The sequence below is a fragment of the Leuresthes tenuis genome, unplaced genomic scaffold, assembly GCF_036924035.1.
Source record: "Leuresthes tenuis unplaced genomic scaffold, fLeuTen1.0.hap1 SCAF_13, whole genome shotgun sequence".
Taxonomy (NCBI): domain Eukaryota; kingdom Metazoa; phylum Chordata; class Actinopteri; order Atheriniformes; family Atherinopsidae; genus Leuresthes; species Leuresthes tenuis.
Window position 1 is genome coordinate 5324604 of NW_027325367.1, and position 70175 is coordinate 5394778.

The 70175-nt window shown below is 39.9% G+C and overlaps 4 protein-coding genes across 4 annotated transcripts; 3 read left to right on the forward strand and 1 right to left on the reverse strand.

The window, feature by feature from the left end:
• The first annotated feature begins 8000 nt into the window (after positions 1 to 8000).
• Positions 8001 to 17629, forward strand: crip2l (cysteine-rich protein 2-like). Its single transcript, XM_072361986.1, has 8 exons — positions 8001 to 8198; positions 12761 to 12855; positions 14628 to 14685; positions 14800 to 14931; positions 15161 to 15229; positions 15359 to 15453; positions 16598 to 16655; positions 17083 to 17629. The coding sequence occupies exons 1-8, from the start codon at positions 8156 to 8158 to the stop codon at positions 17145 to 17147; spliced, it is 615 nt and encodes a 204-aa protein (XP_072218087.1). The 5' UTR covers positions 8001 to 8155; the 3' UTR covers positions 17148 to 17629.
• A 1032-nt stretch (positions 17630 to 18661) lies between these two features.
• Positions 18662 to 22388, forward strand: LOC140266831 (proline-rich nuclear receptor coactivator 1-like). The gene is made up of 2 exons (XM_072361932.1): positions 18662 to 19301; positions 20068 to 22388. The coding sequence occupies exons 1-2, from the start codon at positions 18963 to 18965 to the stop codon at positions 20536 to 20538; spliced, it is 810 nt and encodes a 269-aa protein (XP_072218033.1). The 5' UTR covers positions 18662 to 18962; the 3' UTR covers positions 20539 to 22388.
• A 3335-nt stretch (positions 22389 to 25723) lies between these two features.
• Positions 25724 to 29394, reverse strand: fsaf1 (40S small subunit processome assembly factor 1). The gene is made up of 9 exons (XM_072361808.1): positions 29209 to 29394; positions 28347 to 28517; positions 28160 to 28260; positions 27084 to 27143; positions 26854 to 26949; positions 26679 to 26765; positions 26555 to 26592; positions 26182 to 26295; positions 25724 to 25981 (listed from the first exon to the last, which is right to left on the reverse strand). Exons 1-9 carry the CDS (start codon positions 29285 to 29287, stop codon positions 25978 to 25980), a joined length of 750 nt encoding a protein of 249 aa, XP_072217909.1. The 5' UTR covers positions 29288 to 29394; the 3' UTR covers positions 25724 to 25977.
• A 37-nt stretch (positions 29395 to 29431) lies between these two features.
• On the forward strand, positions 29432 to 42293 carry gnpat (glyceronephosphate O-acyltransferase). The gene is made up of 17 exons (XM_072361803.1): positions 29432 to 29627; positions 30873 to 31064; positions 31721 to 31897; positions 31979 to 32108; positions 32218 to 32345; positions 32528 to 32603; positions 32718 to 32869; positions 33189 to 33319; positions 33746 to 33984; positions 35085 to 35183; positions 35369 to 35542; positions 36214 to 36293; positions 36382 to 36522; positions 38388 to 38487; positions 38577 to 38670; positions 39160 to 39224; positions 39312 to 42293. Exons 1-17 carry the CDS (start codon positions 29604 to 29606, stop codon positions 39353 to 39355), a joined length of 2046 nt encoding a protein of 681 aa, XP_072217904.1. The 5' UTR covers positions 29432 to 29603; the 3' UTR covers positions 39356 to 42293.
• The last annotated feature ends 27882 nt before the right edge of the window (positions 42294 to 70175 follow it).

The following is a 70175-nucleotide window of genomic DNA, read 5'->3' on the forward strand; positions in this document are numbered from 1 at the left end:
GTGGTGGAAATCTAGATCAAAGACATGTAACAGAAAGTAAAGAAGATGCAGTTATGAGACAAACATGACTGAATAAGACAGTTCAAAACAACAATAATGCAATGTACAACCTCAGTCTTACACAATGTGTTTTGTGTTGTTTTCCTCAGGTGCACCATGATGAAGATGAAGGTTCAGTGTGGTATGAAAACACTGCAGATCCATCTGCTTCTGTCAGACTCCACTGACCAGTAGTATGACCATTATTTTGAAGTCTTGGATGCTATCAGTATAGAACAAGTAATATCACTCTGTGAATTATTTTTCCACATGCTTACTTCAGTTTAAACTGCAACATTTGGCTGGAGATTGAAATATGTTTGTTTCTTTCCAAAGCAGCGTTGTATTCATTGATCTCAGAGAAGATAAACTGCTGCTGCTGTTTGTGATCTGCTGTAACTGTTCAACTGATATCTGTTCAGTGGCTTTTGATGAAAGACCTATGTAGAACAGGGTGTTAACCAATAAGGTTCAGTATTTTACACAAATATATTCAAATACAGCGTTTCTTCAAACAGAGGAAAAGGCCTTTATTTATTTTGACAGCTCAGGGGACGAACCTCTTGGCCTTTATTTAAAATTCTCATAAATATTTTTGTCTAAGTGGCAGAAAAATGTTAGAGCTTTCAATTTGAATTCTTTTCAACATTAAAATTCTTTTTTATTATGTTACATTTCAGCACTTGTACAAAATGTCCGATTCTGAATAAAAGCTTTAAATTCTCATCAGATCGCTTTAGGTTATATCCATGAGAATATATTTGGATGTTTCTTAAACCAGAAATATTAGTAAGATTGACGGGACACTTTTCTCTGTAAACACATCTTATCAGATTATACTTTTCATCCACTGTAAATTATGCATCACATAAGGCTGCAGTTTTTTTTTCCATGTATGGTTTGCTTCTCTTTAATGAGATGTGATTGTTAACTGTTTCGAATTATACTTGTCACACACTGTGGAAGATTCTTTGACACCAGCCAATAAAGATTTCCTCTGTTAAGGACTCCACTTGCCATGTACAGTTTGAATAATGAATTAAAACAGTAAAACCAAAACATCAGAATAAAATTCCTACAATAGCACAATAAAATCATAAAATAAATAAAAGTGGATTACAAGTCCCAATTAAAAAAAGATAATATAATCCAAGGGGAGAGGGGGGGGTCCACGTCCGTCCGTTCCTTTGCTCCGGCACTGCAGCTCCGCACTGATTCCTTTTCAAGCGGCTGCTATCGTTCTGTAGGCGTTGAACCAAGTTTTCTCCGGCCTCCTGGCTCGTTCTCCCACGCTCATCCGGTCTCGTCATGACCTCGCTAAGTCAGCCCGCGTGCCGTGACAGCTTTCTTTCGGTGTCGCAAAAACTCGGACCTGCCATCCCAAATGTAGTCTGTTGCTCCACTCGTGTCTGCCAGTTCCGGTCCGCAATCAAATAATCCCAGCGCTTGTCTGCTGCGCCAATCATGCACTGAAGGTGTCACACAAATCAGTCTGCAGGTGCGCCTCATCAGTCCCCATAATAAACCAATAAAACCACTGTAAAATAACATGATTCATGCAATAATAAAACCAGTAAAACATGCAATCCTCCAATCAATATAGGACAAAGAAAAAAAAAACATAATGCGCAAAACATCATAAAGTGGTAGTTAAAGAAGACTGATTAATAGGCCCTACTGTGACATACCTGCTGAAGTTTTAATCATAAAACAAAGGAAACCACCAGACCTCTGCTGCTGCTGCTCCCACATAAATACAAGTTTAGCAGCCAGCAGAAACCAACTCCTCTCTAACCACTGATACAAAAACAAAATGTGACACATGACATCATAAATTGAAGTGAGTTGGTCTTTTTGTTCACTTTAAGGTAAAGAACAAGACTAAAAGTACGTAATTCCTGAAGTAACGATTCTTAGCTTTGTTTGACCCTGTGAAACAAACTATAAAAGATTAAAACAATGATTTATAGTTGCATTCATGTATTCTCTCTATATCTATTCTAACTATATTCATGTATTGGTGCTGGTTCCTCTTCCATCTGTCGATGATGCTGAAAATAAAAATAAAACACATTCACACAAGTTTAGCCACAATAAAAGTCTTTTTAACACCTCTTTAACCACTGATACTAAAACATGACGCACCACACGACATCATACCTTAAAGACAAATCCTGTTTGTCTTTCTAAGTACTTAGAATTGATCGATATTTAAATGAAATAGTAAAATCAGTTGCATGAAAGATATTAGCTGTGTTCCAAAATCTCAAATATATATATAAAAAATCTGTTCAAGTCGTATTTTTATCTTTTTCTTTTCATTCTGTTATTTGTGAGCAAATGTTTGCTTCATCTCTCCACTACTGCTCAGTGATGTTTATAAGGAAACCTTCTATCTGTTGGGTGAACAGCTGGATTTGTACTGGAAAATAAATGCATTTAAATCAGATTTAACTGTGTCTCAGTGTGCTGTTAATGTGACTCTAAATTCCAATAGTTCAGCTTTAAACTACGTCTCTGTAGTTTGGACAGCAAGAAAAAAGTCTGCAGTGAATACTGTTGGTCAGGCATCAGCTTTACTGGTGATGAGGCTCAGAAAAATGAAGTGTTTAGCCTCACAGAACTGTCTCTGTAATAAACCTTTGCAAAACAACGTGTTCAAAAGTGAAACTGAGGTCAAAGGTCAAATTTCCAGAGTTGTGTTGCTTCGATGAGGACATCAAACGCACAAAGTTGAGATGTTAAAAACATATCTGACCAAATTAGAACGATGAACTGAAAGATTAATACGGCAAGTGACCGAAGTCTGAGGAAGTGACACCTCACAAACCACAGGAAGCAGATAACGTATTCATGTTAAACAGCCGTTAAAGTCTCAGCCTGGTTCAGGTGATCATGCATCATGACAAACAAATTCATGACAATAAGCAGAAAAATAATTAGTCTGCCACACTTTTTGGTGTTTATTAACAGAAGGACGGAACTAAAAGGACACAAACAGTTTCAAACTCCAGGCCAGGGATACAGATCCCTCCCATTAATGTCTAAGAGAGCCCTGTCACGTTTTGTGCCTCCATCCAACATCTATCTTTTAATCTTACTTATAAAAGTGCCTATCCTATCTACTTTTAATCTAACTCTAGTGCTTGTTCTATTTATCAGGTATTCCCTGTGCTCTGGAAGTTTAATGTACCACTGTTGATTGACTGTATGTGATGTGTGTGTTGTATTGTGTGGTTGGGTTTGTGAACTGTACTCACAGGGGTACTCTGTACAAAAGAAGTTCCTAACTGATGAATAAAGTTTCTTCAATTTATTCGAATTCTACGATCTACTGACAAGGGAGAGGGACAGCCGACATTATAGCCATCCAAGTTTATTATGTGTGTGTGAATCTCAGCTGGTAGTGTTAAATGGTCATGGGATCAAGAACATGGATACATATATGATGAAAATAAGCTTACTTGCAAACTACTTTTGTATTGAAAATACCTGTTTGAGAATCTCACTTTTATCTCTCATTATGGAAAACCAAACAGTTTTACAACAAATGCAATTTTACAACTTTTGCCCTCTCAAGCTACTTTAACAATATGAGCCAACAGAGGGACTGTTTAGCAATGCTGTTGCCAATTTTTAAAGAGATTTGATCAGTCATGAGGCGCTAATTCCATACACATCTATATCTCAAAAACACTAATGCAGACAGTGTAAAAATGTGAAGCCCGATGTTTTTTTGTGATGTTCCGAGGTAAGAGGTACCTTTGCAACTGTGAAAACTCCAGAAAGAAGCTGAGGTTACCTCACGATCTGTGAATTTTTCCCTCGTGTGTTTGGTGTCTAACAGAACTATTTGAGGCACAGACACTCTACCACAGCATAAACATGGTTTTCACTGTGTCATATTAGCTTGTGTTGATGTCAAGGAAACAACGAGTGGCCCACTTGAGCATAAATACTTTGTAGTCGTTTTCTTTCGGAACGGATAGAAAGGCTTTTAAGCAGATTAGAAACAGAAGCTCGGGAGTCTCGCCTCCCCTACATCCATGACATCTAGTTGATGTATGCGCCAAAAACAGACACAGTTTATTTTAAGAGTAGTGCATTCCCAGACCACGGAAGGCTCAGGACCAGATACACTTATTGTGGAAAAAATAGATGTCTCTGTTTCCATCTCATTGAATTTGTTGATGTGTGTTTATTCAGTTGAAAACACAGCATGTACAGTATTTATCTTTCTTCAGGAATTAATATTATTAACATTGTTTTATTGGCAAATTTTCTGCTTGAAAATTCACAACTCATGGTCAGAATGAATTTCAGTCCAATCCATGAAATAAAACTGGAAAATAACCTGCACAGCCGCTCACACTTTTCCTCATTCATTCATTGTTTGCATATCTTATGTGTGAAAAATCCTCTAAAACACTTTGAGCGCTCTGAAACATCAAAACCAATCGGAAGAACCAGCTGTGACCAGACGCCTGCATCTGGGCAAAGAAAACAGCACTTAAACCCACTGCAAAGACCTTCAACTGCCAGTCAAGACAAGCGATCTACACCTGCGTAAGAAGCATAGACTGCATGATTTTTTTGACAATGTCAGACAGGTTTGGTCTCTTTTAAGTCATATACATCAACTGGTCTGCTGTTTCTTCGCCTCACATGGCCACATTGTTGTGAAAGTGTTGGTTATACTGGAGAAATGTGAAAAAATTATGTCTGACAAGTTAAGTTAGACTTCGGCTTCCTCCCATCGCCCAAAGACATGCACGTTGGGTTAATTGGTGACTCTAAATTGACCCTAAGAGTGAGTGTGGATGGTTGTTTGTGTCCTTTGCCTCTGTGTGACCCTTAGACGAACCTGCAACCTTTCCAGGGTGTACCCTGCCTCTCGCCCAGTGACAGCTTCGATAGGCTCCAGCCCCCCCACGACCCTGAGTTGGATTAAGCGGGAATAGAAAATGGATGGATGGATGTTAAGTTAGCTGTTTGCCTCCCATTGTTGCTGCAGTCCCTCTTCTTGTGTACCAAGTCCCTATGCAGAATAGCCAGCCAGGGTGAGCCTTCTTACCCACAGATGCAGTAGAAAGCAGATGTTGTTGAATCTGACAACACCAGCTGTGGACACACTGATAAAACAAGAGTGGCAGATGTTGACCAATGCTGAAGATCTTTCTGATTGACTAAGTATATTATTAGGCCTCTTACTCCCACCTGGATGACTGAGCTGCTCACACCATCTATAAGTCTAATGTTGGTCACTTCTCACAGCTTATGACCACAGGTGAATTTTGGAAAATAAATCAACCAGTAAATTGACAGCTTTGCCTTTTGGCTCAGCTCTCTTATCAACACCACACATAATATCCATATCACTGAAGATGTTGCCTGTCAATCTCCTGTTCTGTTCAACTCCCACTCATGAACAAGACCACAAGACACTTGAACTAATCCACTTGAGGCAGCAAGTCAATCCCAACCCAGCATGGGCTTTTCATCCTTTTCTGACGCAGGGCACCAACCTCAAACTTAGTGTTAATTCTCAAGTATTATCAGGGTTGTGGTGGGACAAAGATACTCAGTGTGAACCAGAGACTGTGTCCAATAATCGAGAGACTGATGCAGCAGCAGGATCTGAAAAGTAAAGCCAGTGACCATATATAGCAGAGAGATACAGCATGCCATAGATTGTAATGAGGTGCTGATCATTAGAAAAACTTTCTAAAAAAGCGTTGCACTCTGGCTCGATACGCATCCAAATGTATTGATTTTGAAAAGTTAAACTCTAATGGCCACTAGGGGGCAGTATGTGTTGCACATGGAGGACATACTCTATTAGTCTTTCACCTTGTATCATTTTCCAATTTAAGGTCCCAGTTCAAGTAAAACAAACAATAAATTATTGTAACTTTTAGGGTTGTTACTGAGTGATTAAAAAGCTTCGGCATTATGGGTGCACATAGCTTAATGAAATCTGAGAAAGGGATGAAAAAGTCCACAAATCAACATCTTCTGAAATCACAGTCGATGTTTATTAAGTGTTTTTTGAGTCCCTACAAGTTCCTGCATAATTAGGATTTTCAAATATGCCAAGATGTCCTTTTAAGATATTTATTTCTTTGATTGTAAAACATGTAAGACAAATTTCCACAATTAGCTATGTTATTGCTTACTATTATCCTCAAAATACTAAGCATTTCATCATAAGTTTTCTTCTGCTTTTCCGAGGAATCTGTTCAAAAGTTTTTAAAAAGCGATGTGCAAGTTTTTATTCCTAGTTCTATAGAAAAGGCCATCTGGTATCCCAGAGCCAAGAATGTACAGTATTGTTGGGAGCTGCAGAGCATCACTTAACATTCCCAGTGAAGAGCAGTACAGTCAGGCAGCGTAACCTAACAACCGCACAGAGGAAACAAACAGAGCTGAAGGGAAGGGCCAACAATGCTTTAATTCAGGATTGATCACATTTCCAAAATAGAGACAACTGCAGCGATGTACAGTGCATCTCTAAATGCGCTTTGATGATTAGAAATTACCCAAACTTTTAATCACCTTTAATTGGTTTGACAATAAATGTGTGCCAAAATATACAAATGTTCTTTATAGGTATTCAAACACTTCATAAGGGTAATTTTACCAACAATGGATTGACCCACTAACATGATGCTGTGCCTGTAGCAGCTGACATCATTCTACGATGTCCATATAAAGCAAAGTGATACAATTCTGCATCCGTAGCATTTCATGTGTATGTTAGAATATCATGACTGTGTCAAGCTCACAGAGTTACAAACTTCTGTGTTTTGTTTCACTACCACTCTCTTTAGTCTCGTGTCGGGCTGCATCATGCATCTGTTTTCAATTCAAAAGTTAGAAAAGAGCTTTCAGAAGCTGATGGAAACAAAAACACAATTAAAGCCAAGTTACTCTCAGACCGGACATGTCAGAGTTCCATACTGAGGCCCCCAAGTGGCCAGAATGTAGTTATTGAATAAGAAAACCGATTATAGACTCAATACACTTTGTGAGTTTGCTGCTGGTTGATTTGGTCTTGAAATAATTGTTTTTCGTATGACAAATCATATTCTACAATGAAAACGAATTATTTAATTTGTGTCATGAAATTGGGGGTGGGGGGGTGGGGGGGGGGGGGGGGGGGGAGTCAAGAAATGGTCATTTTCAAGGCTGTCACCACATCTCAATGCCTGGATATAAATGTACAAATATAAATGTACAGGGATCTTTACTGGGATTAAACATCTTCTAAAATTACAGTGGAAATCATTCAAATAATAAAATATAAAATAATGAGCACAGGTTCATGGCTTTGATTTTCTTCTTTTGTTTTGAGGTTATTGGACAGTTTTAGAATATTGTTTCACTTTTAAAAGATAAAAAAAGAGTGTTTGGAGTATATAAACTCAGGTATGTGAATGTGAAATATCAGCCAAATGAAGCTGACTTGTGATTCATTTACTTGCTTCAGTAGCTGTGAAAAAGCCAAAGAATATATTCTCACAAGACAGGATAAAATCAAGATAAAATGAGAAATAAAATTATATCTTAACAAAATAGTGAAGTTTGGGGACAATAACAAATAATTCGCAAAGTTCTTCTTCCGGAAGTTACCTAAAAGAACGTTCTTTTTTATAATCTGTTAATTGAAATAAAGATTACTCTTGTAAAAGTTGGTATTCACAGCAGAGATCATTTCTCCTTGAAAGAAGCCACTATGTATCACAGTTAATACTAAACTTTCTAGAAGATTAACAGATGTGTCCAGCTGCAGGATCCAGTGAAGTGGAGTAAGTGCATGTATGAGTCTCTGATCCTGAAAAGCGTTATGACACCAGAGGAGATAGAGTCAAAGCACATTTTCATCTACTTGTAGGGATGAGAGCCGGATGATGTCACCGTTAGGGAGGAGTCATAGAAATGCAGGAGAGGGAGCAGAGGGTGGATGTGAGTCTCCTCATTGTCATCAAATCAGCAGCAGCATCCTCAGAGGTGTGTCTGCACCACCGGAGCTGCAGACAGACAAGCAACCAGACAGACAGACAGACAGACCGCCGCCGGACCGACAAGAAACCGACCCCATCAGCTCCCTCTGATCATGGCGTCAAAATGCCCAAAATGCGACAAGACGGTGTATTTCGGTGAGTGCATGTTTGCTGTGCAGCCGCTGCAGAGGCCGCCACAGGGCGATGCCTGTGACTGCTCTGTGGGAGGTGTAGCCTCTCATCCGAACGTGAAAATAAAGTCTGGTCTAATGCTCTTTTAATGGCCGCATAGTGTCTAATCGATAACTCGTGTTTTCGGTGTGTTTTAAGTTTTCGGAACCATAGCCTCACCACAGTTAGAATGCCTCTATTGAATGAAAAGGGGCTTTCTTTTATTAAGCCCATTGTGTCTCACAGAATCTGACAGTCAAACTTATACTTATAGATTAGTTGGACTTATTTTATAATTCTTTACAAAATAAAAATATGATGCGATTTAATTAATCTTATTTTCAAGAAAAAGTTAATGTTTGAGAAATGTCACCAGTTTTACTTTGCATTTGGAATAATATGGACAAAATTAGTGTAATTATGATTGAAAATACGGGCATACGTTTCTTTTCTTGGTAATATTGTTAATCCTCTCAAAATAAACAGTATCATATGATATATTTTATTTACTGTAAACACATAAAACAAACAGATGTGTTTGTTGAGGCTCTCTTCAGTTTTTTTTAAATTTGTATTTTTGTACTGGGGTAAAGATGCAGTTTGTACTGGTTTTGAAACATTTTTCTCTGAGCTTTTCAGTGCTGAATGTGGACTGGCTATGCAATGGAAACCTTAATTCTAAATGACGTCAACCATCTTGAGCATCTCTGCATAGCACTTTTTTGTGACTTTTTATCATCTACATCAATATTTTTTTGTACTAGCTTTGATGTTCTATTAATAGCCAATCAGAGAAGCATTAGTCAGGCTCTAATCATGCAAAATTGCTGCAACATAATCTCCATATTACTGATATTTATATGTACAGCCACATCATGAGAATGTCTAATAAGATCTATACATAGATGATCTTATGGAGCACTATATTCAGATATGAAGCTTTGTTACACTTGTGAGTTTATGAGACACCTTCACTTGGTTCATAAAAGGCTTCCAGTTGTATTAACATGCACAAAGCTAAATTTAGAAAAGATATGTCTTTAAATTCTCAGTCTGACTGAAAACATCAAAAGGCCTGCAGCCGATGTTGTTCACAGAGAAGTTCCAACGAAAGAAACACCCACGCTGTGTAATACAAAGCTGAAAGTCCCAGCAGGAATATTATATTAGTACAATAAAATGTCACTTGTGTTCACTGCTGAGCCCCCACAGATATTTTACCAGATCGGATGTGAAGTGAAAGTGACAGTTTCTCAGCAAAACTGATCCAAAAATGTCTCAGCTGCAGAGTCACAGACTCTATTAGACAACTGCTCTACATCAGCACAGCCCAGATCCAGCAATAATGGCTGCGCTTCAGATAAGACTGCCAAGAGCCATTAACAGACCTGTTTGCTTGTGCTCATCAATAAGCTGTCTCACATCTTGTGAAAAAATCCCTAATGTACTCCTTTAGGTCCACGTAGAATGAGCGACTTTCTCCTGACTGCAAGCAATACTTTTGAATGCCCAGTTTGTGTTTTACATGACAGAAAAGGGGGTTTGTCTTCTAAATTCAGTGATCAAATCAAGGTTGAGCATCTTTTCATTTTGGAGCCACCCCACATTGGCATGGTAAATAATTCATTGATTGCACATTTGCTGTATGGATCTTATTGTTCTTTCTCCTTGGTTTCCCTGGAGAGCAGCAGCTGAACCCCACCCTGCTGTACCCTGAACCAAACCATGCTGCTATTTGCTCCTCACTCTGAATGCATTTCCCCTTGCAGTTGTCATCCTTTTTGTGTTATTACTGAGGGAAAGTGTTGGTTAGGTAAGAGCTTGAATGCTTTATAGTAGTTAACACTTTCCAGACTTCTAGCTTCCAAGTTGTCTCCTTTAAGTTGGCCTTTAAAATTATTTTCTTTTGTTGCATTTAATGAAAAAATTTAAACTTGTTTTTAATGGGAGAAAGATTAATTTAGAGGCCCAAACATGAAAAAAATGCAGGTGTATTATTAAATAAATGAATAGTGAGAGAATAAAAAACCTTAATGAAGATGTTTCTTGACAAAATGTAGATTTAATTGATTTTCTTTCAAAAACAAACAAACAGTGGCTTCAGATTCGTACAGTTCCAGTGTTGAGAAATAAGAGCATTTACAGCTGTTACACACACGTCCTCCTCCATCACCGCAAAGTACTCGCAGTGTGCCGCAGTCACTCGCTGTCACATAGCACACTGACAGGCTGGCCAGCCAGTGATTCTAAACAGGAAGTGTCATGTTGTATCAGGCTCATTGTATCTGTTGTGATATTTTGGGAGGAGAAGAAACAGATAAACTGTTGGAGAACTTCTCCTTCCCTCTTTCCATTCATCTGCCTCTCGAACAAAAGTCTCTGTGAATGGAACCAATGACTGAGTATAAATGACTTTGGGGCTTTTCAAAATGTATTTTTAGAGAGAGCACAAAGGGAGAGGTTTTATACTTATTTTGATGAAAGAAGCAGTGAAATAATATTCAGTCCTGAACTTATACTCTGTAATATTTCAACAGTTGCATAAAAAGGATCACAGAAGTGCATTTTTGGCACACATGCCCTAAAGGTGCAGTCCATATGCAGACAGCAACATTTCTCTTTCTCTGTCAGGATTTCGTATTTTCTGTCATCTTGCATCCAGCTGGTAGCAAACTAGGCCTTGATATTAATTAATTGGGACTATCTTTTTAATCACATGTGTTAAACATTCTCAAAAGTCCGTACTGAAAGTGAAAGCCGGTCATTGACATTTAAAAAAATTTGAATAGATACCCTCCCTAACGTCTGTCTGCAAATGAAAAGAACTGAAACACTTTGCTTAGTATAGATGGTGGAAACATGGAGAAGCTCTGCTTTTAATCCAGTCCAAAAATAACTAGTCCATCTATCAGCCTGTCCAACTTGTTTTGACTAAGAAATAGACCAGTGCACGTCCTTAAAATAGCAAATGTTTGTCTGTTTTTGTACAGATTCAGTGAGATTTGGTAATGTAGCCATTTAGAATTGCTCCCAGTCAAAAGCCAACCAGTTTCCAACCAATTTCAGCCATAGACATTGCAGATATTGGGCTGGTATATTGTGCATGCATGAAGCAGCTGGCCATTCTAAGTGGCTTTATCTGTAATTACTTAGCATTCCAGGTGCTTGTGGGCAAACTTCTGGACAGCTATGCTGCACTAAACTACATATTAGTAGCTACATGGACTAGTTTTCCTGCAGAGAGTAAAGATAAGTCAGCCTTTTTATCTAACTAAATAAGAAACAAGGAGGCAAGATCAGTTTCAGGGTCATAATTTATGGTTATAACATTTTGTGTCCTTCACGTCAGACAGATGGGAGAACAAACGGCATCTCCATAAAAAAGTTTAATTGGTATAAAAATGGAAATATCTGAGTCATCACACTGCCCTTTAGCATGCTGTGGAAAGAATGCGCTTTAGGCTGATATGAACTCTTAAGTGCCCATTAAGTGTTTTCTATCACTTAGACAGTCTGCACTGTGCACAGCTGCTCTGTTATAATTCAGATTGTTGCTCATGTCTTAGACCGAGGCTGTTGTACTTTAAAGCTAAGGCGCTCCTGCACAAACGTACATTTCTGAACCCATATATAGTTCTGTACACACTGTGAGGCTTTAGTTGAGGACTGTAAACCATGACTTCATGGAGAAGGAAAATGAAAAATAGCTTTACATTTGGTCCAATGGCACAAAAAGGCTAAATCTAAAGCAGAGCCGTGGGTTCAACACATGCAGTAGCTAATTATAGGCTAATTATAGCATGTATGACAGCTAAGATGCAAAGCAAACTGGCATATGAATAATGTTAGGCGTGGAGTGTATGCACTGCAGGAGTGATGAGCTGAATGTAGAGGGAAAGATCAGATCATCACAGGTGGGAAAGGGCAGACAGGTGGCAGTGAAAAGGTCTGAAATGACAACACAGGGCTCTTCTCATTTCTCTGGAAGCTCCTCATTGTCATAACATGTCACCTTACCTCCTTCGTTCGAGTTTACGCTACACGTTTTAACTCGTCTCAGCATGGGAGAGGAAGATTCAAAGAAGTACTTCATACTAGCGGAAGGGACTGTGAATGCACGGACTGGACGGATGACTGAATAAAAGAAGGAAAAATAGACCAGCATACAGTAGCTGCTGAAAGACGAGGTGAAAGGTTGCCGTCTGTGGAGGAGTGCTTTCATTTGTGCACCAAAAGAGCAAAAAAATAAAAACACTTCTCTTTATTTCCACTGAATTCTCCCTAGTTTTTCTGTGTGCTGAATCAGGCGCATGAGGAAGGCTTTTTCCACTCTTACTTAGTGTATTTTGTAAAATTGAATTCAGCTTAGACTCATTTAAATTACCCAAAATAAGTTTTCAGAAGATGTAAGTTCTGTTTTTCCCAACTTTTACTATTAGACATTTTTGATAAAAAAATAATAAATAACTGAGTTTTCTGTATGATTTTAGTTTATATCATGATTATTTAAAAAATATATACTAATTTGTGTTTATCGCTTTCTACAGCGGAGAAGGTGTCATCTTTAGGAAAAGACTGGCACAAGTTCTGTCTGAAATGTGAGCGCTGCAACAAGACTTTGAATCCAGGAGGCCATGCTGAGGTAAGAGGAAGTGACACCGGAATTACTGTATATTATAGCCATAAGACTGGCATTTCATTTGAATTTATGAGGTGGTATTATGTGCTGTTTTCAAAGTAACACCACTTTAAAATTTTTGTGCCATATTAAATGTTGACTGATAAACACTTAACATTAACAATTTTCTGATAGCCGATAGCCAATATCAATCATTTCTGCTATTAGATCTTCTTTTAATATCAGTGAAACAATAAGATATGCACAAGAAAAGAAGAGTTACTGTTGCAGCTCTTCATCCCTCTATCTTTGTCTCAGTAGACAGGAAGTGAGAGCAGAGCCACTGTGGTTAAAACAAATGATACCCTGACCATCAGTCTCATACATTTCAATAAGAACTCCGGATATTGTGTCAACTCGTTAAAAATAAACTGTATAATATGTATCTTAGCTGCCTGACCCCAGCCATGAAACATAGAAGTGGTTCTGTGCTGCTTGAGCAGCTATATCATGGCATTATCAGGGTCTTATAATATAACAGCATGCTGGGATTGGTTTTAAGGAGTAATTAACTATAATTGTTAAAAACTGACTCAAAAGGGCACACTGGGGATTTGAAACACTTGGATTGGCCTCCTTAATCACCAAATCTCAACATATTTGAACGTCTTTGGTGCGTTTTGGAGCAGAAAGTAAGGAACTTCTTCCTGTGCCAACATCTTTGAGAGAGCTGCATTAGATTCAGCTTGGAAGTAGAGTGTAAGTAAATCTTGCCAGTAAACTAAAAGGTCCAGATAATTAAGACTGTGATTGGTAATATAATCACCTGCAGTCAGAGTCTGTAAGCCTTTTCCAGTGGTTTAAGAGTTTATGTGAAAATAGATGCTGTGGCCTTCAGGAGAAGAAAAACACAACCACAGTTGGAAGTTGTGGGTTTCCTTAAAGTATTTTTCCATGACATGATTGTTCTTTGACATAAAACATACATTTTAATTTGGAATAAATGAGCTTTTACAAGTTGTCACACTAATGTTCATGACAAACCCAGCTTATACAAGCTCTGCACATGATGTTAACAGCTCAGCTGTTGTGTTATCAGATTACTTTGTTTCAGGGACTTCAACCATCTTTTAACAGTTTTTTTTAACAAGGAAGTGGTGTACAGTGAGTCACAGCTGAGGTGACAACAATAGTGAAGAACTCCTAATTTAGTGACAACTGTATGGTCAGAACAGGTTAATCTGTTTGTATATGCACTGACTGCAGCCTGTACAGCTACATGCAGAATGTTACACACAGAAATGACTCAAAAACATGGCTGGAATGCCTCTCTTGTGGATTGATTTTCTTTACATGACTGAATAAAGCTGTTACATAAAATATTAAGGACACCAATGTCTGGATGACCAATGGCGAGTACTTTAGATGACACTTCTGCATATTTTTTGTCTGACCAAGGTTATACATAGACAGTCAGCTAAGGATGTTTTCCTAAAAAAGACATTTATCTCTATTACTATAAACAACAAAGACTGTGTTATGTCTAGCCCCTTGTTTTCATAGAGACCAGTGTGAACTGAGGCCTATTTTTAGCTCCTTTGTCTTGTGCTATGAATTGGTTTGAATAAAGAAAACATTCTAAAGGAGATTAATCTCAAACACCTAAAAACACGTCCTTCTTCTGTTTGTTATCTGATACTGGTATGGCCTCCAAACAAAACTGGACTTTTTCAGGAAAAAAATGAAGTTCTAAAATCTCACATTCATGCTTTCTGTCTCCTTCTCACGTTGTACAGCATGATGGGAAGCCTTACTGCCACAAGCCGTGCTACGCCACCCTCTTTGGACCCAAAGGTGCCGTTTCTTCTTGTTTCACAAAAAGAGACCCTTCGCTACAGCTTTGTATTAATCATTCCCATCATTTCCAAGTTTGAAATGGCCCCGATTGTTCTATTGTGTGCGTTTCAGGTGTGAACATCGGCGGTGCTGGCTCCTACGTGTACGACGCTCCTGTCAACGAAGCCCCTGCAGCCGTTTCCATGGAAACTGATGCCAAACCAGAGCAGGAGAAAAAAGCCCCCGCACGGGGACCAGTGAAGGGTGAGAAATATGTAGAGCAGAAATAGAAAAGTGGTCACGTGTTAACAGAACAAATTTAGTCAGAAAAGTATCTTCTGTAGAAGGATTAGCTTTGGTGTCTGGGACAGTTTATTGCTTAAATTGGTTTAGATCATCTTTCCAAACTAAAAATGTTTATCTATGACTGAATTATGCAACAAACACTTCAAAGAAAACTAAAAAGGGAATCTAATCCAGTGTGATTTTCCAGCTGCAAGCTTCTCATCTTTCTCTGGAGGACCCAACATCTGCCCCAGATGCAACAAGACAGTATATTTTGGTGAGCAGATTGATGTCCTCATATTTCACGTGCACCATCCCAGTGTCAGAATGTGCATACGTGACTAAGTCGAGTGGTTGCCGTGGTGACTGTCTCCATGGTGGCTTTTCTGTGTGCATTTTTGTGCAGCTGAGAAGGTGTCGTCTCTGGGGAAGAACTGGCACCGGCCATGCCTGCGCTGTGAGAGATGCAGTAAGACTCTGGCTCCAGGCAGCCATGCTGAGGTGAGATATGGGGGTTTACCTCTAGCTTAAAAACTTGGAACTCCTAGTACTTTTACTTTTATCTGTGCATACATGCAGGGATGTTAGTTGTTTTGTATTTAAAAGGTGGCAAAAAAAAGTGCTAAATGTGGACAATTTATCGTGATTTCAGAATATTGCTGTGAAAGTCCAAGAAAAGATAATTTCCTTGTAAAGCATCTTCTTATCAGAGACTCAAATTTGCTTTTATTAAACCATACAGCAACTTATCTGTAAAATGTGTCATTGAATCATGCATTTGTTTTAGTTCATGGGCAGACATGTCTTGCTTTTATAAGCTGAGTTATGTCAGTTTACAAGGGACCCAAGAGGGAACTCAAGAGCCTCATGAGCTTCTCCTTCATCTGATGATAAATCCTGGCTCTCTTTGTGTCTGGTTGTCGTCAATATTTAAATTCAACTTCACTGTGTCATGAGGAGATGTTGCTTTGGTACAAAGTCATGTCACATTTGGCACTAAATTTTAGCTGTGAAAGCATTTTAGTTTACGGTTAAAACAACAGTTTAGTTCATTTAAGTTCATCTATAGGGCATTGTTAGGCACAATGTGGAGCTGTAATCGTGTCATCTTTCTTTTAATGTCCTCAGCACTGTCCATCTCATCAATAGTCAGCTTATTGAATCAAGCTGAAAGCACACATGCATGTAAGGTGCATGTAAGAAATATAAAATAGGTGCTTAAGCCATGTAGACACTGAGTGCATGTGTGAAGAAACATAACATACCTACATGCGAAGTGTAGATTTTGTAGATTGTGGTTTACAGACATTTAAAATAGCAGCATATTTCCCTAGTGACTGCACTGCAAAGCTGAAGTGCAGATTTATTAGTTATTGTAGCACTAATACAAGAACGCCTTAGGAGAGAGTTTTAGATGAATTGAAGTGTAAAAAACAAACTCAGTATACAATTTATACATAAATGTTACCATTTGATACACTATGCTACAAGTTAATTCACATCCTTTGTGAAGTTTTCTTTATTTTTCTTCTTCTGAGATAAACGCTGATTTTACAATGTATGTTGTTGAAAGTGAAAATTGAAAAGTAATGACAGCATAAATTCACAATTGAAAGAATTAAAATGAACTCTTTTCATGTTGCAGCACGATGGACAGCCTTACTGCCACAAACCATGCTACGCTGTGCTGTTTGGACCCAAAGGTATGATGTCGCAGAAACTGTCAGTGCAGCACAGAGATGCTGTTTAAAAAGATAGACGGTTTTCCCCAAACAAGCTCTGAAGGAAGTCCATTTAGATCTTCAAAAAGTTGTTAAGGACAGACATTGTGTTGTGTTCAGTGTCAGAATCAGTATGAAAAGTCAGAGGCAGAAAACCCTAATACTCTCACCAATATCATCACTAATGTTGTAATATTTTTCAAGTTATATAGACCAAAGATCATTGTTTCTATGTGAAGATACTGTTTCGTAATCATGTAGATCTGCACAAAAATCCTCATAAATCCAGAAAACCAATTCCTATAACTCAAATTCTTATTTATTGTGAATCCCAAAGCCAAAAAGTGTGAACTATCGAAGACACAGTTATGCTGGTGAAATGACCCTTTAAAGTTGTGCTCTGTCTCAGGTGTTAACACTGGAGGTGTCGGCAGCTACATCTACGATGACCCGGAAGCTGAGGCGCAGCCTTAAACCCTCCCCTGCTTCCAACACACACCTCCAGGATGTTGTTGATTTGCCTTCAATGGTCATTGTGACAAATGATACGTACTGCACTCACAGGGATGGATACTTAGATATTTATGTTGTATTTGTATATTGTTTATATATCTATTTTTTGTACTGAAACAAACCTTTAATATGTCCTCCCATGTGAGTTTCAGACTTGCCTTTAAGTTTATCAGTTCTATTTGCCAAATAGTTATTAACCTATGAAAGTAGTGGATTAAAGCTCTTGTGTTCTTCCTTCTTGGTAGTTTTTTGGACATTTGTGCACTTACAACATGTACTGTATGAGAACAAAAAGTACCAGCCCACCTTTCTATCGTCAGTGTTTTTGAACAAGTTCATCTTGGTTTTAGTATAAGAGGTACAGTGATTCACGCAGAGACGTGCATTTTACTAAATGTTATCAGGGCTCATCAGCTGTTGATCACGTTTTCTACAATAAAACTGTGTGAGCAAACCTGCGTTCAGTGTCGCTGGATTTTTACTTGTTCGACTACTGCCATGTGTAATTAGGAGGGGTAATTTCACTTAGTTTTCCAAAAGTATGGGTGGGAAAAAACAACAAGTGGTTGATTATTTATTGGAATAAATCTGTGAATAGCATATTTGACAAAGACATAAGAGTCTCAGTTATAGAGAAAAGTAGGAAAATGTTACAATGACTGGAGCACATTTTTTATGAAAAATTATCTAAACAACTGATGTGTTGTAACCATTCTTGTGAAGATGACAAATACACCTCCGAACCATAAAAACAGAATAAAACGATTGGAACAGAAGTCTGATAAAGACTTTGGACAGGCTCTGGTTAACTGTCTCTAACAGCAGTTGTTTTTGTTTTTATGTTAATCAAGTTTAGGTCACGCCCATATCACGTGTAACCAATCAAAATGTGAAACGTCACTACCAGGTTCAGTTGGTACCGCCCCTAATGGGAAAAAAAGGGTCTCGGAAGAGAAGATTGTCAAGTTGAAAAGAATAACACCAACAGTTGGGAGAGTTTCCCTACAAAATAATCGTGTTAAAAACGGTTACTATTACAATAAAGATATATAAATGAGTGACAGGTTTCTCTTGAACTTCAACATGAATTTTTTTAGCAGGACTTCTACTTCCAAAAACCTTCTGAATAGCAGCTTGGAAACAAAAAAAAAAAATCAGATGAGTTCGCCATCTATAGTGAGGAATAATTAGTTACAGTCTGTCTGAGAGCAGTAACTGGTAATGAAGAAAATAAGAGTTAAAAGTTGAAATCTAAAGTAAAAGCAAATGTCATTCGGCAACAAAGATGGGGATGAAAATTTATTTATCCGACTCTATATAATATAAATGTCAGAATACAACGTCAGTGAAAATATATTTTATTTAAATTGCACAACTAGATAGATAGATAGATAGACCAAGCAGTTTTTAAATAGATTGTCGTATTTTGAACGGTACAACCGGAAGTTTTACGTTTTATTACGGCTAACATGTCATATGTGCCATTTCCGCTTTATTAGAGCACAATAACGTCGAAGCGCCATCTCGGTTAAAGTCGTCCGACGATATTTTACCTGTAGCAATAACAAAAAACCAACAACTTTACATACAGAAGCTTTCGAGACGACGGTATACCGTAAAATTGTTGTTTTCTGCGTTAAGACCCCTCGAAAACGAAAGCGCATTTAGCTTCTTAGCTAACAGCTAGCCCACAGATAGCTTGTGACGTTGTTGGCTGAAACCGTTCAGCTGCAGAGGTGTTTCACAGTCTGTTTATGTTTTCGCCACCGAAAAGACATGTTGGAAGGGTCTCCTGCAAATGGCGATGAAGCCAATGTCGAAAACAACAACCCGTGGTCGTTGATTTCCGGCAACGAAAGGGTGAACTCGGGCAACAAAACGAAACAGGCGCTGCTAAAGAAAGGGGGAAGAAAAATGCGGACGACGACGGCGCCGCTGCTGCACCACCAGAAACCCCCCAGACACTGCCCCAACATCCGCCTATCCGACCACAACAACAACAGCCTGACGGCCTCGTCTGCGCACAGACCCGCAGCTCAGTCCGGTACCCAGCACCCTGCTGGTGCTCAGACCCTGCTGACCCTCCATCATGTCAAACAGGGAGCCAAGAGAGAGGTAACTCAACATCTTACAGACATTGTGTGGCCTACTCAGAAACAGCCATCTACATTTAAGTTTGCATGTCTAATGAAGTAAATATTGTGGCACAAAGTTGCTGTATTCACAACAATATATCATATGTGTTTAATTCTGGAAGCACACAATTTTTAAGTCCTTACAGATTCAATTGAAACATCATTATATTATACATCAGATTTAGTATTTTTCTGGTGGTTTTTCAGAAGTCTTTACTGTCCTTACTAGATGTTGGGAAACTATTTCAAATGAATGTATTTCTGGAACAAATTAAATTTAATAGAGGCATTGCCTTAAACTCTGTAGGTGTGAAGTGAAGAGTTGTGAAACAAGACTAACTTCTTCTTTTCCGGGGCTGATTCAGGCAGAAAAAATGCCCAGATTGTGAAAGACGATCGAAAAGAGAATGCGCCAGATTTTGTAGTTGTCAAAGTGACTCCTGAGGATTTTTTATTGTTTATCTGTTGGTGTGATTTCAGTAGTAAATAAATGTGATGTGTATAAGTTACCAAGCCTGACCCAAAACACACTGGAGTAAATACACAGTAAATGACACGTTAAGTTGCCACTAGATTAAGAGAAAGTAAAAGTTCACTGTGGTAACTTTCAATACGATGATATGGTACAGAAAAAGTTATTTTACTTTTAGATTTTCACTGTCAACATGATGATGGAAGTTGATCAAGAATGATGGTCGAATTATTTTTGCCATACAGTTGGATTGATAATGGTTTCTGTTTTCTAGCTGCTGAAATCCAAAGGGAACAGATCTGAGCGAGGGGCTGTCCAACCAGGAGGGCAGCCAGCCCGCAACCTGCCCAGACACGATCAAATCGCCCACAATGTCAACACCCGGAGCCACAAACCCAAGCAGAACCAGACCCCCACTGCTTCTCCCTCAGCAAAGAAGAATGATAACCGCACCCCAAAGAAGCCCTCGTCTTCCCACCAGCCTCCACCTGGAGAGCAAAAGAAACCCCTCCATGCCTCCAACAATGTGAAGATTATCACCAGTCCACCTGCTCAAACTATCCCTGAATACCTCAAAGATGGCGAAAAAGTTTATGCTGGAGCCAGGTTCAGCGAGCCACCCTCACCCAGTGTCTTACCTAAACCACCCAGTCACTGGGTCGGAGAAGACGAGCCTCAACAGAGCAACCAAAGCCGGGAGCAAATGACTGTTCATTTAAAGTCACTGCTTAAGGTTCAAGAATAACCACGAGCCACCATCTGGAGAGTTACATTGGCTCTGACCTGCAGGATGTGCGGTTTACAATTCATGCAATTGGAAAATAATTTACAAGATAGATGGAGATTGGCCTGTAACACTGCAATATAATGTAGAATGAGTTTTTATTCACTGTAATACAGTTTTCCATTAGCCGACACGCTGCTTGCATTTGTGAACATTTCGGAAACATTGTTTTGCTGCTTGAAATCGGGCTGACACGCCGTGTTTGTCAGAAGGTTGTGTTTTTGTTTCTGAATCTGTGCTTAGAAAGAGTCAGACGTCATTTCCAGCAGCAACGCAGTCGGTGTTTCAGGTTTACGTCGCACAAAGTGACGACGGCAGCCACGTGTGTGTGACTTTTTAAAGAGCTCGTGTAAATGTACATAATATATTGTAAACATATATTTGTGTATATTTTTCTTGTTTTAACTGAGATTCTAGTTTTGTTACTGAGGATTTTCCAAAAAAAAATATTGAGAAAAAAAACAAAGGTCCCCTGCGAACTGAGGCACTTTGTAACATCTCTGTCTGCGTGAGACACGGTGGATATAAGAAAGACTTTTCTTCCGGATTTGCACTGAAAACTAAAATGGAGAAGGGTGGAACACCCAAGCTTTATGTTCCCAGTTCGACCGGCCGCTTTGATGAACTCCCCAGCCAGCTCTCAGGTCCTGACTGGGTCACGTTTCAAGATGGCTCGGACAGCGGACGCATCAGGAAGTCCCAGCTAAAAAGCTTCTGGCTGAGGTTCTTTCCCTTCCCTGAACAGGGGTCCAGCTGGTGGAAAGGCAAATCAGGGACTGAGAAACCAACAAGGATCCAGGGTCCACACAGAGCGCTTTTTCTTTAACTTGTTTTGCACTGATGCTTCCACATGAAGCTGGATGCTTTGCTGTCTCTTTCTGTTGTTCCACCCCTTTGTGTTTTTGAAGCAGGGGCCCGACTGAGTCGTCTCAGTCAGGCGTGGGGACCAGCCATATTTGCATCGCTTCATTTGTCAATTTAAATGTCACAGCAGATGACAAACTAATCAGCCAGTGACAGAAAAGAGATTCGTCAGAAGCACCAGTTCAGTTTACATCACTGTGAACCAGTAATTACACAAAACAAAGCACTTCCATATTTTACTTGTAGATTTAGTCTCTTGTAAAGCTGTTTTTTGTAATTCTGGCATTTCCCGCGCTTCATTAATCAGGTGATTCTTCTAATGATGCTGTTTGTTGCTGTGTTCAGCATCACCTCTTCAGTTCAGTGTTTGAGAGATTATTGCAGATCACCAGGAGAGATGAAACATAAAGTTTGTTTTAATGCTTTTGTGTTTCGGTATCGATGGAGATTTAACAAAAACACAGTTGTGTCACCTTAGATTTGTTTTCTGTGAGCTAATTCAGCTTCATGTGGACGCAGTTTTACTGGGATATCACATGGTGGAAGGGGACTTGTTTTCATTTTATATACTTCCTCTTTACCTTCTTATTTCCCCTCTTTAACGTACATTGATGTTTACTGAGAGCACATGTCGTCTCGAGTGTGACACGGATCGTCTTTTTATCTGATTATGTACCACAAGTTTTTTCTTCTATTTTACGTTGATGGTGGAGACAGGCAGCTGCAGCATCTGGTTTTTGACCTCTGTGACGTCGCTTTAATGGAAAATTGTATTAATGTAGCAGACTTTTATATTTTATTGCAGTGTTTCACAATCATTTTATTACAGTTAAGAGAAGATGGTCAATAACATATCTCCATGCAACAATTTGGGAATTTACATGTGTTTTACAAAGTCTTTGATATCCAGATTAACAAAATTGGCATTAAAATATTGGTTACCCCTACGATAGTCTGTGTCTGTGTTCATTACAAGGAGAGACAGCTGGAAGCATTATTTTGGGCCTTTATGACTATATTTAAAATATAAGAAGCAGGTATTTTACTGTTGTAGCAATTTAACTCCTCCTAAGGCCAAGGTTTTGCATAAACTTGATGGTCCGTGGCTGATATCTGAGGCTATTGGAAGCACAACACATCTAAACTGGTCCTTTTATGTATCTTTAACCTAAGAGTCACTTATTCCAAACACTCAAGTATGGTCAAATGTTTAACTCACAGAAACAAACAGTACGACATGTTAAGACTGGATGTGATTAAATAAATAACCATAAAACCTAATGGCTCAAATTTCAATTAAATGAATCACGGCCTAAACCGAGTGGAGTCAACTGAGCCAGCATTAGCTGAATGCTCATTACAGGTGATTCCCTGCTATAAGGAGTCAATAAAAAAGCCAAGAAATATTCCGCTGTCCAAGTGCATGCTGATACATGAAGTTGGGATACACACAACTCCAAGTGTGTGTCATGATGACGAGGTTCTGCATTCTGGGGGTGAAAGTAATAGTCATCAACCCTACATGACCACTACTCCTTTATCCCTCACAAAAAGATGGCACTCTTCTGTCATTATTGCTAAAGGAATTAAACTTTTTTGAGAAATAAATATGCAGTGATTGTGATAAGATTATTGTTTTTTCAATTGGCTCCACCTAGTGGCTAGAATGCATAATACAGCTCACTGGGCTACTATATCAGAATTCAACTCGCTCTATGTTTAGACTTGGACTCTTCAGAGTTCAGAGAGGAGGGAGAGTAAGCAGCTTTCTCTCAAAATTTTCTTTGGGACACGAAGGTGGAAAGTGTCTTTAAGATGACCTGAATCTACAGAAGTCTGTCTGGACAGCAGGAGCGGTTTTTATGGGCGAAGTGGGCAGTCACCCAGGGCGCAATCTGTGAAAGGGCCCACCATGCACGAGGGAAAATAAAAAGTATACAAGAAGAAGAAAATGTTTCATTTAATTTCAGCTCATTTCATTTCCTTTTCCATACAGACAAATTCATTGGTCGCTTATTCAGCTATTTGTATACTGAGCCAGCATTAGCTACTTATTCAGCTATTTTTTATAGCTATTTTTTTATAGCTGAATAAGTTTCAAGTTCCAACAATATGTAGCTAGTTAAAACCGTACGGCGCATCCTGCAGAAGTAGAAAACAGACGCTGATTACGTCAGAGGGTTTTTCCGCCACTTGAGGTGATTCTCAAGTCAAGTGCTTGCTCAATGAATGATGGAAAATAAAAGGTAAAAAAAGCCATCAGGTGCCCAGTTCAGGAAGAGAAGAAGCGAAAAGGACTGGACAAAAGATAAAGGTATACGCACTATGCCGCCCGTCATGTCTTATTATGCATGCAATGAAACAGATTGCAATAGCTAATGTGAATTAATGTGTTCGTCCAGGGTGCACAACAAGCCATGACCGCCACTGCAGGACAGGATCACTCTGTAATTGTACACTCTCCGGACACTTTATTCGGTACACCTCTTCAGTTAGGCTTGTTAACACAAATAACTAATCAGCCAATCGCATGGCAGCAACTCATGCATTTAGGCATGTTCAAACTAAGAATCAGAATAAGGAAGAAAGGGGATTTAATTGACTTTGAACGTGGCATGGCTGTTGGTGCCAGAGGCTGGTCTGAAACAGCTGATCTACTGGGCTTTTCACGCACAACCAACACAGCATCAGTAACTCAAATAAGCACTCGTTCCAACCAAGGAATGCAGAAAAAACATCTCTGAACGCACAACACGTGGAACCTTGAAGAAGATGGGCTGAAGCAGCAGAAGACCACACCGGGTGCTGCTCCTGTCAGCTACCAACAGGAAACTGAGACTACAATTCACACAGGCTCACCAGAACTGGACCATAGAAGATTGGAAAAACGTTGCCTGGTCTGACGAGTCTCCATTTCAGCTGCGACGTTCAGTCGCGTCGAATTAGTGGCGGAAAATTCTAATTTCCACTTGTTCCGCTACCGGGTTAATTTCTTTTAAAATTAAAGCAAGTTAACTGAAGTTTATTCTGTTAACGCAAATTTAGCTTTTTAGGCAAGTTCTATAAATGTCAACTCTATATATACATTTTTATATACATGCACCCATCTTCTGATGGCTGCTTCCAGCAGGATAATGCACCATGTCACAAAGCTCACATCATCTCAAACTGGTTTCTTGAACATGAAAATGAGTTCCCTGTACTCCAGTGGCCTCCTCAGTCACCAGATCTCAATCCAACAGAGCAGCTTTGGGATGTGGTGGAACGGGAGATTCGCATCATAGATGTGCAGCCGACACATCTGCAGCAACTGCGTGATGCTGTCGTGTCAATATGGACCAAAATCTCGGAGGAATGTTTCCAGCGCCTTGTTGAAAGATTTGTATTAGTAAAGACTTGTATTAGATTACAACTCATCTGGTGGCCAGAGACACAACTCTGTATTAATGTTGCTCCACTGGCTTTTTCCACTGAATCAACAAAAATCCTGCCATTTGATTCTGGTGCCTCCAAGTGGCACCAATGTTACGGTTGCAGGTTTAATGAAGATATCAGTAAATCGAGACAAGAACAAATAAAAATGAGTTTATTTACATTTCCGTCGGCATTCATCTGAAAATCATCTTTCAACATTATACGAGCAACACGTCTCACTGTTACTCGGATGTAAAATCTTATGTGTGACAAGAAGGCAACATTAGTGTAAAAGGAAGGATTTAGTTGAGTTTCCTCAGACCGAGAGAGCAGACATCTAAGCATCCGCCGAAAGGGTATTTCTTCCCGATGTGTTTTGGACTGCCAGTTTCCACCTAAAGGCCTAATTTTCATCAAGTGGCTGCTCAGCTTTGACCCTCCTCCCATCTCCCACACCATAGGAGAGAAACCCGCCCCGAGGTCGACTTTGCTGTAACCGGGAAGTTTTCATTCCTGCCAGCAAAGTGAAGCATCCATCATGTAACTAGGGGGGACCTTTTCTTACCCTCTGAAACTTTGAATGATTTGGGTGAACATGTCTGCAGGCTGGGTTGATGCGAAAATGGTAAAGAGAAAATCATGACCAGAGGGAAAGAAAGCTCCTTCAGATTCAGAGAGGCAGAAGTTTTGAGAGGCAGACGGTATCAGGCTGAATTAAAGGATACTCATTTTCCTATCATAAAACAATGATAAAATATACTGTCTGCACACACTGCCAGAAATGAACGGGTTTTAAATGTCTTCCTTTATCATCGTTTCACTAAATCCATCCACTTTGGTCACCTCTAACAAATCAAATGAATTAACTGTGACAGAAAATGATCTGTCAGTTTTGTGCATCCTGTCCTGCCACAAACCACATTCAGGGTCCAATCTGAGGATTTTTAAATCAGCAGTCACCAGAGGCACTGCCCCGTCTTTCACCGCAGGCCACTGACACGTCAGGAAATCAGTACTTTTTCCTCTTCGTGACATGTTTGGCTGCAGCAAGCTGAGTCACTGAGTGTAACTTCTTCCTCGGGTCTGCTGATATTTTCCATCTTGCCTTTCAGATTTAATCTCTCACCTATGAACACAAACACAAATTTAAAATCTGACACTCTGTAGCTCCATGTTTAACCACAGCTCCATACACTTAATGTAGTCGGATTCTAACATTAGCTCTAAGGCAAAGATTCATGAATGCTCAACATCTTCTCGTCCATCTTAGAGCATCTTATTTCCCGGACATGGAGGTGCACCCCTGAACGCCCTGCTTTTCCTTACTTTTTGCCTTTGATCTTTTGGATTTCCTTGGAGCTCAGCACCAGCATGCCATTCTTGAAACGGCCCACATGACCCGAGGGTGCCACACCAGAACCAGAGGACGACTTCTTGTCTCTGGTGGAGATAGACAAGCATTCAGGAATATTACCCACTAGTGTTCAACAAAATAGTCGGTCTGCAGGCTGTTTGTTTTATTTCTGATATGAAAACCATCAACAATAATTTAATAATATACAGATTTAAAGAAACAACGTTTCAGTTTGTCTGCCTTCTAAATCAAATTTTAGAGGAAAGTCATTTAAACTTCATACTGGGAATCATTCCTCCACTTATAAGATCCTGGAGGATGTTTAGAGACGGCCGTCTTACCCACCTTTGAGTACTTTGCTTCTTCTTCTTCTTCTTTTTGTCCTACATAGTGATGATGAAGGTTACAGTAAGAACAAAATGCATGTTTTATAAGTAATAAGTTGGAACGCTGAAGTTGCAGCTCTTACCAGCTGAACCTCCTCCTTTGCTTTCTGCTTCTTTTCTTTGATTTGCTGCTGAAGCACCTTGTAGTTGACATAGTCCTTCTTCGGTGGCTGATTAACAAACAAAAGTCATGTTCAACAGGTCTCTGGTTATTAAAGGACAAAGCAGTGGGAAGGAAAGAACATGTGTTTTTCTTACTCTGGCTCCCAGCATCACTGCTCTGTCCTGCTCAAAAATACGCTGCTGCTCCTTCTTATAACCTGTGATTCCAAAGCGATGGACCTCCAGACGAGCCTGAACCAACATGCACAAACACAGCAGAGACCCAGGATCACGGAGGTTAAGAATGTGCAATAGTGAATGTGAAAACAGAGCACCAAAAAGTGAGATAACAATAAAATCAGGTAAACTGTGAGGAAAAAGGTCACCTTTTCCAAACTGAGTTCCTCTTTCTGGTCGCTTTGCTTCTTCTCAGATATCTGAGGGGCCTTGAAGTGATGGGTGCAGACACAAAGACAAAGGAGAGAGAAGAGAAGGAAAGGGTCAACAATCAGTGGTGACATGTGGTAAATCAGGCAAAACAGCAGGTTGGAAAGAGGTCAGAGCAAAGCATGATGTCACCTGGACAACAGGTTCCCAAGATGAGAAGGACATAAAATTAACTGCGTCTGCTCCTTAAACTGGATCACAAGTCTGTTGAGGTGTGCGATTAACACCTCAGTTATCATCAGCTCATGTAAGCATGTAACAATCAATCAGCATAAAGCTACTGCTGTGAATAAATTCTGCACATTTATCACAAGATCTAACAAGCCTCCTGCACAGTGGTTTCAAAGCCTTAAAATTCTTAACCTGTTTTAAATCAACAGTCGGATGCCCAAATAAACCCCAAAACAGGTTTCATTTGATGTAATCCAACCTCCTGTTCTAAGTAGTTAGAAGATTCCAACACCAGCAGAGATGTATTACACATAATAGTGCTCATAACCTTCATGTAGAGGGGATAAGAAAGATACATTATACCATATGATAAAGGTTCTGTTTATCTCTGGTGTAAATGTGTGCAGCTAGTCCTGCAAGCGGATAAAAACACTTCCATTTCACTTCTTTCTGCTACAGCTCCAAATTACCCTCTTTTTTCCCATAATTCATATCAGTTCTACCCTGTTCATTCCCTTTTAAATACAGAGGCTATAAAACTCAGATGGCACATTCAAATACAAGAAAATCAGCTACATATGCAGCCCCCAGCATGTGGAAATAATCACTGAAAACAAAATGGTCACATCTGATTTGAAATCAATGTTTGTGCAAACATCACGTAACATGCCCCCAACCCAAATAACGCAGGCACCATGATCTGCAGGCCCAACTTTTCCTAATTCTATCAGACACAATATAACAGTCTGAACAGTTGAAAGTACTGAAGTTTTCCACCCGCAGCTGTGCTTTTAGAAACTAAGAACAGAATAAGCAGTAATAAGATAAAGCAGCGTAGACTTACAGGCATTTTGTTGGGGGCCGGAGTCTGCTTGGTTTTCAGTTTCTTTGTGGGGTCCTGAAATGTAACTACCTCCACCTGGCTCTTTCGCTGGATGGTTGGACCTTTGGAAGGCATGATGAAGTAAAGAGAGTGAATGGATAGTGACACATGGGGGGCTTATGTCATACAGCTTTGTGGTGCTCATTACCCGTTTGCTCAGTCTTTAGTTGTTGCTGTTGATGTTCGGTGCCAGCATTTTCTCCTCTGTAGTCCTCACCGTTACTGCAGATATCCCTTACTATAGGGAGCTCCTCTTCTTCCTCTTTCTCACATCTTTTTCGCTTTTTCTTCTTCTGCGGCTTCTTTTTTGGTGCTGATTCTGCATCATCAATCAATTCAATATAACCATCAAAGTGAATCCCTGGCAGGACGACACAAGCTGATACCCAGCTTTAACAGCATGAACTACTTGATGCCAAAAGATTCCTACTTACAACTAACTTTCATTTTAATAGATACACCAAGTTAAAACTAATACTGCCTTCATATTGTATATGAAGCTTTTCTTGATGCAGTTTTAGAAGCATGTAGATTAATATTCAAAATATTTAGAGCACAGTAGATCAAACAGGTTGTAAAAAAACTGATAAACAGCTTTAGTATGAAAAACTGAACATTAAAATCTTCATTGACGGGGGCATTATCATAGGATCACGTTAACAAAATGAATTTATGGTGTAAGTACACATAATTAGGACAACAGTGTTTATGCATAATACATATCTACTTATATGGTGCAGGAGAAATAAGGTTCATATACTTAAAATAAAAGGTTTGATAGAGATAAGCTAAACTCTCCACAGAGTGAAAAAAACAACAAATATTTGATGGGATTACTTCTCCTCACCAACCTTACACATTAGCTGATCAACAGGTTTTGTAATAAGGTGTTACTAGAGTTTAAGTTTTGTTCGTATTAAACTCAATAATAAGAAGACAGATTCAATTTCAGACACAACACCAGCCTTTCATAGTGGCTAGCAAAGCTAACATTAGCTAGCTACGCTTACCAAAGTCATAAAGCTTGTCCAGAACACGTTCAAGAAACAAGCAATCTTCGTCATCCCTTCCGTTTGTCTCCGAGCTCATTTCAAACTAACAGAACAAGCAGGCTTTAAAAAAAGATAGATTTTCGTTGTGAACTTATCAGAATGAATGTCAACAGACTGGAAACGCACATGGAACAACACGATTCGACCGGGATGGTCCTTTCCGGCCACCGTAGGTCAAGAAGTACGGCTATTAAAAATGCTGCGGAAATGTCAGTGCACACGCCCATGTGAACTTCTCCAGGCGCTGTTATAACTAGGATTTATGAAGTTGAACACACAAAAAAAGCAGGACCGCAGAGATATTCGTGTGCGTATAACTTCACCGGATGCAGCATTTGTTAGTGTGACACAGAATGGCGTCCAAAGCCGTTTACTTGGTATGTAAACTGTGTTTACTAAGCTAAGCTAGCTGTGCTCCCTACTGTGTCTGCGCTCATTTAAACATTTGACTCTTCACTCAAACAGATGCATGCTGTGTTCGTGTCGTAGTGGGTTGTCTTGTTGTTTATTCAGACAAAAATACGCGTATGCGATCTGGTGGTTTTACGTCGTTGAGTATCTGCACCAATACACAAGGTTTTCGGTAGATATGCTGATAGCAGAGTAGTTTTTCAAGTTCAACTAATAACCCTGAAGCTGCAGGTGTCTGCTAGATTTCTGCTCAGTCTCATTATGGTGGAGAAAATTTTTGCACCTTGAAATTGGAAGGACTTCAGCCAACTTTTAAAAAATGGGCATGTAAATTGGGAAGTTGACTCTCCTCACAAGGTTACATAATTATGTATATTGTATACGTATTATGTTTGCGTGAAAGCACTGCGTAAGAAGTAATTAAGATACCCAGGTAATAGCTGTACATAAAGATGGTTCTGGAATGACAGTATAAGGTGAAATAATGAAACTGTGACTTCTTAAATTTGCAGAACATCACTTGCAGGTTTTCACTGCTTGTTTTGACCCAACATTGAGAGCCTTTATTTGACAGAAATCCTCATGAAATGTACCAAAGTGACCAGAGCTTTGTAGACTAAGCAGGCATTAGCGTCCATTGGTAAAATTATTGGTAGTTGGGCCTTCTTAAACCCCAGACTTGCTCAATAACTTTGCCAAAAAAATGAATCGCCTGCTCTAGATTTAAACCCAAATGGCTTTCCAGTATTCTTTAAGACTCATAAAGATGTTACGTATCACATTCACATCCCCAGTTATTAGATCTTCTTCTACTTTAGCTCACTTCAAAGGGAAAATTGTGCATTTTGCCTCACTATAGTTACTTCAAAGCTGCTTCTACAGGACACGATTAACAGGCATTGTTATGAAATTAAACTCGACAGTCATACATGCACCAGGTAAAATCAGTCCTGCTTAATGCTTCTGTGTTGTTTTGTTAAAAATAACAGACCTGAAGATCTTGTCGAGTATTTTTGTTCATCAAAACTACTTCCGAGTGTTGCTTCTGTCTCTTTTCTTGTTTAAGTGCTGAATTATAACCTGCCCAGGCTATGCTCTGTAAAGCTGTAATAAATGTAGACATGCTGCATTTGCTTGGTACTGCAGATGTTGCCAATATTAAAGGCTCAACCAAAATAAAGCATTTTTCTAATACATTTTCCTTTTAATAGCATAGAGATCCCATGTTAAAGAAGAGAGATGACTTTGAGGACATTCTGGAGGAGAGGAGGAACTCCAGCGACCTGAGATACGCCCTCAGATGCTACACACCTGTTCTGTACAAAGAAATGACTCCCTGCACCGCCAGCGAGTTGAAAAGCATGGTGCTGCAGTCTGATCAGCTACAGTATGTCATCAGTCAGGTGATGATCTTCCTGGTTTCACCTACTGGACGTTTCTTTGGGCTTATATGTGGCCACAAGGTTACACTCAGATGTTTTCAAGTTATTTAGATAAGAACAATTTTTTACAATCCTTGTAATGACCAGGATTTCTGCAATAATTGGTGGTCTGATCTTCATCAATTAAAGCAGTTTTCACTTCTTATTTTCCCTTTATTGAACTTGTTGAGTAATCACTCAGTGCTGATGTGAAGCTCTGTGCTGATGACTTCAGAGGCTGCTTTTACATCATGCTTTCGGATGAGATGACCATGGAAGTGGGGGTTGTAGAGGGCCCCTGTCTATCTTATGTGAACTGAACCTCTGTCATAGCAACATTTATTAGAAAAGCATGAGCCTTGCATGAGGTTGGAAAAGCCTACAAAAGCTTTTCCAAAGACCTGAGCTATTAGGAAATGGTAGGAGTGGTGTAAAATAGATTCCTAATTAATTTGGAAATATGTTTTCTTAAAATGATGCAGTTTGGAGGCTTTTACAAATATTCAGATGACAAAATGATCTTTCCTGTGAGTTTACAGTCGGATCAGTTGGTGCTTTGTTCTTGTTGTCAGACATCAAAGGCTTTTTTACCAAGATGTTTTAATTGTCTGCTGGACATCTTATTTTAAAATGTCCAGGTTTCCAAAGAGAAGGGCACGACTGCAGATGAAGTCCAAACAGAGGCGTCGGCCATCTTGGATGAGATGGCTCACCGCTTGCAGCTCAGCACAATCCGCTTTTTTGCCTACATGCTCTGCAAAATCTTTAAAACTTTGTTCAGGAGCATCTGTGTCAATGAAGAAGGCATTCAGAGAGTGAGTATACAGATAGGTTGACTGTAACACAAGCACACACACAGAAAGAAAGACATATCTGACTTGTGTTTGCATCGTTAGCTCCAGCAGGTCATTCACGAGCACCCGGTGGTTCTCTTACCGAGTCACCGCAGCTATTTGGACTTCCTGCTGATGTCATACATCCTTTACACCTACGACTTGGCTCTGCCTGTTATTGCTGCCGGCATGGGTAAGAAAAAATTAAACGACACTAATTACCAGTTCATTGGGAACAAAAGTTCTACTGATCAGTTTAGTCGGGGAGACATCATTTCACTCACAGCCAGTGTTTCCTGCAGATTTCATGGGGATGAAAGTTGTTGGGGAGATGCTGCGAATGTCTGGAGCTTTCTTCATTCGGAGGTCGTTTGGCGGGGACAAATTGTACTGGGCTGTTTTCTCTGAGTACGTCAAGACCCTGCTGAAGGTAAAACGTGTGGTGATACACTGTCGATATACTGAAATGGTAACAATACACTTACAGTTCCAGTACAAACTGTTTGATTCATTCGGTTGTCAAATAACAAAGGAATGGCAATACAACCCCCACCCCTCCAAGTTAAATATTGCAAATCATTTTCTTCTTTTCCACTGAATTTCTTACTCTAGAATGGATTGGCACCAGTTGAATTTTTCCTAGAGGGGACTAGAAGCCGAACATCCAAGTCTTTAACGCCAAAGTTAGGTAAGTGCCAAGAGAAGGCATCAACACATCCACAGGATTCTATCGAAGTAACGACTTATTTAATCCAGGAGCTCTTACTGAACTGACAGTTATTTCCTTTGTGTCCTGCTCCAGGTCTGCTGAATATAGCGATGGAGCCGTTCCTTAAAGGGGAAGTGTTCGACGTTAGCCTCGTCCCAGTCAGTATCAGCTATGAGCGGATCCTGGAGGAAGCGCTCTACGCCAGAGAACTGCTGGGTGTACCAAAGCCAAAAGAGTCCACTTCTGTGAGTTATTTAAGCATCGGGCAAATGTATGTAATAAAAATAGAAGAATCATTTGTTTGCAAAGTCGTATTCTAGATTAAAAGCTGCATTTATTGAAGATTGTTTGTGTCTCAGGTGTAAAACAAGCAGAATCTGTGGTTTTTATAAAAAAAAATTTACGCAGATTTTGTATCAAAGTGTGTGTTTTTAAAGCTCATCTGTCAGGGATTGTGTTATAATACTTAAAGAAGATACTTTGATGTCTGAATGACTGTTAATGCTTATAATGATGGTTTATCTGAAGCTTATACATAAGCTCTTGTTGTTTGTGTCTCTGCAGGGTCTGTTTAAAGCCAGAAAGGTCCTCAGTGAAGACTACGGCAGTATCCACATTTACTTTGGTCAACCTGTGTCTGTCAGAAGTTTAGCTGAGGGCAGAGTTAACCGCTGCCAGTTCAACCTGATACCGAGGTGCGATACACCAACATTAAATTCACTTCAACTCTTATTCATTTATACTAGAACAAGATTACTTGGAGACTAGCTTAGAAGTCCTGGGCCTCCTCACCGAAGCTTAATAAAACATTTGCATCTTTCCCCGTTTGATTTTTCTTGGTTTTCCCTAATTCAAAGTATTTCTAACTCTCCTTAATGCCCCAGGGCTGTTCCCTCTCCATCATTATCTGTTCTGGATATTTATAACAAAGCCTTCACCTTATTGTATATGATTGCATCTGATTTATGGCTGCCTGGGCTGAAACGATCACTCTCCTTCCTGAGTGGGAGCATTTTTACTTTGGAAGGTGTCAAACCTGACAAATCAGCAGCCAGATCACTCCTCCATGAGCCATTTGCAGTGACTTGAAAAGGAGACTAACAGCAAGTGTACATTTTCAGACACATCCCCAGGAGACCTGGAGAGGAAATCAGCAGCTTTGTCAATGACTCAGCCTACAGGCTCGTTCGAGCTCAAGAGGAGAACATGGTCCTGAAGCCCTGGGTCCTTCTGGCCTCCCTGCTGCTCCAGAACCAGGCTGCGGGCCAGAAACAGGGGATGCCGCTGGAAGAGCTGATTGAGCAAGCTGTATGGCTCAGAGACCTCTCTCGGCAGTATGGAGCCTTCCTTCACTGGCCTGGTACAGTACCATCAGTGTTCATAACAATGAAGACTGTATACTGCAGTGTGATGACTTACAAAAGACCTCTTTTAAACCTCAGCTGCGAAGCTGACCTGTAAGCGTACAGAAGAACACATCTGGAACAGTTAATCTTACTGGAAATGGTGAATAATGAGTAAGAAACTTAGCTAAAAAACAAAACATTTCCTCGATATATAGCTACAGATTAGACATTTGATCAGACAGCTGTACCAGGTGTTCTTTTGTCCTGGGTCTGACTTGTCTGACATGTAACCATTTGTGATACAGTGATTTTAAAATGTGGACAGCGTCCTTGGCTTTTTATTAACACCTCACTTGAGACTTTTGGAGTTTAATGTCATGTCCACAGGCTACAGTAGAAACAAGAGTCCTGTTCAGGGCAAGCCCTGTTAAAAGGCATCTCCCATGACAGAAAGGGCAGATGCAGAGCTTTGTTCATCGATGCTTTTGAAAGGAACATAAAAGACGAGCGGGAGGTTTTCTGTTAGTGATGCATCTTATGACATTTGATGCTGCATTTTACACAAAGCAAAAAATCTTCCTGGTGAAAACTCTGAGGCTTGTGTGCAGTGTGTCTGTTAGAAGAGAATGTGGGCAAAAGCATTAAGGACAACCTCAGAATGTGGTTTGAGTCATCAGATCTGAGTGATGAGTGTGTCCACATCTGTGCTTTATGCTTTATGTGTTACCAAGGTAACCAGTTAGCAGAGCGTGTGCATGCAATGATGCGACAAAAATGAACAGGTGAAGATATATTTTGCTCAGTAAAGAGAAAAATCAAACATTTCCAGTTAAGCTTTTATGTGCATCACAGCTGCGTTATATTGTGGGAAATGTATGCTGACTGAATTTATTTCATGTGCATTTGTTGTTACACTCGCTTGGAAAAAAAAATGATGCAAGCTTATCCATAAAAGTGCATTTATGTATGAGATTTTTTTAAAGTGATGCGGTTAATGCCCAGTTTCAGGACCTTTTCTTCTCTGAAGCCTCTGTGGTTGCAGATCCACTCTGTTCCTCTTCTACTCGCCCTCCCTCGTTATTCTGATATTCTGACTTTTCTTTCTTTACTTCAGACCATGTTCCTCCCTCCGAGGTGGTTTCCTCCAGTCTTTCCCTTCATCGAGGGCTTGTCAGGATCTCAGAGGGAAAAGTTCAGCTCGCTTTGGAACAAGGTTTGTTTGATTTTTTTTTTTTTTTCCAAAGTGAAGTGAGTTCCTTTCTCACTGGAATATGACTTTCATGTAGATACCTGTGTGCAGGAGTAACATTTTGCCAACTAGAAAAGCCTGCTAAACATACCAAAACAATGTGGGCTGGCATATAACAGGAACAAATGCAAATAAATCCTGTCTTTAAGGAGGACGAGCCGGAGCAGGGACGCCTCACAGTGCCGTCACACCAGAAGAGGAGCTTTTGAGCCAGGCTGTGGTCATACTGTCCTGCACCTCCTACAGGAACCAGGGGCTTCACGTCTTCCTCCGACCAGCGCTGGTAGCCTCAGCTATCCATACAGCGACCTCCAACAGGAAACGTAGGACTGCCACTCTTCCACTCCTCTGTCCATTTGATCTTTGTCAGTACGGTTAGCAACACCGGGGTTGTAATTAGGACCTCTGTTTTCACATTTTTAGAGGAATGTGTGTTAACCTGAAGAAATAAAGGCAGCAGAAAGTATTTTTAGCATTTAAATTTTTTTAACGGGTCTGTTTGAATCCCATCTACTTGATTGCTCTTGCAAAGGCTTATGTCACAACTGGGTCCCTCCGTTGGTCCCAGGATTGTCGTCTAGCAGCTCCTACACCACGCCTAAGACAATCCAAACTCTTTTCATGTGTCGTCCCACGATGGTGGAATGACCTACCGAGCGCTACCAGAACAGGGGCGTCCCTGTCTATCTTCAAGAAGCTCTTGAAAACCCAGCTCTTCAGAAAGCACCTCCTATCCTAGCACTTACCTTGTACTTCCCTACCCCCTCTATCTCTGCACTTTATCTTTCTGCACTTTCTGCTCTGTCACCTCTGACAGAGTCAGACTATTGGGTTCCTCCTATGTAGTTTATTGTTAGCTTTATATAGCTTGTTAAATCTTCATTTGTATGTCGCTTTGGATAAAAGCGTCTGATAAATACATAAACATAAAATGTTTTGACTTGTTACTCTACTTGTGTGTGTCTGTGTGTGTGTGTGTGTGTGTGTTTTCCAGAGGAGGTGTTCAACAGCTTCACCTTCTTGAGGAACATGTTTTCCAATGAGTTCATCCTGTGTCCTGGAGCGGCGGTGCAAGTGAGGAGATGGACCTAACAAATGTTGGCTCAACTGCTTTGTGCCCATTCCAACTTGTGTCTTATTCTGGCTGTTGTGTGAGTTGTAGGACTTTGAGGAGGCCTGTTACCTGCTGGTGAAGAGTGGGGATCTGCAGATAAACCAGCAGGAGATTCTGGTAACAGAGAGAGGACACAGGACGCTAGCCTTCCTCACCAGTATTCTGGATCCCTTTCTACAAGGATACCAGGTGAGGGACACACACACACACACACACATGCTGCATAATGTTGGCAGCTGTGTCATATTTTGTATGCAACAGGGACAAATGCATAATAGACTACTTTTTAGCCATTTGCAGCAAATATTCTTGCTGTTGTGATCTAACAGCATCACGACTACTGAAGACAGTTTGTGCATATGATCAGTATCAAGCTGCTTATGTCAAAAATCTAGAAAACAAGAATAACTGTGTTGTCACACAGTGGTGTGTGGACTACAGTCTTGAAGCCTATAGTTCTGCATTTGGCCATTGCTGTCACACAGTCCATAATGAAGCATAACTGTAAGTTACTTTGGAAACTGGCCACAGAGAACAAGACAGTTTTTTTTTTTTAGTTCAAGGCTGTAAACGTGTTCATTTTAGTTTAACATTGAGCACTTTAACATGAGGGTCTATGCAGACTGACTGCCTTTCCTTAAGGGACCCTTAAAGGAACTGCAGTGTTTTGACACTTCCACATTGACCTAAATTTTTCTCCTTGCAGACTCCAAACATGCACTGAAGTCACAAATCTTTGTACTTACAGACATGTGAGAGCTGTATACTTCTACAGAGAATTCAGTAAAGGAGGTCTGCAAGCTTGATGATATTCCAGATGCATCCGAATATGTGTAGTATTTATATCAGTGGTCAGTAGCCTAAACTGCTCTCTCTGATGTGTTGCAACAAATATTCTTCTTCTTCTTACACAACCCACCTGAGCACCACTCTGGAGTTCAACTGGAATGTCTGGAAAGTAAATTAAGACAAATCTCATAAATCAGTATGTTTTTCACAATGAAACAGAAACCAAATGTTCAAAGTGAGCCATTTTACAATTAAAAAAAATATGAGCTCATCTTTAATTTGATGACAGTAACAAAGCAACGAAGGGTACTAAGCAGAAACAGCTGGAAGAAGCTAATTAAACGCAGATAATTAGCTTAAGTGGCAACAGGTTTGTAACATGACTGGGTATATATGATGTCTGTGATCATCAGGCTGTGAGGAACAGCATTAAAAATGGGCAGTTTTGTCACAGACTGTGAACACGGCTCACCGTAACATCCACAAATGCAGGTTAAAGCTCTGTCAGGCAGAGAAGAAGCCACATGTGAACAAGAAAAGTTGCTCTTTTTTGGGCCATAACTAAAGTGGAAAACGGTTCTGTGGTCAGACAAATCAAAATTTGAGGGACCATCCGGTTTGTTATCAGCACTCAGCTCAAAAACAAGCATCTCTCACGGTATGAGGGTGGAGGCATCTGGAAAAGCTCCTCCACAGGTTTCAGAGCAACGTCTGCTCCCATCCAGATGACGTCTTTTTAAGGGAAGGACTTGCATATTTCAGCAAGACGATACTAAACCATATCCTGCATAACTACAACAGCATGGCTTCGTAGTAGAAGAGTCCGGTTCCTGGACTGACCTGCCTGCAGTCCAGATGTTTCATCACCTGAAAACCTTTAAAATACAACAAAGAAGACCCAGGACTGCTGAGCAGCTGGAATCAGACACGAATGAGACAACATTTCTCCTCCAGAGGCTCAGCTGCTGGTCTCCTCAGGTCCCAGATGTTTACAGACTGATGTTAAAAGCAGATGGGATGCTACACAGTGGCAAACATGGACCTGTCCCAATGTTTTTTAACAAGTTGCTGCCATCATGTGCAAGAGGAGCTCATATTTTTGATGAAATGGGGAAATGTTTCTATGTTCTATTGTGAATAAAATATTGATTTATGAGATCTGCAAATCACTGCATTCTGTTTTTATTGACATTTTACACACTTTAAAGGAATCAGGGGTTCAGTCGTAAGCATTCATTACAGAAGATGTCCTGCTGTGGTCCCAGGTGGTGTGCAGGTTCCTGTGTGAGGAGATGACAGAGGGTCTGACAGAGAAGCAGTTCGTTCCTGCTGTCCGGAGGTTCATCATCAAACATCTACTAACAGGTTTTTCTCTTTTTGCTTCCTTATTTCTCCTGGTGTTCATTTTTGTGTGTTTTTGATAAATGTGAGTTGCTTGTTTGCGTGTTATCCAGGCAGACTAAGATACGCCGAGCTGTTATCGTCAGACCTTCAGAAGAACGCTCTGGCAGCTCTGCTGAGACTTGGAGCTGTGCGGAAACAGAAAGGGTAAGTTTTTATCGTGGGTGTGGCTGTTCCTGGTTGGCTTTATTGGCTGAAGCAACTTAAATCACAACCCCCACTGCAGTGGATCTGTGTAGGAATCATTGTCATATTTAGGATGCTAGGATAGGAAAAATCCTAGCATCCTAAAAATGTATTTATTTTTCTAAACCTTTTTCCAGTTTAGTTGGCTTTAAACAGAATATTTTTTTTTTTGTCATAAAAAATGAGTTTCAACTTTAAATATTTGTGAAAGCTTTGCTTTGTTGACCTGACTGCTCTTTGTTAATATGGCTCAGCCTCGACCCACTCATGTTTCTTAATCACTCAGTTGCAGACATTTTTACAGTTACAGATCCTCTGTCCATTTAAAAAGTGTCAATCTGCCACTACTTTTAATAAGAAATAAGCTTTATTACCCTGATAAGCTGCTGCCCTGCGGAGACTTCTCCTTTGTGCTGAAAATAATGGACCGCTTCACTGTTTTCACCCCAGAGGAAAGGAGGAGGGGTCTCTAAAGGTCAACACAGTGATGGTGAACTCACTGGAAGACACTCTGGGTAAGAAACTGGCTGTCAGAGAACATATTGTTTCAGCTCTCACAAGGCAAATGAATCTATGAATCTAATCTTTGTCTCTCTGTCCAGGAGGAAACCTTCCCACTCAGAAGGCTCTTGTCGCTCGCCTTTAACTCCATGACCTCGTTAGCCAAACGGACGCCCGAGTGTGACGGTGTCGCGCTGCTCTACCTGGAACAGCAAGAGTAAGCCGGGTGAAGCACAAAGGCAGCCCGAAGTCACTGATGTCTGTGAGAGATGGAACAAAACAGTTGCATCTGGAGACAGCCCAACCACTTTTTCTAGATATTTTCTATCATTTCTGTATCTCTCCTCTTTGGCTCCTTCTTTCAAAATGTCTTTCTCAAACCGTTTTCACACATGAACACCGGAGATGTTCAGGAAACTGTGTGACCAAGCACATCACCGCGGGTGGCCCTCTGCTTGAGCTGCTCGCTCCCAACTGGAGGCACCATAAGGGTGTGCAGGGGAGCGGCTGTCTCGAGCGCGCAGGAGGCAGCACGTGATGCAGAAATGATGCCGTGTTTGCTTTACAACATGCTGAGAATAGCAAACAGGCTCCTTATTGTGTCTGATATGAGCACTGCTTGTATCTGTTCGTATCTATGGCAGCAAGTAGAAAACAGCAGACAGGTCAGCAGAAAGAACAAACTCACCAGCACACGTGCGCTCTGGAATATCTGCCGCCACGTTTGTGTCTCCCTCCGAGGCTCTGCTGGGTGCCGCCGCTCCGGAACATCTCTGGAACATTTCAGGGCTCCTGTGTGAAAGCGGTGGCAGAAGCTTCTCTTTAACGAGCCCATTTATAAACCTACATTAATCCAGATGACGAGTGAAGCCTTCAAAGCCGTGAAGCTTTGGTCATTCAGCTCATTGTGAATAACAAACCTTTCACTATGAGCTGCCCTGAGAGCTTCTGGATGTGCCAATATGACTCATAATAGTAGCCATTCCCAGTTTTAGTCCCCCATTTCCTCTTCCTTCAGCTTCCTTCTGTCCTTGACTGTTGGTCTCTTCCATTCTTTTGTGCACTTTAATGAAATGACTCTGCCTGTGTGGTGTGGACCTATAACTTAACTCTATCTACATGCTGTTGTTTCGTGTTGTTTTTGTGATGCACATTTTAACTTTCGATCAAAAAAGCCCTTTCACTGCTCAAAGCAGAGTTTTTATCTTTTGAGTTGAACTTGCCACAGACCCAACTCCTAACTAAAGAACATCTTTCACCAGTTTCTATATTATATTATCCTCTTTGGTTCAGGTTACTACCCATCCACTCGTCTGTTGCCATGACTCCCAGCTACTTTGTTTACACAGTGGATGTATGGTTATGGTGGTTTGAATAAGTTGCCAAACTTCTATAAAGAAAAGCTGAAGCGAGACCATCTACACCAGAAGATCATGTTTTAAGTTTTTGTTTGTTGGGAAGAATTTCTCATGTTGTCAAGTCTAGAATAGTTACTGTTGAAGATGTTTTCTTTTTAGAAGTGATTCACACTTTATACACTTTTGTTACACGGGAAGGAAAAAAGGAAAATTTCAAAATGAAACTCAGGAACAATAAATTCTAATGAAATGTCATCGAAGTAGGCCAATTGATTTTAAGGTGTGCAGCTTTTTTTCTTATCTTTTCGAAATTAAAGCTAGATTCAATGAAACATATCCATATTGGAGTATTTAATGGAAACCAGTCAAGAAGTCGCATCCCAGCGTTGGCAGCAAATTTAATGACCGAAACGGGCCAAACTGCTTCAGATGCAGATAAATTTAATTTTGGAAACGCAGCAGGTGTAGTTTTAGTGTTGATGCCTTGTTTCCACATAACTCTCAAATCAGCCAGACATGTCTTCATTCCTTTAGGAATCCCTGTAAGGTTTGCAAATCCCTCCACTCTTAACTTTTGTGGTGGATTTCAGAGAGACTGTGCTTTGCGTCAGGAGCTAGAAAAACAAATTATCTTACAAACTACTCACTGAGCATGTGGACGATCAAACTTTTGATGCCGTTTCACAGGCATATTCAGGTAACATGACACAGAAAAGCAGCTGTGTGACATCTGTCGTAGATCAGTGTCCTTTAATGATGTCACACTACATGTCACACTATGTGCTTCATGCACATGTAAAAAAAAAACGATAGAATACATTCAGAACTTGTAGAGCCCGAAGTTCTCATCTGTCTGTAAAGAAATTCCCTTTCTCTTGTTGAACACTGAGGTTTGTGGCCCGTATGTTATGAGCATCGTACAGAACTGTATGGAAATGAGGGATGAGACGGTGCTCACATGGTTTTTAGCTGCCAGCTACCATCCATTAATATTACACTCTTTAATTATTTACAGCAGTATTTGGATGCTGTCCATCACCTTGTAAAATGGGTCTTTTTTTGACTGATTCCAAATACTTCAGTATTGATTAAAATATTGATAAATGAAATGAGGGACAGTAGCTCATTTATGACGGAAGCTGCTGCTGCTAACAGCAACAACTAAAGAAGTGCTTCACAATTGAACTGCCAAAGTTAGATTAAGATGATAACGTTACAGTGCTCAGATGGTTTAACTTTAACTCTGTTTCTCTATTTAAACCTGACTATGATGTTAAAACTGCTAGAAGACAACATCGGTGCAGACAAATGCACAAAACCTCAGTCCAATGTCAATCCTGTGTGGCCCAAGTTGAAGTTACCTTGTTTATACATCTTCAATAAATGTCAAGTCTGATGTTAGAAAATAAAGAAAAGCTCCTTCCCTGCTTTCCCAAAACCAATCTCCTGTAGCTTCAGCCTATTGTTGCTTTTGTTCAGCTTGGTTTTCAGTCACAAAGGTGAATCCAAGCAGCAAAGCAGCTCTGTTATAAAGAAATATAACAACCATCAGGTCTACTTTGTGCTATATATATATTTTTTAATATAATGTCTGAGCTTTTGATTTGTCAGTGTGTCCATTTCTGCATTTAACTGTGTTATATCACAGCGTGAGGCCTTTTAGCGCTGAATGTACAGGCTGGTGAAATACAAAAGCATGTAATAATAAAGCATTTTGAGATGCAACTCTCCGCCATGGCAGTGTCTGTTTGGTCGATGGACTGGGTTGTGGGGTGGGGCCCATCATCTCACTGTCAGTTCTCCTGTGGCTCAGATAGTTGAGAGAAAAGTGAAGTGTTGATATCGTTTTAATGCAATATAATGCTAAAGTGTTCCATTTTGAATATGGCATCTTATTTTTCTATAACCAGTACAACACAGTCTCTGCACAAATTCTGTATGCCAATGTTTTCTATCTGACCATCCTGGCTGCTGTAATACTGTGAATTTCCTCACTGTGGGACTAATAAAGGGCTGTCTTATCTCATCTTAAACTGTTCTTTTTTAATACAAACTCAGTGAAAATCTGAGCTTTCTGAACTCTGAATCTGATGAATGCAGCTTTAACTTAAAGTTCCATAACTGCTCGTCTCTCTTTGTGCACATATTTAGTTATAGAGCAACACTTCGCAAATCAAGCTTACATATAGCGTTGTTAGTTTGATTGACAACTTCACCTTTCCCCCTTCTCATCCAAAAAGGTCCTGAAACTGTGGCAGAGCTGTGAAGTTGCATGGACTAGTTGAGATTATCATCCATTTGTCCACAAAAGGAGCCCTACCTGCCTTTATACAGGGCCTTATTCCTCTAATCCAAAAACGACTCTTGAAACTATCCCTTCCTCATGCCCTTTAAGCTCTTGTGTCATCCTACTAAACCCATGTACATGTTCTGCTGTACCAGGGATTAACTACAGAGTCCCTGTCACTGCTCAGATGAATTTAAAGCTCCTTCAAACAAATATGAATGGGCTAAATTTTGTCACAATGTGTTCAAATATTGTCACTGAAATGTTGAAACCACAGCTTAATAGCAAAAAATAAGATGCAATGCCCTGAATTAAAGAAGACTTGAAGGCTCGTGAATCCTATAGAAGCTTTAAAAAAAGGGGGGGAAATGTGAGTAATTCTGTATATACTTGCTTGGATAAAGAAAAATGTCATGTGAAGGATTTCAAATTCAGGTTTCAGTAACAGAAGAGCTGCAGTCGTGTTCCCACAGATAAACACCACATAGAATAGTCCCGTGATGTAGAAAAGTCTGTATCATGTCAAACGTTCAAATGAAGCTGAAAAGAACGGGTGTAATCTCAAGTTATTACATATAACCAACCTGTAGGTGTCAGGCTTGCCTCTCTGTGAGCATTCAGTTCACGGCAGCTCGTTTCTGTGTGTCTCACACACACACTCACACACTGTCACGGCAGTATTTTTCATCATGTTTTGTGGCGCTGCTGCTGACTAAGAGACTGCTGCCAGCAGATCCACCACTTTCCATCCATATTGCCCTTTCTTTCATACTCCCTCAGTCTCTGACAAATTATAGGTTCATCTAAAGTTGCCATACAAAATTGCATATATACACACTGCAGTCCATCCATTCATCTGCCCTTCGATTCATCCATCCCCGAGTTCGTTTCTTCTGCTTTCTCTTCCTCTCCATGTGTATCCGTCTCTTGGAGGTGGTGTATGATAGCGTCAGCTAGAGCCTTCTCAGCACTTAATCTGCCACATTATGACAAGCTTTTATTGAAGAGGGAGGTGAATACACACACACAGATACAGGAGACAACACCCCGATAAGCTGTTTTCTGACCTGTGGCAGCTGCCTACTGTTTTTTACAAAAGTAAGATCCCCCCCCCCCCCCACCTTTAAGTCTGATCTTTCATTTCTTTACTTTCTGTTTGTGTTCGGCATGGACCAAGAGGTTGGCTAAGTGTGACTGAGTGCCCACTGTTGATGGTGTTGTACCCGGAGGGGTCTGTGGAGGTCTATGTGCAGAGAATTGATCAAAAGAAAAAGGTACCCTGGTGGACAATGTTTCAGTGGTTAACCTTAGGTAATAGTAGGTTGATGGATTCAGTTAATTTTCTCTGGTGAATTCTGTTCATCAGCGCTGTGCTGCAGGCTGAAACATTTACATACAGCAGGGGGAGCAGCGGTCACCAACAAATCTGGGAACTGGCAAAGAATACTGAGGACTGTTCAAAATATTCCAGTTAGTAAACCTTTATAAAAGATATGGAAAAGCCACCATCTGAGCCGCCATATGATGTCCTTGTTCAACCCTCAAACCGCCCATCACAATTTCTACTGACAAGTTAGTGATGAAATTGTTCTTTGAAAGCACATTTTATCAGAGAAATAGAATCAAATGACACTTTCCGGCCTAAAATATCTTTAAGGAGTCCCAAAGGAAAACAGAAATGGACTCAGCCTTTGTTTTGCCTCTGCTGTTAACAGCATGTCCTACATTGAGTGACACCTAGAAGGCTGTGGAGGCATCCTGATGTCTTAGAGTTGCCTTAGATTACTGCTGTTTGTATGCTACTGTAGCTGAAGGAGATTTGCTCTGCTTAATATCAAAGCTGCATTTCTGCTCTCATATTCATCGTAGAAAATGCCCCATTCTCCAGTCTGAGCCCCTCTCATGCTCAGGCTTCTGTCCATTCACGTGGTTTTGCCTGCAAACTCTTAGAATCCCAGCAATAGTGGGCCAGGTATGACATCGCTGCTTCCTTGCGGGAGCAATTCATCTTTCTCATATTTCGTATTTATGCTACGTTACACTTTCCCTTCACTACACTTCAGTGGTAAAGATTGTGCTTTTTTTCCTGCTACATTTACATTTGCTGGTGTTTTGGCAGATTTGCAGGAAAAAACATGATAAGCTTATACAATTGTTAGAGATTTTGTGACAGCTTTTTCATATTTCAGATGTCTCTTGCTGTTGGCAGCAGGGAAAGACGCATTTTGCCTCTGAACTTATCACACAGTTTCATTTCACTGAAGGCTGTGCAACATATCAGTGACATTTGGTGTCAGATCTGCAGACTGCAACCAGCTGAATAACCCAAGCCTCTCCCTCTCTTCTACTGTTCATCTGCTGAAAGTGCAAACGCCATCTCAGTGGGTCTGGTCCAACAGTCCATTTTTTCTCAGGAAGGTTTTTAACTGAAGTGCTTCCTTTATTTCCTTTAACATAAAAAAACAATGGACCATCCGTTCTGAAAGAAAGAGGGTTGTCCTGTCTGTGTTATTGGTGATTTGTCTGTACTTTGACCTGTAATAATAACATACTTAATTTTAAAGTAACATCCTATATTATCTCTTAAATGTGACTGGAATGCATTAGTGTAAGTACCCAAAGCTCAGCTTCAGTGCTGCAGACCCACATTCTCATTGCAGCATGGTTGTCTTTTCCTAAATCCTGAAGAATATGTCTTACTATCATTCTTCAACCCCATGGTGTTTTCCTTTGAGGTCAACAAAAAGAGCTCAGAAACATATTATGGGATGCAATCACTACTGGACCTAGCGTTTGATTTGGAACATGGCAACATTAGAGAAACTGCTCCAGATTCCCAGCTCTGAGAAGTTACCCTGGACATTGACAGGATTGAGTCAAAGGTTTTTTTACATATGAAACTCCATGATTATGACACTGTTGTTCGTACGGTACAGCATCATGATGACAAAGCTCAGCCGTGGAGTTAAAGTTGGATTCTGAGAGAGGGAATCCGCACTGTGGTAATGATTGTAGTATTTTAAACTTAAAATACATCTGACGTCTACATTATTGGTTTAACGTAGTTATTTCTACCTTCAGCACATTCACCAGCTGGCCGTAAAGCACTAAACCCATGAGGGCCAACATTAAGTGATACAATTATTGCATTTCTTTTCACTAACTTTACTAATCTATTCAGCTCCCTCTTTTCTATATTGAATCAAAGATAAACTCTCTTTAAAACAGTGAGTAGTGCAGAATGAAAACATTTGCATTTTTAAAGATTATTTTGCATAATGCAGACATCCATGAATTTAAAATGGTCTGCGTAAGTCTCCAAATATCTGAAATGTGATTCCCTACTCAGGGGCTTTTGATTTAAACTTGAACACCAGAGACTTCACACACACACAAACATGCACACCCACCCACACACACACACTAAATACAGCCTTCTCACAGCAGTGCTTGTACATACAAACTGATAATCACATACACACAACAACTCCTCTCAGTCGCTGTGGGATTCCACAAGCTGCCAGTTCTTGACAGCAAGATAAATAATAATCGTCTGATGGATGCTGCTGTGAAGTGAAAGCTCAAGGAAGATTTAATAAAAATCCAATCAAATCTAATTGAAGTGGCATAAGTCTGTGTGTTTAAGCATGTGAGCCAAAAAGTGTATCTGCTCCATCTGTTGTAGAACTTCTTTTGTGAATCAAGGTTTGTTTGCTGAATCAAACCTGTGTTTTTAAGACATCCATTCGCTATTGAATAAGTGGTTGTGCGTGCCACACGCTGGTACTTTGTCTTTACGCTTGCTTTCTGTAGTTTGGTAAAGCAAAGCAAACGTCCACGCTTAACGTTGGAATACCTCAGCAGAAAAAAGATGAATTTAATCATGAAATTTCTGGTTCCAGCCTTATATTCTGAGGTTAGTTTCACAGAAACACATGAAATGAGCTTGACACAAAACTTTGAATTAATTACCTGTATCACAGGATCGCCTCAAATGAAAAGGTCAGTTGCAACTTTTACTGTTTCATGCCTAAAGTTGCATATTTAAAAAAAAAGAAGCTGATTACGGCCTTTCCAACTGTGTGCGGTAGCAGGTTTTTCAGCTTTACCTCTAACTCCCAGAGAACAGGTCTGTCTCCACAAAAACGCAAAGGGCATTACAGTATATCCTGCAGGCTGTGTTTCTGATATTCAGGACTCTCTAAGTTAGCCAGGCCATTTATTAGGTTACTGATGTACAAAACTCATTGATACAGTCTTTACTTTTTTTGTTCGTGAGCTTTTGCACATAGTGTCAGAGCCTCCATGTCGGATGTTATGGTAAATAGAATATTTGTTGCCCCGACCAATCAGCGTGCACTCTTAGCTGTTGCATGTTAAACTCCTCATAAGCTACGAGATGTGTAATGTGTATGTTCTCATATAGCAAAACATGCTATATTAGAGTCTAGAAAATACAGCCATGGTACAATTTATGTGCCCTTTTTAACATAATACAGAACTTTCACTGTGGATCTAAGCAGCTGTTACACTTTCTGTAGTGAGATCAGGTTTTTGTGGTGGACACACGTAATAATGGGAGTATGAAATGGTCAAAAGCCAACATTTATAGTTATGAAGAGAGGAGAAGAAGAGGAAAATGATTAAAGTGGGATTTGAAGGTCTGTGTACAACCCTTGATTGCCTCGTCATTCTGTGTTTACTAAGTGCCAAAGTTGGTGTTTAAAGTCGGGGAAAAGATTACGGTTTAGTCAGCCAGCTCTTACAAGAAAAAAGACAATAGCTCCTGATTTTTTTATACTCATGTGAATAATGGTCATGAATCATACCCGCAGTTTTTACAGAACAAGTGATAATGTCATCACCGCTTTGAATGGGGCTTAAAATCTGGTAACCAAGGAACTGCAGGAGAGGGATTAGCCGGGTGGGGGGGGGACACACACACACAACTGAGCATCACTTTCACAGTAATGTCTTAACATTGGAGGTTCGGGCATGTCTTCAAGATATTTTATCTTTTGCACATGGAACTGGATACATTCCTTGATTATACATTGTTGTGTGTGAATTCATGGACCATTTGAGTGCTTTTAGTCATCATGCTGATCACCTCCTGACTTTAGTTTCACCCATCGGATCAATCTTCAAGGCAAGATGAATTATTTAGACAGCCCCATTCCTAATTAACTATTGAATATATATTTAAAAAAGTCCTAAGTTCAGAAGTAAGTGCCTGTGATACCAATTTCCACCAATGACATGTCTTGAAAAAGAACAGCACTTGGCTTTTTCATTATAGAAGATGGAGATTTGTGTACTGAAATGTTTTATTTATCTAAAAGATGCAGAGGAAAGGACTTTGCCTCTGATCTTTCTAAATCAGAAACCTTTTTTTTAATTCTTCCCCTGCCATTTGACTTTAAGAATTGCTTTCTTAGATTAGATTAGATTTCCCTTTATTGTCCCACAATGGGGGAAATTCACATTGTTACAGCAGCAAGAAAGATAAAGACAAAAACAAATAGAACACACAACAGCAGGTGGTATCAGCAATAGCAGCAGTTGTACATGGTAATAGTGGTTATTGCACATTAATTATTGCACATTTTGTCTCATTTCGCTTTATTGTTAAGCAGTCTGACGGCAGCAGGAAGGAAGGACCTACGTTATCTCTCCTTCACACACTTGGGGTGAAGCAGTCTGTCGCTGAAGGAGCTGCACTGATCAGTGCACTGATTGTGTCCTGCACTGGTGCCTTCCTGTCAGCGGTTGAGATGCTGCTGCTCCAGCGGACCACTCCAGAGAAAATGGCTGATGCCACAACAGTGTCAAAGAAGGTCCTCAGGAGCGCTCCCTGCACTCCTAAGGACCTGAGTTTAGCCTGCAGTGAGTTTAGCCTGCAGTGAGTTTAGCCTGCAGTGAGTTTAGCCTGCAGTGAGTTTAGCCTGCAGTGAGTTTAGCCTGCAGTGAGTTTAGCCTGCAGTGAGTTTAGCCTGCAGTGAGTTTAGCCTGCAGTGAGTTTAGCCTGCAGTGTTCTCTAGAAATTTGAAGATGTTCATTGTGTCTTTGAAATTTCTCCAAACTTGATTATTTGTCATTTTACTGATGACAAATAAGTCTATCTTTAAATAAATTCGAACATATTCATGATGGGAAGGCAATATGAGCTTTAGAGTTAGATGGCATACAATGGATGAAGAAAACGTGTGAAAAGAGTATTATTTAATCCCTGTCTTGTGGATATATTTTGCAATACAAGTACTGGTCAGTTAGTGTATAATAAAATCTAATTTTGATATTAGATGAGTAGAAATGTGTCAGTGAGTAGAAATGTGAGTAGAAATTTCACTGACCACCTTAGTTAAGCACATTTAAAAACATTTTTTTAAAAGTCTTAAAAGTTGAACTGTGATTCTCGGCCAACATGAGAAATGAAACCTCAAAGCCAAATGAACTCCTGCAGTCTTCAGTGGGGCTTAGAAAACGGTGGAAGGTTAATCTGAATCTAATTAAAACAACAGAATAGCTCTGCCCCAGTCTCACTGTGAACTGATCACTGGCAGCTTCAGCAGCGGCTGTGAGGAGAACGGTACTGATCAGCTTCTTAATCTGATGTTTGTTGAATGGATTTATGCTAGAAGTTTATGACACAGGACTGGAAAGTTGTGAAAAAAGAGATTCAGGAGCTGGTATCTTTGCTTTTCTTGTCTCATCTTCTTTAAACTTGGCAGATGCAGTGTTGGGGACCTTAAAAATGTGTCACATTAAAAGTTGATTGATTGAGCAGTTCTTATAAAGCTGTTAAACTTTCATTGTAATTACTGAATCCATTCAAAGCACTTTATAAAGTGCCCAAAATAAAAAGTTGTATAATATTTCTGTATTAATACTCCTTAACTTTACAGGCTTTTAAGCTAAACTTGAAATTATCTTATTTCAACTTTACTGTCTCTGTTCTTTGCCACTGTCACTGTCTCCGGCCTCTGCAGCAGAGAACTATTTTCAGTGAAAAAGCTACCTCCAAAGCTTGTTTTTTGCACTAAAATCAGATTACGTCACTGCTGAATATGCAAATAAGCAACTGTTTTCCTACCTTAAAAAGAACAAAATCTATGTAAAGACAATCTGCTGCAAGTTTAACGACTTTTTGTCCATAATGTCTTATAACTATAAAGTTGTTAACAGAAACGTTGCAGATGGCTGCACTGACAGAGTTCACGTGACTATGACATGAAATATTATAAAGATGACACTGAGCAGCGTACGCACCTCTCCCATCGCTGTGCACCTGTCAACATGAGCTGTCAAGATGTGCCACAACTGCAGACTGGATTTCCAAGAAATATTACTAATAATTCTCCATTTCCCCATTACCAGCTTGTTTCACAATAGGAGGTTCAAATTCTGTCATGACAGGAGCTGATGTGGGACTTGAGACTGACACTTTGAGTCGTCAGACAACCAGCTCACATCTGTACCAATTAGCTCCTCTCGTTTGTTCAGGCAGTATATAGCTTCGAACAAGAATGTCCTCCTCTAAAACTACACCAAGCTCAAGAGGAACAGGAGCTTGTTTAAACCTTACATAAGCTGAGGTTCAAACTTTACACACTTTTTGGGAAAAGCTTAAAACACTTTCATAATATATTTTCCACTTTTCTGTTTCAGTTCCTCATCACAGTGCAACAAGTTACCACCAGGGGAGTAAAGTGATGGAGGGGCATCTCATCAGCAGCACCCCATGATCTCTCAGAGGGTTGTGCAACTCTGAGCCGCACGGGCTTTCATCTGGCTGCTGTCAGACTCCTGTAGTGATGCTATTGCCAGGACCAGAGAGTTGAATTTGCTTTTATTCCTGTGGAAATTATGGTTTTTTCCCCAAAAAGTCATTTGCAGTTTCTTAAGCACTTTTCCTTGATCTTATTGCAGAACATCATGAAGTTAAAGATTGTAGCAGAAATCCAAAATGATTTCAGAAACGATGCTGTAACAAGAATCAGAACCACATGTCACTCTTGTGTGTGATGTGGGTTATTGAAACTACAGCTGTTCCAAAAGAAGTTTTCCACAAAAAGTTTATTAGAATCGGTACAAAATGGGTTTCTACCTCCTAGTATCACAAGTAAGTCTATGTGTGTCTGTACAGATATGATCAGCGCAGTGTCAGGTTAGTCTTTTGTATTACAATTGATAGCTTAGCACTTTCCATTATTCCCTCTCTATAATGACCAGTAGCAACATATGGTACTAGGAATATGTATGAAGACATAGAACACTGATGTGCCAGAAAATTTAAAACTTAAGCTGCATATCTACAGGGAACAGAATAAATAAAATCTCCCCTAATTTTATAACAGATGCTCCAGTGTTTCCCATACAGTGAAGAAAAAAAGAAGCATTGAAGCTCCTTTCCTTTTCATACCACTGAGATACTTCAGTCATTTCACTCAGTTAGGAACCTTCCCAAGATAAAGAAGACGGCTTGTCTGTGCTGCGGATGGGTTTATCTCGCTTTAGGCTCTTCTGCTGCGTTTCACCAGCAATTTTCTTACAATTGTACCTGTTTTAAATCAGTGTGCATTTGTATTGTTAAGATATAAAGTGCACGTGCACCAGGTAAGTTCATGTGTTATTGTGTGTTTGTCGTGATTAGACTATAGATTCATTACTCCTCGGGCATAATTGTCTTCTTGACTGCACGTTGTTTCAGGCTGCTTTAATAATTGATCGATTTACTTATTTGTTTACTTATTTATCAATTCATTTAGATAAATAGGCAGTTTATAATTTCTTATCTAAACTGTCAGATAAGCGTCAGATGCCAGAAGTACTGTAAACCAGAGGTGCGTCGCTGCTTGAAGTGAGACGTGCATTAGTAAGCAAAATGGGGTAATATAGATCTAAGAAACCTGTTTGCTGGTAATATATTTGTATTGAATTCATGTATAAATTACATTTCTAACTTTTATAACAAAAAATGTATGGTGACTAAACTAAGATATTTGAGCTAAACAATGACATTTTCATGGCATCTGTCCAGCCTTCAGTGGTGGAATTATTTTGTCTCCGTGTGTTTAAATGAGGTGTTACCCTTTTTTACCAAAGTTAAATGAGTCCATTTTAAGTTATCAAGAAACCAGGTGGTGCACAACTGTTTATAACAAACAGAACTTAATGAAAATTGAGAACAATACGATTAGTTCAATATGGCAAATGCATGACTGTTATCTGAGCATGGACGACCCACTCTGGTAGTGATAGTGACACTCCAGCAAAGTGTTAATTTGGTTACCTTTAAGAGGTCTTTCTTGTATGAAGGAATACATTTCTGTATAGTACAGTAGAAATAGATAACGAGAGGAAGTGAGATTATGGAGCACAAGAGAAGGTCGAGAAGGGCTTTACTAGCATTCAGCAGGAATTTCATCCCACTGCTTCCTTCTCTAACCTCAGAAAGCCCATTTAGTTCACAGTGTCCTTCCATTTTGGCCTTAGACAGAAAACACAATGTGCAGGTTGTATATTCACAGAAGTAGCTGTTGGTTTTAGGTTTTAATGCATTCCCTGCTAAATAATTCAGAAATGTTGTTTTGGACCATTTATTTTGAAACTGAATAGTTATTACATCACCAGAGCATTTTCTGTCAAATTTACCTGACATATCTGATGTTTGCTAAATGCCTAATGACTCAATTTGGATCTTGCTACCTGACAACCTTTTAAAAGGTTTGTTTGTAATTGTTTCAAAATGGCAAAAGATAAATATCTTTTAATTCAGATCAGATATAAGAATGGACTGAAGCTTTGTCTTTCAAGTGGGATTTTTAACTTGCAAAGAGCTCCAAAACCAAGTAAGTCTTTTGGATTATTTAGATCTCACATACACTTACAGCTGAAGGATCTGTGATGTTTTATCTGAATGTTTCTTCTGCTGTCCTGTCTTTTGAAGCTATAGCATTTTCATTTGTAACACAGAGCTTTTTGATCATTGAGAAAAGAGACACATTGCATACATCTGTTCAATCAGTTAGAAAAAAAGATGACTAAGCCTGCTTTTGCTTCACTGTTCTTGCATGAAGTGTACAGATGAGAACAAGGCTTGTTCTGTGAAACAGGACTTGCACAGAAAAACCTCCTTTTGTCAAATGTCTACACACATTCACACACACACACTCCTCGGCAACAACCTGTCTGAAGAGATCTGCTGTAATGGGGATGAATGGGACTTACTGAGAATAGAGAAGTGGTGTGGAGAGAGAAGAGGGAAAGAGGCAGGACAGATGAGAGAAGTCACTAATGCATTCCTGTGATCTGTGGAGTGAAAAGTGGCACAACATAGAGAGAAAGACAGTAAGAGAGAAAAGGGCATGTGCTAATGCACAGAGAGGATGAGAGAGGGAAAGCAATCAGAGTGAAAACGAAAGAGTGAGCCAGCTGACACTTTGTCAGAGGTAGAGCTACTTGTCTGATGGGCTAATGCCGCCCCGGTTCAAGTCCCTCTTAAAGACGTCAGATCACACAGGCAGATTGCCCGTGGAGGATTTGTGCCAGGCACCTGCCAGGGGAGTTGGGAAATTGCATTTGCTGCCTGCTACAAGATCCTGATAAGAGCAGATTTGTTCTAAGAACGCAATGACAGGGCAAGGTTATCACAAAGCTGCCTGCCCTCCCTCCCTACCGGAGAGGAGAGGAGAGGAGAGGCCTCATAACACTCATGAAATCCTCAGAAGAGAAACGAAAAACTCACAAATTATTGAAGAAACAAGCTGATGCTTGTCCATAATCCATGCCTGACTGAGTTGTAAACTAAGAGCCAGGGGTTACCCCCCCCCCCCCCCCCCCCCCCTCACTGTGAATCTTAATGATGCTGCAGCTGTTGCTATGGATGAGACTACAGCTAGTGTTGTGAATCAGGCCTGTAGAAAGTTAAGGGCAACAATATAAGAAAGCCCAGTAGCTTCTGAATTCCCGTTACACTGACTTCAGTTATGTATTTCAGCTGCTGAAACTTTCTTATGTCTATGTAAACAGTATTTAGCCTTAGCTGTTCTGTTACCTCTGTTTACAACATATAAACCTCTGTAAGCAGCATCTAAACCTCTATGAACTGGACTTTTGAGAGGAAAAAAACAAGATGGAATATCACTAAAGCTTTAACATCAAACTAACTGTTTACCCTTCGTGTGTACAGGACAGTAACTTGACTCTTGTCTTTCTGTTTGAAGTTTTCATTAAGCTTTTGGTGAGTTATTGTGTCTCGAGGCAATAAAGAACTAATCATAATCAAAGGTGACAGAGAGCCAGGGGAGATGTGTGAATGAGTGAAATGCAGAGAGTACACATATTTTTCTTTATGTTTCATAAAGCTGGGACACCAACATTCAGGCTAGCGAAGGATTAGCAAAATATCAACTGGTTAGCAATCATGGGATCATAGTTAGTCTCTGAACTTGTTAACTTATCTCACTCCCATTCCAGAACCGTAGTTTTTAAACTTATTATTGACGCCTACATTATATTATTATATTTTAATGAGAAAAAGACTCACTCCAAAATGCCATGAAGAACAAATACAAATTATATAATTTCTTGGCGTTTCAAGTCATAACAATCATATCGGTCATTTTTCCATACCCTTAAATATGACCCATATCGGCATCCTCTGACGTACCCCTAATCTTCTACATGTGGAAGTATCAGACGACTTATACGAGACAAAATCTTCCTCATAAAGAGGAGGAAGGAGGGTGGCGGACTTTCAACCATGCGCCTCCATGTTAGATTAAGACCAACATATGAGAAATATTTTTCCACTCGTCAGTTGTGTTCAGTCAACAACATGAAAACACTTCATGTTTGGGTTTAGACGGTAGCATTAATCAGGTGGGATTAGGATATGATGGTGGTCAGGTCTACATTCTTTTTTCAATGCAGCCATCATCTTTATGGACACAGTTGTACTGGTTGCCTTGGTTACATGCAAACAAAACACATCAAAGCTGTGTTACTTCGCGGTTAGTTTTAGAAGTCAAAACTACTAGGGTAGGTTTCAGGAAAAAAAAAGATAATTATTGGGCTAAGATACATTATTTCAAAGATGTTTTAAAAAGTTAGTTCAGTGAAGTTTGTACTTTCCTCCTTCACTGTTTGGAACCCAGATGTAGCCTGATTTGCTTTGCTTCACTGGTTTAAAAGAAGCTAAATTTCATATAAGCAAAAATAGATCAAAATATCTGATGAAACTTTTGAAATCACCCCCGTCTTCAGTCTAGCCAGGCAGCTCAGTGGGGCAGTGGTTCTGGGTTCGAACCTTTCTTCGATGCTCAAAAGGTTTAACTTTTGAAGTTTTAAGCCTTTGAAGTGTCCCGTGAACACCAGCTGCAGGACATCAGAACTTTTTCACTCTCACATAGCGACTTGTGTGCTGTGGTTGTTTGTGAACAGACAGACAGCCAGGATAGGTAATATCGGGGGACAGACACGTCATGTCTCTCTGACACCTAGTCTTTCCTCATGTGTTCATCTATCACTGTCGATGAGAGAGGTAAAGAGAGCTGCTCAGTAAAAGTTCAAAGACTTATGTTTGGAGGAGGGAGCTTTGAAGGCTTAAGGCTGTCAAAATTGTAATCTGTCTGTCGTGAGGTGGGTGGATGCTGGACTTAAAGTTGGAGGGATGTTGGACCGATGTCATCTAGAAAGCCAATGCCCATCACAAGCTTCCAGCTGACACTTTATTTTACTCAGGAGCTTTTCTTCAGCTTTACCTTTTAACTGTCGATGCCGACTTCTCTAGTGCAGGAATACAGTTGTACTACACCTGAATTAGATTATTTTAACACAGAAATGTGGCCAGTGGAGCATTATGTTAGCTTCTATAGTCACTAACAAGAAAGGAAAATTGAATGCTTAGATGGAACAGACATATTGGTAATTACATGCATCAGTTTCCATGAGTTTAACAATAAATCTGCCTACGGTGTTATGCTGATGAGGTTCTGGTTCTAAACATTAGAGCAAAATGGCAGGAGAAATCATACAGAAGAATATGGAACAGAATACACCCTGGTACTTTTTTGCCAACCTTTTACTGAAATTAGTGCTTCAGGGAGAAACTGTCCAGCTATAAAGTTATTCTAGATTACCTTGGCTCCTGGTAGTTATTTTTGACCAGAATCTATCCATTGATGCACATATAAAACAGGCTTCCAGGACTGCCTTCTTTCACCTTCGTAACATTGCCAAAATTAGGAACATCCTGTCTCAGCGTGATGCAGAAAAACTGGTTCATGCATTTGTTACTTCAGGATTGGACAACTGTAATTCTTAATTATTGGGCTGTCCAAAAAATTATGTGAAAAGCCTCCAGCTGATCCAAAATGCTGCAGCCAGAGTTCTGATGAGATCTAGCAGACAGATCATATTTCAGGTTGTTGGTAAGATAAATAGGCTTTCTTACAAAGCTTTAATTATACATAAAGGCATGCTTTGGATATACTTATTTTCATAAATAGTACAATTTGTTACAGAACCATTTAAAAAGCACAAAGTTAGACCAACTGGCAAAGAAGAGCCCTCTCCTTCATCAACCTGAGCTTGCAGGTGAAGCAGTATCACTCTAATTTCACATATGCCGCAACAGGAAACAAACTATTCTCCTTCTCCATCTGCACCTCTTGCATTTGTGTACATAACGCAACCACCTTTGACGCTTACGAACAGAACAGCAAGACTCAATAAAGGCACAACAGTTCCACCTTGAACAGGCAGCGTGAAAACAGCTGATGGCTGCCAGGCGAAGCAGCAACTCCTGGCCAAGATATCATATAACAGACATCTGCTCTCAACACTAGAAACCCAGAAATATTAGCTTAAGGGTTCCCGGACTGAGCCTTCTGACATGAAAATAGTATAATACTGGCCATTTCTACTAGAACAGCTTCTCTCTTGATTTTCTGAAAGTCATCCCGGTGGAGTGGAAGAAAGTTTTAGGATATTTGACTTCTAACAGCTGCTGTCACAACACAGCGAAGTTTGCAAACTACAATCTGTTGGAGAGACAGACAGAGAGATGAAGTTAAAGAAAAAGGGATGTGAATTTTCCAAATCAGCGGTACTGTGTTGTGGACGGGCTCCTAGTTTGATGTACAGTGCTGTCAATGAGTGTGTGTAAAGCTTGTGGGCATGCTTGATTTTGCGTGTGTGCTTAAGTGTATGTGATGTGTTTGTGCATTTCCCCAAATGTGTACGGGGCTTTGTGTGTGTGTGAGAGAGGTAGGTGTTCTTACAGGGGGTGATTTAGTAGCTGTGGGGGTAAATTAAATCATTTCTCAAGGCCTCTCCCGTCAGGTCTGTCATACAGAGAGATAATGCCATCAATGCAACCTCATCCTCTCCCAAAACACAGCTGGAGCAGGCCAGGTAGGAAATTACTGTTCTGGGATCAAATTAAGAATCAAACGTGACAGGTAAATGATTCAGCCTGATTAGATGCCGTTGTGTATTATCCAGAACTTTCCTAAAAAGGATTGACTTGTTTTTATCTTCAAAATCTTTCTATTTGTTGTCTTCTCATTCAGATATCATTGATAAAATATTCAGAAGCTCTATTCCTCACAACTTAAAGCTTAATTAATTACTTTTACTTAATTACTTCCATGACTAAAACCTCTCCAACACTACTCAGTGAACATTACACGCAGCTTTTATACTTGCGGTGCTCTGTTAGTGTTTAATACCATTTGGTGGAGGACCACACACCCAAACACTGACACTTGCTGTGGTGAGATAGATGGAGCCCTGTCATGCTATAAATCATACTCTTATTAACCCGTGGGCAAGTGAATGTAAAATCGTGCTGGCCTCAAGGGAGCTGAAAACACAAGGCCGTTGTTCTTTTAGCCTTCAGTCTGCACACATGGACAGATAATGCTCTGGATTTATAGCCATAAGAGTTTAAAGAGGACATTACAGTTTACTGGCTACATATGTGTTAGAGTGTTGATTTTTGCACATGGGAATAAGTACAGTAGTTGCATAACTATTTTTAATACATGAGCAATCATTGATGATAAAGTGCATGTCCCTTTTCCACAGGATGTCAAATTCTATTTTTGTCTCTCGTTTTATTGTCTTTTCATATTTTTTATGTGTCGTTTTACCAAAAACGACAAATGAAAACAAGATGCATGAGCAGCTAGAGGATTGTGTGGTTTGTCTCTGTTTTATCTTTGATTGACAGTATCAGTATCCAGCATATTAAAAAAGTCTAAACTGAATGTATTGGTGCCATGCTCTTATTTCAGTCTCACAGAGTTGTATCTTTCTGTTGGATAACACTAAATTCCTTAAAATTACAATTTATATCACAGCCTCCTGAGAAACATTTTATTTTCTATAAACTCATTTCAGTATCTGGCCCTATCACTACCCCACTGATAAAGGAAATGACCTTGCTGGAATACATCCGCAGTATAAAAATCTAAAGTCACTTTCATTGTTGATTATGTATTAGTTTGTGAAATGGAATATGGTGTTGATATTTATAAAAACCTGGAAGGCGATGTCAGTTGACCCATGCATTCATTGATTTAATAAAATAGGCTCAAAACCAAGAGAATAACTTTTAGATTTTAGCAATTTAGGAAACTGTACTTCTTCCAAATACACCCCAGGAGCAGTGTAAAAAAACCTGTAAATATGTTGGAGTATATGCGAGTTTCAGTGGTCGTGAAAGTAACTGCATGTAAATCGGCATTTATGAGGTAGTGGTTGAGTTGTAAAAAGAATGTATTTTTGCCTAAACATGATAATTTTCTAAGCCTAATCAAGCGAAGTTATTGGCTCAACTCAAACAGAAATACATACAGTTTTGTAATATATTGTGTTTAATTCTAACCAGGCCAGAATGCAAAATCTAATTGAATCAACACTGAAAAGTCATCTGACATTAATATTGATGGCTGATAGGCTCCAGCACCCCCACGACCCTGAATAGGATTAAGCAGTGATGAACAAATGGGAAAGACATTTCCAAGGAGCTTACCTTTATAAAAAGGATGCATCCATGGACTTCATTTATATAGCCTGTTCCTAGTGTTAGTGACCGCCAAAGTGCTTTTACAACAACAATCCACACTTAACCACACACTCACACAGCACCACTTATATAGCACCACTTATATAGCACACATAGTGGAACAGGCAAGTGTGTTTGCAGGAATGTTTTTCCCTCTATGACACACATTTACACACCAATTTATGCATCGGAGAGCATGTTGGATTTAGTGCCCACGTACACTTTGATATGTGGTCAGGAGGTGTCGTGGGACTGAATCACTAACCTTCCAACTGGCAGACAACCGCTCATCCCGCTGACTTACAGCCACCCCTGAACAAATTTTTGCAGATGTAACACAATATTTACACATTTACAATATTAATGTTGTTTGGTATTGCTCATGAATCCATTTGAATGGTTAAATGAATAATAAAAAACCCAAAAAAGAATAATATATTGGAGCTCAAATCGATCCTTTTGTGACCCTAACTGAGTAGTTTTTCAAACTCTAACCTCGTAATGTTAGCTTAAACCCAACCAGGAAGTGACAAAAGCAATAAGTGTATTAACTAAGTGTAACTCAGAAGTAAAAAGAAGCTGCTAAATGTCTTGTCTTGGACACATTTCCTGCAGTTGGGACCTGCACCCCTGTCTCCTTATGAGGAATCTGGGATTTGTTCTGGAAAAGACTTCAGAAGGTTGGTTGTTCTGATGAAATGCTCATATGAGTCATTTCCCTCCTGCTGCAGGGATGGTCCATCACAGTACACCAAAATGAGTTGTATGTATGCTCAATTTAGAGGTAACAGAAGAAGATGTGGCCTAAATTAAACAGATTATCACCTTACTGTTGGAAGTTATTGTCAACAAAAACATTTGTTGATGAGCAGTTTTATCAATGAAAAGGGTGCAGGCAACGTTGATAAGTGAAGCGAGAGTAAATCATACTGCAACACTGACCTAAAAGAAGAGTGGATCTGAGGAAAGCTGCAGAATTTGTCCCTGAAATCAGTTTTATTTATTTGATTTCTCCTATCTAACCAGGAAGTTTCATTTAGATTTAACTTAGCCAGGATAGCAGTCACCCAGACTAATGTATCAAAGTGCATCATTAAAAACATGCAATAAAAAAAAGTCAGAATCAGCAAACAGTGACCTTTCAAGAAAAAACAACTATTAAAAGTTAAGTTACTTTTCTAAATCAAAAGTCAATTTTCGTTAGATTAGTTGATTAGATGTTGATTAGATGTTAATTGCCCTAACATCCCTTCGATCCCTAACATGCGCTAACATGCCCTAACATCCCTTCGATCAGCCTAAAAGAACACGTCACCCCTCTGTTCATTGAACTCCACTGGCTGCCCTTAGCCGCCCGCATCAAATTCAAGTCACTGATGTTAGCCTACAAAGTGCTTAATGGAACGGCTCCCATCTACTTGAATGCTCTTGCAAAGGCTTATGTCACAACTCGGTCCCTCCGTTGGTCCCAGGATTGTCATCTAGCAGCTCCTACACCACGCCTAAGACAATCCAAACTCTTTTCATGTGTCGTCCCACGATGGTGGAATGACCTACCGAGCGCTACCAGAACAGGGGCGTCCCTGTCTATCTTCAAGAAGCTCTTGAAAACCCAGCTCTTCAGAAAGCACCTCCTATCCTAGCTCTTACCTTGTACTTCCCTGCCCCCTCTATCTCTGCACTTTATCTTTCTGCACTTCTTTCTATGCCTGCACCCTATCTCTATTCTGTCACCTCTGACAGAGTTGGACAAGTGGGTTCCTTCTATGTAGTTTATTGTTAGCTTTTTTTTATATAGCTTGTTATATCTTCATTTGTAAGTCACTTTGGATAAAAGCGTCTGCTGAATACATAAACATAAATACACAAAAATACATAACATCCCATATCCTTAAAGTCCTGGAGAGATTGTTGTTGTTATTATTTTTGCCTAAACATGATCATTTTCCAACTCTAATCAAGCGAAGTTATTGGCTCAACTTGATAGATAGATACAGTTTTGTAATATATTGTGTTTAATTCTAACCAGACCAGGATGAAAAATCAAATTGAATCATCACTCAAAAGTCATCTGAACCCTACAGTTTGCTTTCTGTCCAGGGGTTGAAGATGCCCTCATTCACCTGCTTCAGTGAGCCGACTCGCATCTGAACAATTTGTCCTGTGATTTTAATGCATTTCAGCCTGCACTGTTATGTAAGAAGCTACAGAAAATACAGATTGATGCCTCCACAACCACCTGGATTATTAACTACTTGACAAACAGACCACAGTCTGTGAGACTGACGGGTTGTGTGTCTGAGAAGGTGGTCAGCAGCACAGGAGCCTCACAAAGGACTGCACTCTCACCGTTTCTCTCCACATTGTACACCTCACACTACCAGTTTTGCTCAGAGTCCTGTCATCTCAAGAAATACTCTGATCACTCAGCAGTTGTTGGGTGTATCAGTGATGGACAAGAGGTTGAGCACAGGGAACTGGACCTCATCTTAAATACAAACAAAACAAAATAGATAATCGTGGATTTTAGCAGGACCAGGAGCAAGCCAAACACTGTTTCCATCCTAGGTGAAGAGGCTGAGGAGTACAGATACTACCTGGACACCATATTGGACGGTTAACATTGAGTCTGTTAACAAGAAAGGACATAATAGATTCTTTAGGAAGCTAAGGTCCTTCAATGTCTTCTACAAGCCTGTTGTGCAATCTGCTCTGCAGCATCTGTTGGGGCAGCAGCATCAGAGCTAGTGACTCAAAGAAACTGAACAAATAAGTAAAGAAGGGGAGTGCTCTGGAGCCCTTGGAGGTGATCATTAAAAGAAGATTGCTGCACAAGCTGGTTAACAGAAAGAAATAACACCGACAATCCTCTTCATAACATTGTGTTGAAACAACAGAGTGTGATCAGTTTAAAGCTTCTTCAGCTCTGCTGAAATAAAGAAAGATGCAGGATGACCTTCCTGCCAGCAGCAATGACTGTTTATAAAGTTATAATGATTGCTTTGAATTCTGCAAGAATATTATTTTCCTTTGTGATAAAGTTTTTTTTTCCTCTCATTTAATTTTGAATGCTACCCTTTTTAACCAGATTAACTATATGAACATTATTGGAGAGCTTGTCACCAATCTTTACACATGAAACTCATTTGAGGGGCTCCTTACCATCAACTTTGGTAAATGTTACATTTATCATGTGACTGTAAACATGCTGTTGAAAAAATCCTGAACTTTGTTTTCTGGAAATTGAAATCCAATTTTAAGCATTGTGGAATAGTATGTAGTGACTGAAATTCAAGCCTTTTCACTGCCTGTTATATGAGCATGTGCATAAATAGCATTTTCACCAGCATAAAGGTGGACTTTTGTGGGTTTTATGTGATGTTGCAGATATGTTTTAGTTTTCCATTATCATGTGTTTTGGCTTTATTCATCTTGAGTTTTCTATTTCCTTAGCTTTGGTCTCCTGTATTAATGTTTAATTTCTTCAGACTGTGCCCTGGACTGTTTCAGTTAGTCTTGATTTCTAATTGCCCCACACACCACACCTGCCCTCTGTTACTCATTACCACCTTGAGTATTTATAGTCCTTGGTTTCTGTTATTCTTTGTTGATCCTTTGTTAAGCTTTTGAATACATCTCTTTTATTCATATTATTCAAAATAAACTATTGTTTTTAAGAGAGATTTCAACTGTAAACACTATCCTTGCATGGTAAAGATGTTCTATGAGAGTATGACAAGTTTAATCAATATAAAGTAAATTCAAATATTCTCTTGAACACAAATGATCCATGTTAACAAATAATGGTGAAAATGCCCCACAAGTGATTGTGTTTAAACAATTTCAATGCTTTTTGATCAGTGTCGGGTCAGAAATCCTGATTGCACGACGGACCATGCTGCAAGAATAGAGCATCGGTGTACCAGTCAGCTGAGGAGCGATCTTCTGCTTTTATCACACAAATATGCCAGAATTTGCAGAACTTAGCTGAACATTGCAAAGCAGACATCAAACAATTATGCATGTGTTCAGGGAATCAGAGTCACTGGAAAGATGTTTAGTGTGTTGACTGTGTGCAGAGCCACTATGAATAAAACAGAAGATTACCACCAACACCTGCCTCCCAGGTGCCCCTTTCACTTCTGTTAGTTGTATAAACTTTCATCAGTAACAACAGTGGTTAAACAAGTTCTGCTTGTCCGTTTAGTGGAATTAATTTGAGCTGGTGGGAGACCTGTCGGGTGGAATGCTTTTTGGAGATGGCACCAGCATCTCAGCAGAGAGCAGCGCTAATTTTCTTACGATTCTTTATTTTTTAAGTTGTTAATAGACCTAGAGTTCAGATTGATGGTAGTTAGAGGAAAGGTTTAGTTTACTTTAGTAATTGCCTTTAAAGTTGTTTCATGAGAAAGGTTGGACTAGTTACCCAGAATTATTTTAAATCTGCTGAACAGTCTGGTGTTTTATATGCAGAACATGCTTCAGGAAACTGCTGTTGTGACCCACAACAATGGAGCTCGAATGCAAACCAGCTATCCAGCCATCCCAAATCCATCAGAGACAGTGGGAATTGTTGATTTGAATGCACCAAATCAACAGCTTGGTACATTCAGAGAAAAAAAAAACAAAGCTCTGTGAGCTTTGTTATATAAAAACACCTGGATGATCACAAGCTTTCCATGTGAGAGCACCCCCTTTATAACATCCAACCCAACCAAGCCGAGCCAACTTTATTCATAAAACACTTTAAAAACAGCAGGTACTGACCAAAGTGCTGAACATTAAGAATACATAAAACACTAAAAGCCATCAAAATAAATCTAACAATAAAAATACAATGAAATTGTCACAGTCTGCCCTATCACCTTATGTTATATCACAGTTTGTTTAATCATGTTTTGTTCAAGTCATGTTTTTTCCCCTGTCACCTTCAGTTCACTCACATCACCTGTCTAATTGTTCACAGCTGCACCTCATGTCACTGATCACTCCCCTCACAGTATTTAGCTTCCTGGTTTACTTTGATTCATTGCAGAATCCTCGCTAACCTTTCATGCCACAGCTACGATTGTCAAGTCAGGGTTTTTGCCACCATAGCCACAGTATTTTTCATAGTCTTGTTAACCATAGTTATTTATCCATAGTATTGTCTTGTTTCGTCATCGTTAAGTATTTTTGATCTGGCTCTGCCGCGCTTTGTTTTTGCCTTTGCTCCCTGTTCATGTTTTGTTTGGAATAAACCTTTTTTGGAACTAAAAGAGCTGCATCTGGGTCCTACCTTCCCATCGATCGTGACAGAAATAAGACACAGATCACAAGATCATAATAAAATTTAAAAAAAGGAAACTTAACACAATCTTTTACCACCACAGAGGGAAGTGAATATCTGAATACCCTCAAATTACGGTGCAGTTTAAACGCACAGCTCATTGATTATTATACAATCCTAAGTTGAATATGTCAAAGTAAACAAATAAGGCTGCCAATTGTCAAAAAACACGTGGTTGTAAATGTATGTGTTCGACTCAGTTGACAATCCACAAATTAACTGCTGATTTGAGCCAGTTGTTAAAAGCAGTTTTGTCTACTTGAAGGAGTTTAGCTTGACTCTTTAATTCTGTTACACGCACACACTCAAACTTACACACATCTTTCCACCTGCCAATATATCACAGCCCCTAGGTAGGAAGATTGATGGCATTAAATTGCTTCTATCCAGGTTTTTTTTTTTTATCAGGATTTACAGGCGCAGCTGTACCTAGTGCTTTCCAGCACCACTCCCTTCCATAAATCATGCTTTTTCACCTTAACACCTTACAGACACACACACTTCCATTCAAACACACACCGGTGCACCACACATGCCCGCGTACCCCTTCACTTATATGCCCAAATGTACACACACATAGACTTTGGGATATGGCTGTAACAAGATGGATGACCTCCTTGTCGTGTGCTGCCACACACCCACATACCAACACACACTCACACACACAAACACATCAACTCAGATGGAGCAACACATGTACATTTTGACTCCGTAATGGAAAATGTCAATCTTTGTTGATGGCAGCCCCTGGAAACACTGTGATTCCTTCCCTTCCACCCATTGCTCTCATTATAGGAAAATGTCACCTCATTTCCCAAGTACACGTCGGCTGATTAATTTCTGAAAAGGGGAATGAGAGCGACAGAGATGGTGAGATGGAGAGAGGTGGCATCTGTCCCAGAAGCTGTCACTAGTGTTTTTTTTTGGGGGAGAGGAGGCATAAGTTTGTGTGGTTAAAAAATAAATGGGTGAACTGAGGTGGCTGAACTGGACCGCATGTGATTGCAGGTATAATCCCAGAAGTGGGATTAGGCAAAGACATCCTTCTACCTTGTGATCCTCCTGTGAGAAATGTTCATAGATCAGGTGAATTACATAATCGCTCTTGTACATTCTGGGTCTTTCTCTTGGTTTTCTCCCAGTTGGGTGTACCTGGAACTATAAGAGAACCTTCAGCTCATAGAATAAACTGCTTCTTCAAAGATCACATGGGATAGATGAGTTTCTAAAGGTTAATTGGCCAACATCACATGCCCCCCACCTGAACACATTTATAACAGCAATGGAAACCTTTTGACAATCACTCCGACTTTGCACAGTGATTAAACCTGCCTCTATTCAAAGTCATGAAAGCTGTTTAAACCTCTTTCTCCATCCTGTGCACAGTTGCTTCAGTATCCTTTCATGTGTACTGACGATGACAGCACTATGGATGTCTTCTAGGAAAGGCTGAAAGAGCATGCCATCATCCCTTAATATGAATGATTATCACGTTTCGCTCCTCTCCTTGACAGCAGGGTTTCCATTCCACTTTCAATCATAATGATTTTCTATAAATTATACCATCAAACAAGATTTGATCTCAGTCAAAACTTTCTTTATCATTTTTTTTCTTTTATATAATTTTATTTGAAGGCATTTGAGCTGACAGCAAAGACATTCTCTGGCAGAAAATTATTTTCCAGAGATCATTCAGCTTTGTGTTCTTTCACATCCCCAGCTTATGCCAATGGACATAGTCAGAAAATCAAACATTTCTTTATTGTGTTTGTCTGAAATTCCTGTTTAAATGCCAATTCTGCAACAACTTAGACATCAGCATTGTCGTCTTATTCAAACTTCAGGAAACTTCTCTTCCTGGTCCAAACCTGAGGAGAATATTCAACCAGTTGAAAAAAACAATCATGTCTGAGCTTTACACGAGATGAATGGATTCAGTTTAGCAAAGAAATTAGAGTCAGAAAGGATTGTGTTCATGAAACTTTCTGATTTCTCTGTCAGGAGATTCAAAAGAAGAGGAAGTTTGAGCTTTGTTTCAAATTTGATGAGATCCTTATTGCAACTTCAAAAGGACAGTTTAAGACTTTGTTAATTTTCCTCAACAGAGGAGATGCACAGAGGACAGAGACAGGAGCAATAAGCCCGGAGAACTCTGTTGTTTAGAGGAAATAAACATGAAACATTTTTTTTTTATTTGCTTTTTGAATTTTTCCTCAAAGATTAGATACAAAATCATCAGATTTGATGAAAGAAAAATTAAACTATTTGATCACAATTTCAATGGTGTGAGCGTCGGTAACCAGACACTCATCATCACTAGCTCTATGCCCACAGCTGTCATGCTATAATGGCACAAAAAGCCGATCTCGTTGAGCGACTACTGTTCCACTTTGGTCGGTAATGCAGATGGGAAGGAGGCTGTGCAGCATCGCATCAGTCTCTGATTAAACACACGTAGAGGTGGAATCAAGTGAGGGGCGACAGCCTGATTGGTTGCAGCGGCGAGTTCTGCCATGCAGGCTTTCGTTTACACACACCATACACAACCATGTACCTCTGCTACTGGCCTGGAGGTGCACTTTATTTGACCCCTCCAATTCGGCCACCGTGCCATGCAAACATGATATCGAATTGCCATGAAAGTATGTCAATCCTGCCTTGAGTGGTCATTGAGGAAAGATCAAGCATCCTTACAGAGAACTATGGCTGCAGCCAAAGTTTGCAACCCAACTGACCTCAAATGACACTTCCATAGAGGCATTTAAAGAAATTTCCCCAAATATTGGAGAATTCCTTTAAAAGTCACAGATGAGTAAGAAAAGGAGACGTGAAATTAGACTAGGAGGGGAAAAAAAACGGTAAAGGCAGACAAATGAAGTGAGAGCAAACAGGAGAGGCAGCGATGAGTGTTTTGTAGCTGATAAATAATTAGAATCAGATACAACAGTGGCATTCTCCCACCCAGCCTGTCATAAACTGGATAATGCAAACAAATGACCCTCGAATTGAAAGCTGCGGGGCAACAATGGAGAGCAGCCTGTCTCAGTCTGACACACACATAAATAAACAAACACACACTTCAGGTCAGCACAAAGACAGCATTTACAGTCCGAATTATTCTGTGATGACAGTCTAATTTTTTTCAATTTAAAAGGTGATTAAATTCCACTGTTGCTCTTTGTCACCCACTGTGTACTGTGTGTGTTGTATTTTTTTTAGTACTCGGAGCACAAATTGAATATTGAATTGCCGTACCCTCAACCAAAAGTAAAAGTTCTTGCATTGTTTTGAATACCGATATCTCATCTACTTTTCCAATGCCGGATTTATTGTAAGCAAGACTGAAAATAACCTTTATAATCATTACCAGCCTAATGCTGCTTCGCTGATGTTGATGAACTTCATTTGTAGCTTTAATTGGCCATATCACAAAGCAAAAGAATTTAACATCCTCCAAAAGTAAGTATGAGTGTGTAAAAAGGGACGAGAAAAATTGCTTAGCTGCAATTTCGCTGTAAATCTGAGACTGTTTCCTATTCAGCTGTCCAGGGACCGCAGATGAAAAATTAAACTGAGTTCAAATACAAATGAGAATAAATGGAGAAAGGATGTAAGTAAGGGCTGAGAGTCAGTTCACTAAACCTAAAGGCCTCGGGACTACTGTTGTTCAATTTATGAGTAAAACTTCTAGAAATTAAGCTGAAATGTTGTTACACTGTTAGTTCTTGGATGCTTTCCAGAAATGTATATCAAAAAGGTTCATTTCAAAATGTGATCTCGGTGGAAAAGTTCACACTCAGACAAAAGCTTTAATTTGAGGTAAATGACCATATTCAGTCAAGATTTCCCAGAAGAGTTTTGCACTAAATCAAAATGATCAAAGGTCTCCATTCTATTTCTCACTGTTGGATAATTTGTGCATATTGGCTGAATCATAAATCACGCAACAAAGGAAAATTACCCTTTAATCTCATTCTGGAAGTGGGTCAGCAGATGCTGTTCTTGTCTCACTTTTAGAGGTATGTTCAGTGGCTTTACTAGCGCTTTAGATCTTATTTCAGGTACTCAATTTGTAAATCAGTTGTCAGTTTCTGTTTCCGGGAACATTAAGAAGTTTGTAATATCTCAATATTTTCCTTTTCTGAGGATCTTCAAGAGGGTTCACTGAACCTCTCGGCTCACGGCTTTTCAAAGTATACTTGGCTTTGACTGTGATGCTGGAGACTGTGATGCTGGAGACTGTGGCTCTGGAGACTGTGATGCTGGAGTGGCAAACAAGAGAACCACACCCAGCACATGGCAGCTACCTGTGCAGACTCCAGTCCAAAAATGTCCACCATGGCTGCATGGTGCACCCTCTTAGCTCCCTCCCAGACATCCGCCAACCCAGGCAACGTGTGGACAGGCTTCTGCAGGAAGAAGTCCAAAATATAATTTGCCACCCCTAGTTTCTCCCAAGGACTGCCCCAAGCAGTCCCAAAGGGTCCTGACCACTTCCCAGAGGCCCTGAATATCCGCCGGGTCCATTTTCAGGTCACATCCTTCTGTCAATAAGTGTGGCGTGGAGGTGAGGAGATAGGACCCGGATGCAGATATATAAATAAAAACTTGATTAATTTCAAGGAACTGTAACAAAAAAACGCAACCAAGCTGGAATACAAAAACCTAAACTGACAAAACAAAACGTAAGACACAAACCTGACATGGATGGTCAAGGACAGACCTGATACAAACATGAATGATGGTTACTTGGCACGAGTGACGGTGAGGATGAACACAGATGAAGGGAGTGGAACTGATGACCAGACCAGAGAGAGACTGAGGAAGGTGAGAAAATGGCAAGGCTCAACTGTAAATTAGAAACTAAACAGATCATGACAGTAGCTTAGCTGAGGAAACCAACAGATAGCACCGAAACGTCAGTTCAATCCAGTCCCCCATCCTGAGAAAAAAAAACTCCTTTTAACAAGAAGAAACCTCCTCAGGAAGACGCAGGAAGGGCGGCCATCTGCCTTAACCGGCTGGGGGATGAGAGGACAGAAAAGAGGGGACAACAAACACCGTAACACCAGACCAGGGATACCTACTGAGAAAGGGAAAAATAAGTTAATGACAACAATAATGTCATATATACATGTAGTAAAAGTAAATGTGTATCACATCATTTATACAGTTTGTAATGAATGTGTGCATAAATTGTATGTGATACGGTACGCTAGGATGTATTATGATGGAGATCTAACGCAGCCATTATGCTTGCTGCATAATGAGGAATCTTTATAATAGTGGTCATGGAGGGCTCGTTGTCGGCCAAAACAAGGTCAATTCTGCCTTATCATCGGTGCTGCTCAGATTGTTGTCGCAATGCTGACAATGAATGACATCTGTAATGGTTGAAAAGAGAAGTCTCCATTTATATCTTCACCTTTTATTTTTCATGTATGTCAGCTAATAAACACAATTTTTTTTACTATTACAGCTTTCATCAATACTGGCATATCATGAGTTCTTGTTAATTGCATCCCGTGCATCTACCCACCAACTTGAAGAACTAACAAAGGACATTGATTGTACCTCTGCCTGAGTTCCTTCCTGTTTAATAAGGCTTATTTTTCAGGTGTAGACATTTTGTTTCAAGCTTTACTGCCCAAAAATACTAACTCATAAATTAATTGAGAGAATTTCCAAAGGTTTGGTACAAATACCTTTTTGGACTACAGCATGAAGAAAATTTTGAGGATTTTGATGGTCATGTTTTCTCTGTGATCCCACAAAGTTTCATCTTCATTTTAGCTTTACTGTGACTTTCTGCTGATGATTCAGCGCTGCAGATCAGGAACTGGGAGAGAGATGAACAACCGTGAGGTGGTTTCTCCAGTTTCCGTCCTCCATGACTTGCTGGGTAGAAAGCAATTA

Coding starts and splice junctions, on each gene's coding strand:
- crip2l (XM_072361986.1), top strand. CDS start 8,156: ATGGCGTCAAAATGCCCAAAATGCGACAAGACGGTGTATTTCG. Junction 8,199..12,760: donor CGACAAGACGGTGTATTTCG/GTGAGTGCATGT, acceptor CGCTTTCTACAG/CGGAGAAGGTGTCATCTTTA. Junction 16,656..17,082: donor TGTGCTGTTTGGACCCAAAG/GTATGATGTCGC, acceptor GCTCTGTCTCAG/GTGTTAACACTGGAGGTGTC.
- LOC140266831 (XM_072361932.1), top strand. CDS start 18,963: ATGTTGGAAGGGTCTCCTGCAAATGGCGATGAAGCCAATGTCGAAAAC. Junction 19,302..20,067: donor AACAGGGAGCCAAGAGAGAG/GTAACTCAACAT, acceptor TCTGTTTTCTAG/CTGCTGAAATCCAAAGGGAA.
- fsaf1 (XM_072361808.1), bottom strand. CDS start 29,287: ATGAGCTCGGAGACAAACGGAAGGGATGACGAAGATTGCTTGTTTCTT. Junction 28,261..28,346: donor ACTAAAGACTGAGCAAACGG/GTAATGAGCACC, acceptor TGCCTTCCAAAG/GTCCAACCATCCAGCGAAAG. Junction 26,766..26,853: donor CAGTGATGCTGGGAGCCAGA/GTAAGAAAAACA, acceptor TTTGTTAATCAG/CCACCGAAGAAGGACTATGT.
- gnpat (XM_072361803.1), top strand. CDS start 29,604: ATGGCGTCCAAAGCCGTTTACTTG. Junction 32,604..32,717: donor GTCTTTAACGCCAAAGTTAG/GTAAGTGCCAAG, acceptor GTCCTGCTCCAG/GTCTGCTGAATATAGCGATG. Junction 38,488..38,576: donor CATCAAACATCTACTAACAG/GTTTTTCTCTTT, acceptor CGTGTTATCCAG/GCAGACTAAGATACGCCGAG.